The 71,676-nt window shown below is 45.5% G+C and overlaps 2 protein-coding genes and 1 pseudogene across 3 annotated transcripts in view; 1 reads left to right on the top strand and 2 right to left on the bottom strand.

The window, feature by feature from the left end:
• The first annotated feature begins 13,865 nt into the window (after window positions 1-13,865).
• MPEG1 (macrophage expressed 1) lies at window positions 13,866-16,297 on the top strand. The gene has a single exon (XM_020976131.2). The coding sequence runs from the start codon at window positions 13,986-13,988 to the stop codon at window positions 16,161-16,163; it is 2,178 nt and encodes a 725-aa protein (XP_020831790.1). The 5' UTR covers window positions 13,866-13,985; the 3' UTR covers window positions 16,164-16,297.
• A 5,084-nt stretch (window positions 16,298-21,381) lies between these two features.
• On the bottom strand, window positions 21,382-57,222 carry DTX4 (deltex E3 ubiquitin ligase 4). Its single transcript, XM_020976065.2, has 9 exons — window positions 56,889-57,222; window positions 40,401-41,127; window positions 34,997-35,058; window positions 33,612-33,773; window positions 32,173-32,234; window positions 31,215-31,367; window positions 29,199-29,360; window positions 28,231-28,320; window positions 21,382-25,671 (listed from the first exon to the last, which is right to left on the bottom strand). Exons 1-9 carry the CDS (start codon window positions 57,103-57,105, stop codon window positions 25,438-25,440), a joined length of 1,869 nt encoding a protein of 622 aa, XP_020831724.1. The 5' UTR covers window positions 57,106-57,222; the 3' UTR covers window positions 21,382-25,437.
• Window positions 57,223-66,655: 9,433 nt separating this feature from the next.
• The window catches only part of LOC110200752 (serine protease FAM111A-like), a 20,045-nt pseudogene continuing 15,024 nt past the window's right edge, over window positions 66,656-71,676 (bottom strand). Inside the window, exon 3 of the transcript XR_013484171.1 lies at window positions 66,656-71,676. This exon is cut by the window's right edge and continues 364 nt beyond it. The product of XR_013484171.1 is annotated as a serine protease FAM111A-like (transcript).

The raw sequence follows: 71,676 nt of genomic DNA, 5'->3' as shown, positions 1-71,676 counted from the left end.
AGAACGTGACATAGGCGACTTGTTATGTTATGGCTTCTGTTAGTAAACGCTTCGTGATTAATGGTGAATGGTATCATCATGGCTGATTTGTTTAAATGGGCAACACATAGGTTGTAGGTCAGGAATTAGTTGTGGTAGCAGACTTTTATCTCCTCTAACACCAGGATTACACCTAGGGTTACCTCTAAAGTGAGGTGTAACGATATGGCCGTTCTTCTGGGAAACCACTTCTACCTACCAATGTGACCAGGTGAGCCAGCCAGCCTCAAACCCAGAAGAGAGGCTGGAGAGAGTTGGCAGCTGGCGCCATTCCTGCCCTTCACAATCTGACTTCAGTTTGTCTTTCCAAGCTGATTACACATTGCTCCCCACGACGCATGCTGCATTCCAGGGAAACTGGCCTAATTGCTATCCCTCACAGGCAATACTGCAGCTCCCATCTCCCTGACTTTTCATTCATTCATTCAGACAGCCCTCTATGCCTGGAATGCTCTCTCTCCTCATATCCCCCTCTTAGAATCCTTCCTTCAGTACTCAACTCAAATTCCTTCTCTAGCAGGTCTTTCCCAGACTCCTAGCTACTAGTGCCTTCCCCTCTAAGGTTACTTAGTATATTTATTTACGCGCAAGTTGTTTCACCCATTAGAACGTTGGCTCCTTTGAAGGCAGAAATTATTTTCACCTTTTCTTTGTATCTTTAGCCCTTAACATTGTTCCTTGTACTCAGTCATTACTTAATTTTTAAGTTTGTTGAAATGAAATGAGGGAAAAAGGAAGTGGGAAAATCCCAGCACCTACAAGGTTCATTTGCATCTTCTAAGTGCTGTAAGGGGAAGCTAGCCTGAGATCGAAAGGTTAAAAGGTGAATCTATAAGACAAATAATTCATATGCATGTAAGCAAGAATTGGGAGATATTGCTTGGTTACGGTGGGGGCTGCTCTGCAGCAGAATTATCAGGCAGAGTTCTCCTGCTAACCACCTCCCCCCCCCCACCAGGGTCAGGGAGCTCAGACTGATAGGCCTCCTGCCTCTTACTGGCTCTTCTTGCAGGCAGCCTTCTCAGATGCCGCAATCAGCAATTGCTTCTCCATCTTTCAAGCTCCTCCAACATTTTGAACCCCAGCCATACTACTTTATGCAATTCAATTCATCATTTATTAAAGGTCTGTGATATTCTAGGAAGGATTGGGCAAGAAAATAATCAACTCCAAAGGCTGATTTCACTGTATCTCAGCAGAGCTGGGGTGAAATGGTCTATAGGGGCTCCTCTAACTTTGCTGGGGATACAAAAATGAAAAACAACAGCTTAGATTCTGCCCTCCCCCAGACGGCAAAACTTCCCTGTATACAAATGAATATAATATAATGGAAAGTGAGAGTTCAGGAGCTGCAAAGACAAAAAATCAACACAGAATCACAGGATTTGAAGAGGAAGGAACTTTAGCCTCCATCAAGAAAACCCTATACTTGGGAGGCCTTCCCACCAAACACATAACTGTTCATCCTGGAAAGGGTGGGAGAGAATTAAATAGCTCCTACCCTCAGGGAACCTACAGTCACGAAAATAAAAGGCTGTGTTTGTGGCATCTTGTCTATTAGGCTGTAAGCTTTTTGAGGGTATAACACCTTATCCACAAGGTCAGAGAATTTAGGAAAGGAAAGCCCCTTAGACACCAGCTAGTCTAGGGGTCTAGACTTTTCTTGGAGTGTCCTTTAGGCAATCTACCATGGCCTATGAATCTATCTCTTAGAATAATGTTTTTAAATGCATAAAATAAAGTGCATAGAATTATAAAGGAAACCGATTGTATTGAGAGAAAAATATCTGTTTTCCATCCAAGTCTATGGACCCCTAAAATCTATCCACACATCCCTGGGTGAGTGGGTGGGAGATGGGGGTGGGTGGGCCATAGCTCCTAAGGTAAGAGCCCTTTATCTTCTCCAACTGTCTCATATACAGATGAATAAAGAGTCCCAGAGAAGGGAATGGACTTTTTTGGTATCCCTACTGTACCTAGCACAGGGCAGGGCACATGGTTGTTCATCAATCAGCCTTAGGGGTTAGATAGCCGAATGGGGAGAGAGAGATGGTGTGTCAAAATGGGGAGATCACAGAGTAAGGGCCGACATTCTAATTCTACCCTTCTTTAATCTCCTGACTTTGCCACCTACTCCCTGCCTAATCTCAAGCACATCTCTTCACCTCTCTGGACTTCAGTTTCTCCATCTATGAAATGAAAGCATTAGATCAGATGATCTTTGAGGTCCCTTCCAGCCCTCAATCTGCGACCTGATGCTTTTCTGCCCTCATTGAAGTTATTAGGGGGCTGATCTATCTGTGCCTCTGAGGGTGTGTGTATAGAATTCAGCCAGTTTCTCCTCCCCATTTTGGGCTCGCCATTCTTCTGATCTCCGGTAAGCAGTGGCACCCACAAGAAGGAGAGCTCACATTTCTGCTTAAGAGCAAAAAGACAAAGACAGAGGCTGTTGACTGCAAAGTCCTCCCACTATGGACAGCCCTAAGCAAATGTGTAAATTCTTCAAAGTTTTCCCCTTAATGTTCCCCATCCCTTTGAGATTTATTCTGTGTGGTTACAGAGGCCAGAACTGAAATCTGTGAGTATAAGGAACAGACAGGAAGAATTGTCTACTAATTAGGGATGGTTCAAAATGCAGCCAGTTGCAGTGTGAGGTAGAGAGCCCCCACTCACTGGGAGTATTCAATCAGAGGCTAGATCTTATAACCAAGACGTATGGTGTAGTTAATATTAAGACTATTTGGCTTCAAGTCACAAGAATTGCAAGGAATGCAGAATTCATGAAGGAAAATACTAAGCTTGAGAAGACAAGTCAAAAGCAGATTGTAAAGGGGTTTTGAAGACCTGAGGGTCTATATTTATGCTAAAGGAAATAAGGAACTACCAAAGCTTATTGAGGTCACCTTCAGCTCTAAACCTGCTGAGGATCTCAATGCTATGGGAGCTTCCCAGGGAATCTGTTTGCCTTAAGGAAGGAAGGAAATTAACATTTACTAAGCATTTGCTACCTGCCAGGGGCAAAATGCCCCTCAAAAACTGAGGCAGACAGTGGTTAAATGACTTGCCCAGGGTTACACAGTTAGTATCTGAGGCTGAATTTAAACTTGGCTCTTCCTGATTCAGTTCTAGTGCCTTACCCACTAATTTTGTGTGCTCAGGAGCTGAGAACTCAGGCAGACAGGCACCTCTCCTACTGTCTGGACTGACTGTGCTAAGCTTAGAGAGCCAGGAGATGAAGCTCTTCTCCTATCCTCTCTGTTTGCATTTCAGCTCACACTCCAATTACAACTTCGCAATTCTACATAGGAGAGAGGGCTAGGCTTCCAAAGTAGTGTAGAGACCAAGACTGGAAGATACTTCTAAGCAGTCTTTTTGGCTGATGTGATTTCACTTGATCATGGGATCAGGATCTATCTATCTATCTATCTACCTACCTACCTATCTATCTATCTATCTATCTATCTATCTATCTATCTATCTATCTATCTATCTATTCATACCCTTCAGTTACAACCCAACTCATTTACCCAAAGGCTGCTAAGGATCATAGATTTAAAGGACCTTAGAGGTCATCAAGGCCAATCCCAAATTTTACAAATGAGGAAACTGAGGCCCAGAGAAATGAAGTGACTTGACCAAGGTCATACAGTTACTAAATGACTAAGGTGGGATATGGACCCAGGTGCTCCTGACCTTAAGACCACTGCTCTTTCCACTACACCATGCTGTCCTTCCATTTTTTTTTCTTTCTAATCCCTTTTTTTCTTCTTCTATTTACCCTTTTCCCATGGCCTCCCTGTCCTTAGCCCCCTAGGAAATATCATCTTATGCAGATTAAATGAGATCAAAAGATCATAAATTTGGAAGTAGAAGGGACCTTGGAGGTCATCTACTTCAACCCCTTCATTTTACAGGTGGGTAAACTGAGGCCCAGACTTAAGTAACTTGCCTGGGGTCACAAAGATAGTAAATGACTGAAGTAGGGTTTGAACCTAACTCTTCAGGACTCTAGGTCTCTACATCCACTATGTCATATTGCCTCTCCATCTCCTATGCCATCCTGCCTGGTTCCCGAGAGTCACAAGACCTTTCTAATGAATCACAGAATCTCAGAGTTGGAAGGAGCCTCAGAGATGATCATCTGTAGCTGAACAAGAATCCTCCACATGTATCAAGTGCTTACTATGTGTCAGGCATTGTGCTGAGCACTGGTAATACAAGTACAATCAATGAAACAGTCCCTGCCCTCAAAGAGCTTTCATTCTCACAGGGGAGACAGGTTGTGTATAGAAATATATAATCATGCAGACTCAATCTAGAGTTAATACACACAAGGGGGTTTGGGAGGGGAGGGCCTAAATAGTCAGGGGGATGAGGAGAGGCTTCATGTACAAGTGTTCAGTTCACCTTTGCTTAGAGACCTCCAGTGAGGGGGAGCCCACCACCTCCTGAGGCAGCCCATTCCTCCCTTGGAGAGCTTTCATTTGTCAGAAGTTTTTATTTCTATCCAACTTAAATTACCTTCCACCCACAGCTCTTGGCTCTGCCCCCTGGGGCCAAATAGAATATGGCCAATCTTCTTGGCTGCCATGTTCTCAGGCTCATCACTTGGGTCATTAGTCTGCCTGTAGGTCAATAGATAATTCAGAGCCCAAGGGTTCAAGCAAACAGTTAATTTAATAAAAATATATTAAAGTATTCCTAGGTAAAAGCAGTTCTCTAGGCAGTTGGCCCCAGACAAGGAGACTAAAGCTACCAACAAGAAGATTCAGGGGCAGGTAGGTGGCACAGTGGATAAAGCCCTGGAATCAGGAGGACTTATATTCAAATCTGGCCTCAGATACTTACTAGCTGTGTGACCCTGGGCAAGTCACTTAACCCTGATTGCCTCAAAAAAGAACCTAATAAAGTTCTCTGGGGTCTCAAGAGCTCCCTGTCAACATCCTGAAAACTGCTTTTATACTCTTCTCGCCCAAAGGGCTCACAGCTGGGCCTCAGATTAATCAACCTGGAGGCAGATACCTCCAATTTCTCCAGCCGTTCCTCATGTGGCAGGATCTTAAGGACCTTTACAATCATAGTCACCCACCACAGATGCCTAGCTGAGCTTCCTTTTGCGACCTTCTTTCTTATTCCACATAGGCATTTTCTGTCCAGTCTCCCCTGATCCCCAAAGCCTGAAGGCATCTCCCACAACATTCCCCCCATCACCACGTATGCCGTGAAGCCCTAAGGTTACTATGGGACGTTTCAAAGTCTTTCCCATGCATTCCAACTTCCCCTTATCGCTTCAAACTAGCCATAATTCTGGAGGATCAACATTTGTTACCTTCTTTGTCTCATGCCCTTTACTCTCTATCTCAGCTATAAGGTAACTAACTAATCCTCAATGATCCCTGAAATGTTGCCATATTCCTTATCTAACGAAAGTCAGAGGGAATTGTAGAACAATCCATTCTCACAGCTTTCCTCAAACTGCTAAATTTGTTATCAAACCTTAAATATTCAGACCCGAGTCAGCCCTTGCCTGGGCCTTCCTCACTCATGCCCAGCCCTTAACCACCAGCAGAATTGAAATATCCCTTTGTCCACTGTAATATTCTTCTGCCTCTTCCTAGAGATCAGGGAAACAGGATCCACCCTGACTTCGGCTCACCCCCTTCCAAACAAGAGCATGAGCTTTGGTCACCCCCAGGAGGGGGCCGGTTCTCCTCAGACAGTTACAGTCCAAACTCTGCCACCTCCACCAGGGCTGAGACTGAGGCTAGGTCTGAGGAACTCCCAAATTCCCATGGTACCCTTCTTCCCCTTAAAGGAAGCCAGTCCTTCAAGAAGGTCACCTCCTGGACCTCCAAGAGAAGGCCTCATTGTGGTTCTCTGATAGTTATGCATAGACTAGGGCTGGCAAGACTGCTGCCCTGTCCAGAGTCTCCTTCCTCCATACCCAATCTATTTAAAGGCCTTCTAACCAGTCTCCCTCCCCTGTTACCTCCACCTTTGATCCCTTGTATACTGGCTCCCAAAGCCCAGTTTTGCTCTAATCCATTCCCTGTCCCTAAACCTTCAATGACTAAGATGGTGGGTTCCTTATCATTGGAGGCTGAATAGCCCCTTGCTAAAGGTGTTATGGGATGGGATGGGGGAAGAGGTAGCAGGTGGACTAGATGAGCTCTGAGGCCCTTTCTGGCTCTAAATGTATGATCACCTTCCTTAATGCCCTCAACTGAAGGGTTTACAACCCCTTGAAAGTTACATAAACATTTTATCTGGATTTTTGTCTTTTTTTTTTGAGCCATCTTTTCTTTGTCCCTCATCACTCTTTCCCTTAAATTATACTTATCTAAGTGCATATCATTTTTTTTCCTGGGATAGGAAATGGAGCTCTAGACCTCTGATTTTATTGGTGCTGACATTCTTAGTATGGAAACTTCTTCCACCAATGCAAACCAGCAACTATTCTGTAATTTGTAGGTTAATATGAGAGATCAAGTGACTTGTCCAGGGTCATATAGCTAGCATGTGCCAGCAACAGGACTTGAATCCACTACTTTCTGATTAAAGGGCTGACCTTTGTCCACTGTACCACATTTCCTCTCTGTCTATCACTCAATCAATCAAGTTTTATGAAGGTGCCAAGGCACCAGAGACATAAATAAAAAGTGAAAATCTCTACCGTCAAGGAGCTTTCATTCTAATGGGGAGAGAATATGTAGATGTATAGGTACAGAGAAACCCTGATACAATGCAGTCTTAAGAGAGAAGACGGCAGTAAATGAGTGGGCAACAGACTCGTTTAGAAGGTGGTGCTTGAGCAGAGACTGCTTGAAGCAAGAAGGTGCCTGAGGGAAAGCAGGGATTCCAACAGATGGGAGAGAGTCAGCCCCAAGACACAGAAGGGAGATGGTGCCCTGGGGGAGAAGCAGTGAGAAGACCAGCTTAGGCTTCATGGAGTGGGAACACACAAAAGTTATGTTTGATCCTACTGGCCATAGGAAGCCAGTGGACTAGAGTGAGCAGGAAGAGACATGATGGGACCTACACTTCAGGAAAATCACTTTGGTGACTATATGGAGAGGAATATATACAGCAATAGATATAGGAATATATATAACAGTATATATAGGAATATATATAGCAATATATATAGGAATATATATAACAGTATATATAGGAATATATAGCAATATATATAGGAATATATATAACAGTATATATAGGAATACATATAGCAATATATAGGAATATATATAACAGTATATATAGGAATATATAGCAATATATATAGGAATATATATATGTAACAGTATATATAGGAATATATATAGCAATATATAGGAATACATATAGCAATATATAGGAATATGTATATAGCATTATACATAGGAATATACAACAATATATAGGAATATATAGCAATATGTGTATATCACACATATATAGATATACATGCATGCATGTATGTACATATATACATGTATATGTATATATATGGAAATATATATCGTTATGCTAAGGAAATTATATATGATGTTACTATATATAATATTAAGGATATTATATTTCCTTGATATTATAATAAATGTTAATATTATGTTTGTATATATAATATCCTTAGCACAGGGAGAAACACATACATATATGTATGTATATATATGTATATATGTGCATATGTATGTGTTTATAGTGCTTAGTAATATTTGTTGAAAATATGAGGAATCTGGAGTCCAAGGCCTTGATTTTAATCATGGCTCTACTATTTACTAGTTGTGTGACCATGGGACAGATTCCTTTCTTTTTCTGGCTCTCTGCTCCTCCACCTATAAAATCAGAAAATTGGATCAAATGGTCTCCAAGGGGCATTCAAGCTTGAAACCTTATGATCCTACACATATACCTTTCCTTCAAACACACATACACACACACACACACACACACACCGGCTAGTTCCCAAATGGTAAATACAACCAGGTACTTCCTCTATCCAAACCCCTTCCAAAAGAGGAAGTGAGATTAGAGACAAGAAGTGATCAGATTTGAAAAATGAGGCCATAGGAGAGACTTAGTTTCACTTCGAACCCCCGAGTCCGTCAGACTTCTATTTTAACTCCTTCAAACCTGGCAGCAGGGAACAGTGAAAAGATCATTGATTCTAAAGAAAAGAATCTTGGGTTCAGGTCTCAGTTCTGTTATGTATTATCCATGTAACTTGTGCAAATCACTCAACCTTATCAGACCCTCTCTTCTGAGAAGAGAAAAAGGAGAGAGGGGAAGGGAGGTGGAAAGAAAATACAATTATAAGAGTACAAATGATGGAGGTTACCAACAGTAATCTTAGGTATAACCAAGGGTATTATTTCCTGTCTCCTTGGGCTACTTTAAAATACCGAACTCCAACATTGTACATAATCCTTCTGTTTTTGCCTACAGGATTACAAAGATCTCCCTGGGTTCTCCTTCTTGTCAAGCAGAAACAAACATCCCCATTGGGGTAATCAGCTTCTGAAGTAAAAACATTGGCAGAGCTATCCTCAAAACAACAAATAAGTAAAAAGAGGTGGTTGGATTGGATGGTTCCAAGGTCCCTGCCAGACCTGCCAAGTCTGGGATTATGAGACTCTTTCCAGCTCTGATAGTCCCTAGCTGGCATTTAATGAATGCTCATTGATTGCTGCTTTCTTTCTCTTTCAGATCTGAGGTTCTATGATCTATATTCTCAAGGTCCCTTTCAGTTCTAGCATCCTATGTTCTACATTCCAAGGTCCCTCCCACTTCTAACACTGTCCTACATTCTGAGGTCTCTTTCCATCATAACATTCCAAGTTCTTCATTCTAAGGTCCATTCCAACTCCAACATTCTACGTTCCACAGTCTAAGGTATCATCCAGCTCTTTCCAATTCAATTCAATCCAGTTCCATAAACATTCATTCAGACCTAGTATGTTCCAGGCACTGACTTTGTATGGCAGAGGTTTCAAGCCTAAGATCCACAAAACATATATTAATTAGTCATCACTGCTAGATCCTTCTTTTTCAAGCATGACACACATATACATACATACATAAACAGATAATAATATTTTAATAGGGGAAAAAAGGCAATTCAGACAAACTAACAAATCCCTCGAGTGAATCTGATGGTGTAGGCACTGCTTTTCACCCATAGTGGCCACCTCTGCACAGAAGGGAAGGAAGCGTTTTCTCATCTTTTCTTCAGAGCAGAGTTTGGTCATTATAATTACAGAGTATCTAATATTCTATGTTGTGAGGTAGCCTCCAACTTTTACATTTTGTGATTCTATCAACCCAGCAGCCAGAAATAATACCATGCTGTCTAACCAACCAGTGGTTCTGAAGCAGCACCATGCCTGGAGAAATTTCGGAAATGATTGGGTAAAATTGCCATCACAAATCTAGAATTGGAAGGGAGCTCAGATCCAATCTAGATAAACCATTCTGAGGCCCAATGACTTGTCCAAGGTCCAACAGGGAGTAAGTATCACAGGCAGGATCTGAACCCAGATCTCCTGGCCTCAGGCCAGTTGTCTTCTATACCATGCTGCCTCATGAATCACAGGGGGTGAGAACAGGCACTGTTATAACTGCCAGGGTTTCATCAAAAGCTTAGGCAGCAACCAAAATGCAGAACTAAAAAATAACCACTTCTTCCTCCTGAGGCCACATGAATCTGAGGCCCAGACTGAACAAGGAGGGGAAGGGGCATTGGAAGGAGTGGGGATTTGGCAGGGCCCCCAAAAGGGGCAAAGTAACAACTTGACTTCCCTGCCCTTTTCTCAATCAACAAAGTAAAATCTTTGCTCCCCTTGAAGAAATGGAGCTGAAGGCAAAACAGACACACTATCCTTCAGTCAGTATGGAGCACGGGCTGGATTTGGAACTCTTGGATGTTAATGGATCAATGAAAGCTCCAAGGGAAAAGAGAAATGGTTAGCACAGCAGGGGGGTGGCAAAAACTAAGAGCAAGAGGCAGGCCAAGGGCACCCACCCCATGCTAATTAGTCATCACTTCTAGATTCTTCTTTTTCAGGCATGACATGTAAATTTTAATGGAAGCGAAACTTCCCGTTTCTTCTTCCTTTGTCTTCTTTATTATCACATGACTTTGAAAAAAGAAACTGCCCAGCAAGGGGGGCCACATTCAATTCACATCTGGAATCACGGGGACGTTAGAAATGTTAAGTGATGGTCCTGATGGTGAATTCCCCTGGTTCTGTTATTTACTGCCCATGTGACCAGAGGCAAGCCACGCCCCCTTTCTAACCCTCATTTCCACCTTGGCCAAAATGAGGAGCTTGGACCAAACAATCTCAAAGTTCCTGACAGTAGTACTTACAGGGTCTCCTTTGACAGACTGTAAGCTGCCTGAGGGTAAGAACTGGTTTTCCTTTGTATCTCTAGCAGGTAGGACAGAGCCCAGCACACATTAGGCACTTAATAAATGTTTGTTGGTTTGGATCCAAATCTATGACGTGGTGATGAAAATGGTGATAATAAGAAGGGTTATGGCTAGCTTGGATTGTGGAAAAAGCACAGGTTCTGGAATCAAAGGGCCTCCCTGTCTCTGATGCCTACTCCCCGTGTCACCTTGGGTAGGTTGCTTCACTTTCCTGGGACTTAGTAAAATGAGGGCATTGGATTGGAGGACCTCTGAGCTTCCTCCCTCCTCTAGAGCTATGATTCTATGAGTGAGCACTTATTAAATGCACACTAAATGTCAGATATGGTAGTGGGATTATGAGGCTATGAAATGAAACAGTCACTGGCCTCAAAGAGCTTCCATTCAGTGGGAGAGGGGGTAGGGCGAGAGATGATGCTGGTGATGGCACCGAATGCCGCCACCTGCAAGGGTTCATTTTTATACCAAGGGAATTTCTTCTGGGAGAGTGAGGTTTAAATCAGCTTATTACAGCAGATTACAAATGGTTCAGCATCAACGGCTTCCCCAGGCTTTGGGAGCCAATCTTCTAGCTCAATACCCAAATCACTGGCTAATTAGTCTAGTCTGAAAACAGCTGGCAAATCTATTCAGGTACACACAGCTTGAATGGCCCCAAATTAGTTCAATGGCTGCAATCCACCAAGAGAACTCACTTAATGTTTGGGCTTTCCCCAATACTCCCACTGGGCCCCAGGAGTCTCATTGTGCTCCCTGAATGGCAGAGCAAATTCTGCTCCCCTCAATGACTGGAGAGTGTAATGAGAGCAGACAACCCTCAGAGATCCACACTGGCCCTTCTGGAAGGTGCCTCTATGTCAACATGATCCCATATCAATGAAATCGAGTGTCTTCTTCTCCTTGCCCCCAAAGCCACCACCCTAACTCAAGTTCTCATGCACTTTCACTGAGACTGTTCCATTCACCTTCTAAGTGCTCTCTCTGCCTCAAAATCGCCTCCCTTTCCAGTCTATCCTCCACACAGATTAAAAAAAAGTGATTTTTCCAGAAGCATGTCACTCCCCTTCTCAATAAATTCCAATGGCCCCCTACTACCTCTAGAATCAAATATGAAATCTTGTTTGACATTTAAAGGCATTCACAATCTAGCTCGACTTCCCTACATCCTTTCCTCTACATACTCTATAATCCAGCAACACTTGCATTATGACCCTAATAGAGGACACTCCAATTCCTATTTCTACTTCTTTGTGTAGACCATTGCCATTCTCATGCCTGTCACCTCTTGGAGTCCCTGGTTTCCTTCAGTGCTCAGCTCCAGTGCTGCCACCTTCACGTCAAGTCTTTCCTAATCCTGCCAGGTGCTACTGCCTTTTCCCCCAAAACCTCGCTTGAATTTATTTTGAATATCAGAAGGTAAGCTCCTTACATTACATACAGACCAAGCCTCTTTTGTTTTCGATGTGTTGATTGGTTTTGCTAGATCCTTTCTTTTCTTCCTCTTTTATTTTTAAAAATAATTCTTTGCGGTAAGAGAAAACTCTCAGAGGACGGAGGGGAGAAAAACAGGAGCAAATCCAGATAATATGTAGCCAAAGATATCAATAAAAATCTAATTTAAAAAAAGAATGTAAGCTCCTTGAGGGCAAGGACTGTTTCATTTCCATCTTTGTATTTCTACATCTAGCACAGTGCCTTGCACGTAGTAGACACTTAACAAATTATCGATTGATTGAATGGACAAGGATTACGTAGAGTTACTTCTAGGAACTGGGTGGGAGCCAAGCATGCTAGTGCTGGTCTCGTGTCTGAACTTTGCTCATTAAATGATATCAGGAAAGTCATTTTTCTTGGTCCAGGGAATGTGGGGGAATGAACATTTCAGCCACAGCATCAATTTCAAAACATCTGGATGGTTGGCTGAATTTTTCCAATGTTAGCCCAGCCAGATGTTTGGGTGACTTGAGGACACAGCCTTGATTTCTCAGCCCATGGAAATGGAAGAATAAATGAGTCCCACCCAAATTTGCAGGTGGCTTTGGGGGGATTCAATTAGATGTTGCTTCAGACTGCAATAACTCCTCTGGATTACTCAATTCTTCAGCCCAGTCATTTGTTCAGAACACCTGGGTATTTCCAAAAAGGGAAGGCAGCTATGAGTTAAGCCTCATTTAAAATGAAAGCATAGCTTTGATGACAGAAAAGTCACAGTGTCAGAGCGGGAAGCGTCTTTACATATTAACTTCTTCCAATCTCTTTTTATTGCAGACAGGGAAACTGAGGCTCCAAAGGGGCAGATGAGTTGCCCAAAGTCACACAGTGTTAGGAGTCTCTGGTTCTAGTTCCAGCTCTGCCACTAAGTCCTGAATCAGTCACCTCTATGGCACAGAGTTGGGAGATGTTCTGAGATTCTGGGATTCTGACACTTTTAATTCTCTGGCTTGGACATTCCATGCTCCCAAATCCCTCCCAGCTCTATCATTCCATGTTCTAGGGTTCCTTGCAGTTTGGACTGTCTCTATTCTCTGAATTAAAGTTTCTGCCACCTCTAACATCCTGTGTTCTCTGTCCTAAGGTTCCTTCTAGCTCTGATATTCTCTGTTCTCTGTCCTAATGTCTCTCCCATCCCTGACATTCTATGGTTCCATGCACCCGACAGCCAGAAGAATAGTGCTGCCTAGCTAACTATGTATATGCCTCCTAGAATCTTCAGAGTTGCCAGAACACATTTATCTTGGAATGAGGAAACAGAGATCTCAAAGGGTCTGCAAGTCCAGCCCCTTCCTGAGAAGGAATCCCCTTTATAGCACCTCTGATGAGTTATTCACTTATCTGGGTAGTCTGTCATTATCCAGATGTCTATGAATGTCGGGAGTTCATGCCTACATGCAGCAGTGGGCTTGCTCGTTTTTTGATTCATTTGTGAGGGAATCCTGATAAGCCTGATAAAGCTGTGATCTAAGTTACAGTTGAAAACTTCTAATGGACAGTTTGGATGGCCAATCTCTTTCTGCGGGAAGGAAGATAAGAAGATGGAATGCCTGGCCTGGATCCCTAGATCATGCAGTGTCAGCCTTGGAAGAGAATTTAGAACATAGGACCTCAGAATAGCCAGACCAATTTGCTTATCTATGAGAAAACTGAGGTCCGTGAAGCTGAAGTGATATGTTTAAGGTCATACAGTGAGTTCTGCCCACATCTTCCAACTCCCCCTCCCCTTTTCCCCACCATCTAGCGCTCTTTCCAATCATCATATTGGTCCCTAGAAATGCCCTCTCAATGGGCTCTTCCTTGGGATTTGGGCGGGGGAGGGGAGGAGAGATATTTTTATCCCCAGTGCAAGTCTTTCTTCTACGCCCATTACCAAACTTTATTTCTCATCATCTCTCATTTCTCTATTTTGCAACAATATCAGCATGGAAAGAGGAACTGTTCACTTTTACTGCCTCGGCAGGGGCTAGTCTGCTGGTTCATTTCCCAAGCTCTTTTGCCACTGACTAGAGCACGAGGTGTGTCTTAGATTGCTGGAATCATGAACTGCTTAGAAGGTGTCCTCTTCTGGACCATCCTTGTGTTGGGAGAAGGGAAAGATGTCCCTCTGGAGAATCCCCCTGAAGTTGGATTTCAGGAATGCAGGAAAGCCTTGAACCTCCCAGTTCTGGAAGTACTACCTGGTGGAGGCTGGGATAATTTGAGGAATGTGGACATGGGAAAGGTACTGCTCTTTCAATATAAAAGCTGCCGGACTACAGAAGATGGACAGTACATCATTCCAGATGAAATCTTGACCATTCCCCAGAAGCAGAGCAACTTGGAGATGAATTCTGAAATCATTGAGTCCTGGATGAATTATCAAAGTACCACCTCCTCCTCCATCAACACAGAGGTCTCCCTCTTCTCCATGGCCAATGGAAAGTTCTCCAGTGAGTTCCAGAAGATGAAGACCCATCAGGTGAAAGAACAAGCTGTGACCACCAGGGTCCAGGTGAGAAACCTGGTCTATACAGCCAAAATCAATCCTCTTTCACTGCTAAGCAAGGAATTTGAGAAAGAGCTAATGGCTATCTCTGACCGACTGGAGAATAACCAGACTCGAATGGCTAACTTCATGGCGGAACTCCTGGTCCTCAGCTATGGAACTCATGTCATCACCAGTGTGGATGCTGGAGCCATCTTAGTACAGGAGGATCAGATCAGGGCCTCCTTCTTGGAGGACAGCCAGACTACCCGCAGCAGCATCACTGCATCTGCTGGGGTGGCATTCCACAATATAGTCAATTTCAAAATAGAAGATAATCATACCTCCCAGGATGTCTTCCACAAGAACTACCTTTCCAACCGAACCAACTCTAGGGTTGCAAGCATCGGTGGGGTCTCTTTTTACCCAGGCATCACTCTGGAGGACTGGCAAAAGGGCATCACTAACCACTTGGTAGCAATAGACCGTTCTGGTTTGCCCTTGTATTTTTTCATCAACTCTGACACATTGCCTAATTTGCCAGCCCCTCTAGTGAAGAAGCTCTCGAAAACTGTGGAAGCTGCTGTGAGGCGTTATTACACCTTCAACACCTACCCTGGTTGCACCAACAGAGATTCCCCCAACTTCAATTTCCAAGCCAATACGGATGATGGGTCATGTGAGGGGAAAATGACCAACTTCACCTTTGGGGGAGTTTACCAGGAGTGTACCCAGATCTCAGGGATGGAGGCCATGCCTCTGTGCCCAGAACTAGAGCAGAAGAATCCACTCACTGGAGGATTCTCCTGCCCCCCAAATTACTACCCAGTCCTATTACATTCCCATTTTAGAGAAGAGGGCTACAATTTCCTGGAATGCCACCGAAAGTGCAGCTTGTGGGTTTTCTGTAAGAAAGAATGTGAGGACGTCTTCCGCGTGGCAAAGGCTGAATTCAGAGCTTTCTGGTGTGTGGCAAGTAGCCAGGTCCCTGAGAATTCAGGCTTCCTTTTTGGTGGTCTCTTTAGTGGCAGGAGCATCAATCCTGTGACCAATGCCCAGTCATGCCCAGCTGGCTATTTGCCACTGAGGCTCTTGGATGGTCTACATGTTTGTGCCAGCCAAGACTATGAGCTGGGCTATAGGTTCTCTGTGCCCTTTGGTGGTTTCTTCAGCTGTGACATGGGGAATCCTTTGGTGAACTTATCCCATCCCAGGAATCAAGGTGGACCTTACCTGAAAAAGTGCCCAGCAGGTTTCAGCCAACACCTGGCTTTGATCAGTGATGGCTGCCAAGTATCCTACTGTGTCAAAGCAGGGCTCTTTACTGGGGGCTCTCTGCCTCCTGCAAGGCTGCCTCCCTTCTCCCGGCCACCTCTCATGAGTCAGGCTGCCACCAATACTGTGATGGTTATCAGCAGTGAAAGTGAGAAGTCCTGGATCAAGGATTCCAGCACCCATCTGTGGAAGTTGGCAGATCCTTCTGAGGTCCGCAGGACTATAAAGCTCATCCATCAGTCTGACGGTGGTTTATCCGGTGGGGCGACAGCTGGAGTCACAGCTGGTGTGACTGTTGTCTTGGCGGCCCTAATCACCCTGGCCATCTATGGTACTCGTAGGTATAAGAAAAGGGAGTATGAAGAAGTAGGAGAAGAGAATACAAGTTTGATAGAAGCCACTGCTGAATATGGGGTACCAAGAGAAGTGGGGAGCACAAATGAGGTAAGCCAGGAGCAGAGTCCTTCACTGGTTTAAATTTCTGCCTGGGAGTCATTTGACCTGATCCCTGATCAGAGCTCGAAGTTTCTTCTCTCCCCTGATTTCTCCTCTCCCATTCTAGTTTATTTGCTGCTCTTGCTGTCTAAGGAATTAAAAACATAAATAGCAAATATGCCTGAACTTCTCTTCTCTACTTGGCGGTTGGGAAAAGGGGGGGAGTTACTTGGTTATCCTTAATCTCTCTGGGCTTCAGTTTCCTCCTGGTTGAGATGGAGAGGTGAGGGCTGGACTACAGTATTATCTAGATTCTAATTTTCTAAGCTCCCCCAAGTGCCACGAGTAACATTTTATGTTTTGTCTTCTTTTAGCTCAAATAAAGAACAAAGGGGGAAAAGGATCTTCTAGCTCTATTCTCTGACAGTCTGTGCTCTTTGTTTCAAGCCTAAATGATCTCATTAACATTCCACATCCCTGGCAGGCTCACAACATAGAGAATCAGACCCAGAAGAGACTTTAGAATATAGAATATGAGGATATAGAATGTCAGAACATGGAGTTGACTGGGACTGTTGTCATTTTAGGATTCTCCTCAGCATTGACGTTCTATGTTAAAATATATGAGAATATGCAGGGGAGGAAGGAGGGAGGGAGAGAAAATAAATGCTTATTAACCGAAAAACAAAATTAAAATGTCATTCAACAAACACACACTCTGAGGAAGTAGGGGTTGGGGAGGAGGAAGAAAAAGGAATGTTACTGAAAATCAGAGACTGACAGTCTCCACCTGCAGACATCAAAGCAAACAGGGGAAAGGGGAATTGGGAAAGCTTTTGAAATTTTGCTGTATAGCCTTATGGGGAGGAAGGGGTGAGGTTACTTATTCTTGTCTCCAGTAATTCCCAATGTGATCATGGATTCCATGGAGCATCATCCTCTCAAGTTTGTTGGTTTGTTTGTTTTTAAATGAAAGAATTAGCTCATAGTTCAGGCTTCTGGAAACCAATTTCATACTGGGGCAGAAGGGGAGAGACGATGAGAGAGTCTGTCAGAAGGGGTAGGTGGGGAGAAGCACCCACCCTGCATAAGGGCATGTAAGGAGGATTCTGTGTAAGGACACATGGTGAATTGGTGAGCAGAAGAACAAGAAATTGACTGGGTCTCTATTTTGGGGGACTCACTTCACTGGAACAGCACACGTCCTACTAACAAAGCCCTGGGCTATCATGGAGTGTCCCTCCCCGGCCCACTACCAACTGTACTTCCTTAAAAAAAAGAAACAAAACCTCATTCAGCATTAGCTGGTTCAGACCAATAGTGGTCCTTCCAAGGGGGCCATAAAGTTCTCAGAGGTATTTTGTGGTGCAACTGCCAAATGTTTCCACTCCAAGGATATCCTGAGAGCACCGGGAGAGGAAAGAGGATAGATTGATGGGAAAGATGCTGCTGCCCTAGGGGAAATAGGAATTCTGACTCATCACTCACAACAACCATTCAGTTTTTATCCACGTTCCTTCTAAACCGGACACTTTAATAGGATATTTAGCTCTTAGGGCTCACCCACTACTGCCCTCAAATCTATTTTTCCCTTGTGCTCCTTTGAACAGGATATCTGCCTTTCTTTGAACACAATTGGGCTGAGAGGGGAGCCATCTAGCTGGCAGGAATGGGGTAGATGGAAGGACAGCTTCCACACTCTCTACCCCAGCAGACCATGCTGAGAAAGCCTGGTGTAACATCCTTGTCCCCTCTCCATGGAGCCTTGGCACTGGCTTCCCTCATGCTTGGAGTGTTCTTCTCCTGTACTTGGCCTCTTACTTTCCTGGCCTTTCTTCATGTCTCAGCCTAAATCACATTTTTTTTCAGAATACCTTTCTGCCCCTACCTCCACTGCCTTCCCTTCTCAGAGTATTTCCATCTACTGTGTATCTGGTATGTACCTAGTTATGGAATGCTGTCTGCCACAATAGAATGAAAGGCCTTTGAGGCAGGTAGCGTTTTAGTCTCTCTTTTTGTCTGCCTCACTTAGCCCAGTGCCTGGTATGCAGTAAACACTTAATAAATGATTTTTGATGGATTGGTCACCACTGCTCCATTATTCTCAGGCAGAAAGAGAATTACGGTAAATAGTCATTATTCACTTTATTTTTTTTTAATGGAATGATAAGAAATACTCAGCATTAGCTTTAAAAAACCTGACCCTATAATTTAGTGTAGCAAACTCCTAAAGAGGAATTTCCTTAACCAGTGTAGCTCAGCACCTTCAGAGTACAATCGTCTCTTGAGTATCTCTGTCAAATTCTCAGACAGCATTTTACTCCAGCCTTGATTGGCCTGTTTCCCCAGTGGGCCACTTGATTTCAGTCTAGTATACTTCCTAGAGGACAGCTCTTTGTAAGCCTTGAAGTCTTTCTAAGATGAAGGTTTCTTTGTATGTCTTATCAGTGTTGAGTGCATAATGGATAGAAAGCTGCTTTTGGAAGCAGCAAGATGAGTTCAAGTCCCAACTCTGACAGATACTGGCAGTGTGATCCTAGATAAGTCACTTAACCTCTTAGTGCCTCAGGCAACTTTCTAAGACTTGCTTTCAGAGGAGATGCTGACCTGCTTTTGCAGGGGAAATTTCCTCATGTGGGAGTTCCCTAAACCAATGAAATTATGGATCTAGTCCCTACCCCTGTTATCTGGGGAATGGGGTCCAATTTGTACTTTGCCCTCCTTCTCACCAAAAAATTCAGAAGATGAATTTTCAGCTTCCTTTCTTCCCCATCCCCTACTCTCAATCATATGATTTCCCTCAAACACAATGTTTAGTATCTGCTGTTTGAGATTATTTATGCTTCTGTTGCTTCCTAGATTGTGTAACTGAGAGCTGAGCTAACCTCTGAATTTACAGGAAATCTTTTTTCCTCCCGACCGAGGTTGGGATGGGGCAGAGAGTATAGTAGTGTAACCTGGGTTCCAGACCCTCCTTTGCCAAATCATTAGTTGTGTGACCTTTGGCAAATAACCTTATCTTTCTGAGCCTCCAAGTCCTTCTCTTTAAAACAGGAATAAAAATGCTCACACGACCAATTACATAGGATTATTAAAAGGAAGGAAGTTTTCACACCAGAATGAAACTTGTTTATCATTATCATCTGCATCACCATCATCCTCACCTCCTCCAAATCAGATTCTAGGCAGATGATATGACTCGTACAAGGTCACACAGGTGCCAGTAGAACTAGGCCTCCACTCCCTCATTTTCCTGTCTAGAACAAGCAGGGTAGGAGTTTACTAATGAATCCTTTTCCTCCTCATCTCTGCCTGTTGAAATTCTCTTTCTTTAGAGTGTAGCTCAGATATCACACTCTTTCTATGAAGCCTTCCCAAATAACCCCTACCTCATTTTCCTGGTGTACTTTGAACGGTTCTCCCCTTTGTTTCTGTCGCTTCCTATCTTGCATTATGTTTTCTGTGTGTACCTCATAACTTTCTTTTTTTCCTTTTTTCTTTTTTTAAAAAATTTTTTAAGATAAATTTATTTATTTGTACTTTTCAACATTCATTTCCACAAGTTTTTGAGTTCCAAATTTTCAACCCGTCTCACCCTCTCCCCACCCCAAGATGGCATGCATTCTGAGAATCCCTTCCCCTAGTCTGTCCTCTTTTCTTTCTCTCCCCTCTTCTCTTATCCCCTTCCCCTTCTATTTTCCTGTAGGGCAGGATAGACTTCTGTACCCCATACACCTCATAACTTTCCAGCAAATGAGAAGTTCCTTGAGGACAGGCACTGTCATTCTGGCCCCCCTGTCCCACCTGCCCAATATCCTTTGGGCATAGGTCCAATCATATAGCAGATTCTTAATGTCTGCTGAAATTGAATCCTTCTCATGCCATCCTAGAAGGCCAATTATACTGGGGGTGATCTTAGGCTCCTTGAAAAGAAAGAGTGAAAGTAACCTAGAGGTGAATTAAAAAAATTGTAACCAAAGGCTTTCAGCATAATTTTAGTATATCTAGGAGAGGAAAAGGTTTTTTAAAATAAAGATCCATGGGTGGAGGGAGGAGGTGAACAGATTATTCCAGCTAATAGAATTACACAGGTGAAAGAATTAAAACAGGTTGTTTCCGAATGATGTGAATCCAGTCTATGGAGGACTGATCACATGCATGCAGCCATTTGTGTAGTTTAAACCTGAAGGCAGAGGCCATTCTCCCTGGCATCTCAACTAGGCCCCAGTAACAGCTTCTGGGGGGTACCCTGAGTTCTGATCACAGGCCTATAGCTGGCTGGAAAGTGACCACCATTTAAAGGATAAGGGAGAGAAAGAGGCTTCAATGCACAGTGCAGTGCAGTAAGGAAGAATATAAAAAGTGAGTCCCTCCAGAGAAGATTCCTGCATTCCTAACCTGGGCCAGTGAGCTACCTGCCCTCCTGGTCCCTCCCTCCCCTGCCCCCCTCCAGTGACATGCGCTGTTTATAAAGCACTTAGCACAGTGCCTGGCACATTAGCACACTGAATATGCTAGTAGGGAATCTGACAACTGCTTGCAATGAAATCAGAGAGAATTGAAAAGTTCCTTTTATCTAAATGGCACCGTTGATTAGTGCTGGACTGGGAATCGGGAAGACCTGGGTTCAAATTCTGACTCAGAAATTTATTAGCTATATGGCCTTGGGTAAGTCATTTAGTCTTTCAGCCTCAGTTTCCTCATCTGCAAAATGGGAATAATACTAGTGCCTATCTCATGGAAGTGTTGTGAGGATCAAATGAGATCATACATGTATCTGAACTCATGAAGATGAGTCTTCATGACTTCAAGACCAGTGTTTGAGGCACTGCAGCACCCAGCTACCTTGCAAAGCACTTTACAAACCTGAAAGCCCTGTATACATACTAGCTGTTACTAGCACATAAGCGAAAAGGGGAGTTGAATTTGCTTGCCCATACAATCTGGCATTTGTTTCAGACCACTCCTGTACTAGAGTTCTTAATGAGTAATTCTTGAATGAAAAAAGTCTGGAGGGAGGGAGGAGGTAATCAAGGAACCCCTGAGTAGAAAGCAAACTGGGGAGAGAAAAACCCCAAGAACCAAACGATTTCCTTGTTTTCTGCTGCCAGTTCATTAATTGTGGTAGGGACAGTACGTCAGGTAACTTAGTCCCCTCAGAAAGGGATTCCCCTAACCACCCTAGCTGTCCCCAGAAAGAAGCGCTAACACCCGCAGAGACCAACAGAATGTACAGACCACACACCAAGACTACTGGGAGTAACATTGAGAATTCTTTTATTGTTCTGCACACAACCCCCATGGGCACTAGGTGTCGCTGTCCTTTAGCAGAGCAATACAGCATAGACAGCCCCCCAAAAAACCCCCAAAACAAAACAAAACAAAACCCAACCACTTTTTTTTTAACAAACAAATCAATAATACACCAGGACATTCGCCCACTCCCTCCCACCTCCCCCCAAAGCCCCAAATCAATTCCAAAGACAACAGAAAGGTGGGAGGCGGGGACCTTTCTCTGTCCCAGTAGCCTGTCCACCTCACTTCCCCTCCTACCCTCATGCTCCTCACATCAGTGGGACCTCAGGATGCCACAGGTTCCTGACCAAGTATAAAAACACAGACAACTCCAAATTATGCAAAGAAGAAAAGGAAAAGACATGTCCACACACGCACACTCACCCACTCACACACACACTCCTCCTACATATTCATGGGATGGGGTTTGCAGGGACTGTTTCTGTTCCTCCAACCCCATTCACCATGCCTAGAGGAGGTCTCGGATTGAAGGCAGGGCCCAGGTCATTGCTGGTGCTGGGATGGTGAGGGGCAGGATGAGAGCTCTCTCCTGGGCAGGCAATGGATATGCAGCAGGGCCTCCAGGGAAGGATAGCTCTGCCTGGGACCAAGCCCATTGGGCAGGCAAGGCATTTGCCAAAGGCCTCATGGGACCAGAGTTCTTGTATCTTTCTCGTTAGCTTTTGCAGAGGGTACAGTCAGGAAGCTCCTGAGCAACATGACCAGGTTAAAGGATGGGACCTTTAAAGACTTCCCTGTGCCAGTGGGGGGTAAGCCCACTGACAAAACATTTGGACTACAGGCCACAGGGTGCACTTTTAGGAGCCCGTACCTTTCTTGTTTGGCAAAGGCAAAGGAGCTGAGAAATACCCCCCCTCCCAGCTGGCACAGTGAAGAAGGGAAAATTTAGCAGTGTGGGTGCTAGGGACAGGAGTCTGCCACTTACTATCTATGTGACCTTGGGGAAATAATCTCAGCATTCTGGACATTCGTCTCCTCATCTATAAAATGGGACGGTTGGACTCAGTGATCTCCAAAGTCCCTCCCGGTTCAGAATCTATGCTCCTGTGAACCTTTAGGGCCCAATGAATACTCTGAATGCTATAAGCTGAAGGAGGTGGGCTCGGGTAGATGACATACCCCCCATTCATATCCTTAAAAAGGCAGAGAAAATGGAACATAGACACAGCTTGGATATCTTATGGAAAAGGAGGCTGGCTTGAACCCTAACTGCCCAAGACAACCCAAGGGATATTAACCAGAGTAAGCTGACCAACCTTGATGAATTCCCTGGGCTCTCATTCTCTTGTGGCTTATGCTGCCCATCCTAATCTTCCTTGTCCCTGGCCTGGGCCTCAGTCCAACTGCTCACTTTATTCTTCTTTCATACTCATTTCCCACGGGTCAACAACCCTTCCTTCCCTCCTTTAATTTCTGCTCCTTTCATTCCAACTTTGCTGGTTCCCCAACCTCTCCACTATTGACAAGCCCAGAGAATTAACAAGGGTGACAAGCAAGAGTGCCTGGCACCAGGTGTGTGACAGCACCACAGTCCTGTGTCAGGAAAAATGAAAGCCAACTTCTGAGGAGTACCTTCTGCCACATCATGTGTTTCAATCTGGAGTCTGGAAAAAATATGGTCGGCATAAGCAAGTTCCACTAAAACACAGGGTCCGAATCTCCACAGGAAAGGCACTGCTAGCTCTCCCTTTCATAATACTGTGGAGGGACTGGGGACTAGTGTTCGATGACCCAGATGAAGGGCCACTGTTTTCATGGCTCTAATCTTGAGGAGAGAAAAGGTGGGAAGGAAGGTGGGAGAAATTTCAAAGTCTGCAGTGAGTGTGGCTGTCTGATCGCCCATTCACTAGTAAGAGCGAATGACGAGCCTTTCATGGGAAGAACAAAACCAATGAAAAACAAAATGGCGGCTCATTCCATGAAGGGACCAGAGATTTCCATCGTGGTTCCCTCCAGAGGAAGTCACTGGTTGTTTTCCAACTACCTTCCACTGTTGGCAGCAACTTGAAACGGGTTCTAGAACACTGCACCAGCTTTTTCTTTTTCAGTTGGGTGGAAATTAGGTTATGGAGCCCTTGGCCATCATAATTTCAAAACGGGTTTTCCACAAGCAGCCCATAGGGCTGGCCTCCAGTCCTTATTGAAGTACCATCAAAAACCTTCCAAACATTATGAAATATATGTACATATATACGTCAGGCCCCCCAAACACGAGGCATACAAATTCAAATCCATATCCGGGGGAAATCTCCCCCATACACACAGTTCAAAGAACCCATCTTCTTCGAAAGGGAACTATAGTTTCCCCTTCTCTCCTCTCTGAACCCTAATTCCTCCCCCATTGGGAGCAGATAGCAAAAGAGAAGTTTGAGCCAAAGGAAACCCCCTCCCCCAATGACACCGCTCAGACACAGGCTAGACCAGATGTGAGTGGGGTGGGGGTCTATACCACTTGGGAATCAGTTAAGAACCCAGCTAGGTTCTAACCTAGGCTGAAATAGATCCAGAACATGGGGGTCTCCACTTCTCTACTGCCAGGCAAAATTTTTAATAGAGGCAGCCTGGTGTGTAGAAAGAACACAACATTTGAAGTCAGAAGACTTGGGTTCATTCTCAGTTCTAATTACTATCTGTGGGACGTTAAGCAAATCCTTTCACTTCTCTGGGCCTCAGTTTCCTCATCTGTAAAAGAAGGGAACAGAACAGATGGCCTCCGTGGTCTCTTCTACCTCTAAATCTCTTCTGGGTAGGAGGGGACAGACAGGAGGCCTAGAGTGGGACAGTGAAGAGCTGTCCATGGTTCTGATCTTGTCTGGTGATTGTTTAAGAGATGATGATCTATGCACTCTCATTCTTCTTCCTTAGCCTCCCTCTTTCCACTTGGTCCTTTCACAGGCTGGAACAAACCACATCCCAGTTTCACTGTGGGCTGCTTAAGAGCTGAGAGAAAATGATGGGCAAGTGAGTCGATTCTGTTCGGATCCCAGTTCAAATGGGCTAGGTACACATGGAAAAACTGGGACTGGGGATGATACCAGCTCAAAAAAGGGGTGGGGGGAGGGGAGCAGATGGGTGATGCATGGAGATAAGGAATGTGCTCTATGGCACGTACACAGATGGGACAGAGTCTGGCATGGACTCAACTCACAGTGAACATATGAACTTAAGGGAACCAGGTCTCTATTTGGCTGGGCTGACATGAGTCAGGAGGGAAAAAGGTTGGAAAGGCCTTCTTTCCCTGAGCACAGCTCAGATGCTGGCTAGGACGGACCTGGAAGAGGGCAAGAGAATGGAGGGTCTTGGGTGGAAACCTGAACGACTCTGGACAGAGCAGACTCAGGCTCAATTCCAGTTGATGAAGCAGAGGCTGAAGTGACCAGCCCAGAGAAGAAACCCCAGAGGCCATCAGCCATAGAGAACCCATGGCCTCATTTGAGAAGTTGGAGGGAGCAGGTTATGGTGATGCTCCCAGAGGCTTTTGCAAAAGCCTCCCTCCTCATCAAGAGCAATCATTCTGACCCCACATTGGCCAAGGCATTCAATGTCACAGCGATTTAACCGGTTCAGCCCCTCCCTCCCACCCACCCTGCACAGTGAGGGCCCTTGCTCCCTTCCCTTAAAAGAAGAGGGAGCCGAAACTCTGCTCTTGAAGCAGAGTGTAAACACCAAGGACAGACTCCAAGAGGATGGAGCATCGAGCTTCACAAGGCCCAGGGTGTGGAGTGATCGCCACACCTCTTTTAGCCAGTGTGCTGGCCAAGTTCCCCACTAGGGGGATTCCTTGCCCTCCCCAGGACTATAGTCTCACGGAGGACATGATGAGTGGGATTCTCTGTCCCATGTTCCCTCTTGTATCTGATGAGGTTTATGAATGACATAGCCTATAAACAGGGCTGTCACCTGCAAGGGTGGAAGGTGAAGCAAGGGGAGAGGGACACTCCCTCGACTTCCCGCCCCGGGGTGTTCGGCCGGCCCTCCCCCTGCCATGCTTCCTTCACTATCAGTCCTTCTCGAGGACAGCGCTGTCCTCCGCGATGCCCTGGGCGGCCAGCTCGGCTAGCACGTTGTCCAGGTAATTGGCATCTGGGTAGCCATGGCCCGTGAGGTTGGAGCCAAACTCCGTCTTGTGGTGGACTTCGTTCCAGATGACAGTGTCAGACTCGCCTGTGGTGCTGGAGGTGCCCACGGCAAAGATCAGTCGCCGATCCCAGGCTACCAGCAACAACTTCAGCACCTGGGAAGGATGACAGAGGGAAGAAGAGCCGTGGACGCAAAGTCAGACAGACATTCAGACGCAGACTCAAGGCTCTAAACTGTTCTTCCTCAGCATCCAGAGTCATGGCTAGGAGGCATCCTAAGCCTGCCATTCCACTTTGAACTCCGCCTCTCTTGATCATGAAACCTTCCAGGGCTCACCCTTGCCTTGTTTTCTCATCAACACCAGTGTAGTGTCTCTTCTTCTCCACTCAAGCCTTTCAGAACATTCTCTTTGTAGACTCACAATCAGAAATGAAATGAGAAGGAAATGAGCATCTATTAAATGCCTACTGTGTACCAGGCACTGTGTTTAATACAGTGCCTGGTATATATAGTAAGCATTTAATAAGATCATCTCGTTTGATCCTCATAACCTTGAGAGGTAGGTGCCATTATTATCCTCATTTTACAGTTGGTGAAACTAAGGCAGAGAGAAGTTAAGTGATTTGCCCAGGGTTATATAGCTAGGAAGCGTCTGAGGCTGGAGAGGAACTCGGGTCTTCCTGAGTCCAGATCCAGCCCTCTATCTACTGCACCACCAAGCTGCTTTTGAACAGATAACATGGAAAACCAGAGCGAGATTGGACTTTTGGAACATGGAATGTCAGAACTGGGAGGGAAGAATCAACAACAGAGTTCTAGAGCTGGAAGGGATCTTGGAATGGAGCCTCTGTGGCTTCAAAGCCAGAAGGGACTTCAAAACACAGAATGTCTGAGCTGGAAACAGTACCAGAGACCATTAAACTTGGCCTCTTCATTTTACAGATGAGCAATTGGGGTTCAGGGACAGAAATGAATAAATTGTGGAAAGCAAATCTGTCCTGCAGACATGGCCTAAAACCCCATGTACTCTGATGTTCTGAAACCGAAGCAGCATTTTTAGGCTTCAAAGGCCTAGACCTCAGTCTAGGAAATAATGCCTGCTGTTCGAAGTAGACCATCTTACCAGCTGCCCTGATGCTAATGTGGACCCTTCCCTCCTTGAGCCCCTCCCCCTACTTTGTATCAGGAAAGGGTCTGCCATTAACTGTCCTCTGGCTCCACTTGGTATCCTTATAATTTCTTAGACCACAGTTCCCTTCCCTGGCCACGTTCTCCTCCATGTGGTATAGAATTCAAATTCCTTGAGGGTATAAATTAATTCTTTGTATCTTGAGCTTGGCACATACTAAATGTTTAATAAATGCTTTTTCATTCATTGATTCATTTGTTGATTTATTTCCCTACTGTAGAAGCACCTCTGGCTCCCCACAGGGGTCAGCCAACAAGGCTGTATCATGTGTCTGGTTCTAGAACGGTCCTAGATGACAAGGGAGGGAGTGGTGGGATCTGGCAGCCTGAGCCCCCTCCTCAGCCCGGCCCTAGTACTACTGTACAGTCCCAGCCTGAAGAGTCAGGAAGGCCGGATTGGAGTCCTGACTGTCACCTTCACTTCTCAAGCCCCACTTTCCTCCTCTAAAACATGGAAGCACCTGCCATTGTCTGGAAAACAGGAATAATGAGACACACACTACCTACCTTCCAGGGCTGTTGTAAAAACTAAATGAGATAATGGATGTGAAAACTCTTTGTAAAATGTTCTATAAATGTAGGTTGTTGTTATTATCATTATTATCAAAGATCAGACATGGTCATAGCCCCAAGTAGGCTTATAATTTAAGGGTGTCTTGAGTGGTGCAGCCATGCTCACGTGGAGAGATAAACCTCCTCATAATTAACTTAGCCACAACCCAACCAGACCCACTGCTTTTCATTCAGTTAATAAGAGCTCCCGTGTGTAATGTGCCAGGGTTTTCAAATCATTCCCACATTAATTATTGTATTTAATCCTCACAACAGCCCAGTGAGATGAAGAGGACAGGTGTTATTATCCTCATTTGACATGAGAAACTGAGGCCTTTTAGGAAGGCGAATGGACTTGTCCTGAGTTAGGGGGAGGGACTCAGCTAAACTCCTGGGCTCGAGACTCCTGGCCAGCCTGTCCCTCTCCTGAACGTCAGCTCCACCTTCTCTCTTTAGCATGATGGTTCTCCATTATTTTTTAATGTTCCGGACCCTTCTCTCAGGACAATGTTTTAAAAATGCATAAGAGTTCAAAGGAAACCAATAATATTGAAATACAGTTATCCAAATAGTAAAATTTTTTAAAAAATTTTTAAAGAGTTCATGGAGTCACAGACCCCAGGTTAAGAATGTCTGTTTAAGACTAATCACATTACAGTCAGTTAAGACTAAACATATGTCAGCCAGGGTGAAGGGAAGCAAAATGCCCCCACAGAGCAAGACATAGCCTGGGAAGCCCCGGGGAGAAGAGGGTCCAATTCCTATCAGGATCCCGACTGAGGAGGGAGGAACACATTCTCTCTGACCAAAGGACTCCTCCGGCTATCTATCACTTCCAGGTCAATATTATCTCTTGACCAGAGAGAATAGGCCAGGGATGACCCCAGTCCTCTTCGTTCTACATTTGCTAAGAAGCAAAGCTCAGCATTCCAAGTTAGAAATAAAGTCCTTGACCCTCGTTAAAAATTCTCACCTTCCTCCCTTTCTCACTATCTGGGAGGTAACAATGTCGAGGGAAGCCTCGGGCGGTGAAGCTCTTCCCAGGATTCGGGTGTTCTGGTCCCTGAGGGAGTAAAAGAAACGTAAAGAGTGGTTTTCAAAGCATTTGACTCCAAAAAAACACCCAACCTCCGACATTTTCAATTCACCTCAGCCAATATTCAACCCCATCAGTACAAGAAGGAGAGGCAGATGGGTACACCAGGTTACCAGCAGCAATTCTGATCAGATCTAACAGTCTGTGTTCTAAGGTTCCACCTGGCTCTGACATCCCATGTTCTAAGCCCTCTGCCAGATCTGATATTCTGTGTTCTAAGCCACCTGTCAGATTTGACATCCCATGCTCTAAGGTTCCACTCAACCCTGACATTCCATGTTCTAAGCCTCCTGTCAGATTTGACATTCCATGTTTTAAGGTTCCACCCAGCTCTGACATTCCATGTCCTAAGCCTTGACATTCCCTGACATTCTGAGTCTGTAAAAAGAGACTGCAGCTCAAGTTCCTTGGACTTACCAATTACTACGTGCCCATTTTTTTTAAGGACTATCAATACATCTGCTAGGGTCCTTGGAACCAGAAAAAAAAGCTCCTGAGGCTGGTAAACACTTGGTGGACTGGTACAGCTTGTCAAATGCCAGGTCTGACACTTACGAGTTGTGTAAAATTGAGTGGGTAAGTAGTTTTCCCTTCTCCAAGCCTTTGGCTTCCTTATCTGTAAAATGGCACTAATAGCGTTTGGACTCCCTACCTTCTAGGGCCGTTGAAAGGAAAATCCTTTTTATGGTTGAAAAGGAAGCACTATAGAAACGTGTTTCTGTTGCTGTCATTATTATTATAGGAGAAAGGCTACCCATTTAGCACCTGAGCACTTTTCAAACCAAACCAACAGCAATGAAAGACTTGGAGGCTTGCCAGAGGCAAAGGGCCCATTGGGGGGTCACCTGAATCCCTGGGGGGATATTGTAGATTATCCGGATGGTTTTACAGTCTGGGTGCCCAGGCAGGGAGTGGGGGATGAGGTGGTACTCCATCTTCCCAGGGGGCTGGGTCCCTGTCTTGACACCATAAATGGTTTTGCAGGTTGGACACTGCAAACTTCCATCCTGTAAAGGAAGCAAGGGACAGAAACAGTTGACATGAGCAGACAGACTTGGATAAAATCTCCAAAGAGATAAGGATGAGGCCAAGGACAATATGAAGGCAGCTCAAGCTCAGAGCAGACCTCTTAGCCCTCACCCAGGCCCATTTTTCCTGAAGAAGTGGCATAATCCAGCCTAAGAGGATGTGGTCAGGAAAGAGCTGGGTTCTAGCGGTCACTTCGCTGCTCACCGGCCATGTGACCCAGGACAGGTCATTTCTCATTTTGGGGGTTCAGCATCCTCAACTGCAAAATAACAGTGTTGGACTCTATTACTTTTGAGGTCCCTCTGAGCTCTGATATTTTATTTATATTTAGTTCTAATATTTTGTGTGTAGAAGCTGCTTCCAGCTCTAACATTCCATGTTCTGTGTTCTAAGGTCCCTTCTGGCTCTGATGCTGCCTGTAGAGTACATTTCAGTCTTTTTTCATGTGGATTAGACTAAGGCTGCTGAGGTGGTCCCAGCTGATTTTCAAATTATGTGAGCTCTCAAGTTTTGCTCAGCTTTGACATTCTGTGCTCTGTGTTCTAAGATCCCTTGCAGCTCTGACATTCTAGACTGTAAGGCTCCTTCCAGATATGGCATTCTATGTTCTAAGGTTCCACTTAGCTCTAAAATTCTAAGTTCTAGGGGTCTCCCCTCCAGTTCTGACATTCTATACTCTAAGGTTACTCACAGATCTGACATTTAATGTTCTAAGGTTCCATGCAGCTCTGACATTCTCTGAATCTGTAAAAAGAGACTGCAGTTCAAGTTCCCCAGCCATGCCAATTACTATGTGCCCATGAAGAGACTCCCTTCACTCTGCACCTGCTTCGTCTCCTGCAACATGAATTGATCTGCCTCATCAGAAAGTCCTTCAAAGGGCATAAAGCACTAAGGCGCTGCTTATTTTAGTCTTGATTATGAGCCTAGGACTGTACTAGGTGCTGTGAGCCATGCAAGTGACATCCTGTGAGGAGATTATAGTTTTTTTTAAGGAACAAGACAGACACAGGCAGATATAACAGGGTCCAAAAGCCCAAAGATGATGCTGCTAATGCCAAAGTTGGCCAGCTTAACAATTCTGCCAATTCCAAGCAGGCCTTGAGCTGGGGGTCACAGACTCTTGGCCACAGAATCAGCTTAAGGCACACCTCTACTTCAAGGCCCCTAGAAATTCCTTCGGCCTATACCGATTTTTCCGTTTTCAGACATCAGGGAATCCCAGAATCTCCAGGTTGTAAGGAACTTCAGCTAGCATCTTATCTAGCCAGTATCTAACCAACAATTCCCTTCTACAAAATACCCAAAGAAGAGTCACCCACTTTGACCGAAGCCTTCCAGCAAGGAGAAATTCCCTCCCTCCTCAGGACTCCCATTCCACTTTGGGATTGCTCTAATGGTGGGGAGGTTCTTCCTGACATCAAATCCAAGTTGGCCTCTATCCACTTCCATTCATGGCTCCTACTTCTGCCTCTAGGGCCATGTGGAGAGAGTCTAATACCTCTTCTGCATGATGGCCCTTCAAATACATGAACAGAGCTATCATATCCTGACTCTGAGACTTCTTTCTCTTCAGGCTAAATACCCTTTAGCTGATGTGCATATGGCATGGCGCTGAAGCCCTTCATTATCCTGGCTAACCACCTCTGGACATCCCCTAGTTTTTCAATGCCCTTTCCAAAAGGTGTTATACAGAAATGAACAACACGGAAAGTCTTAGATCTGACCATGATGGCATCCAAGCTGCCAACACACCTCATCTTTTTCCTAAGGGTCTCAGAGGGAGCAGGTGAGCTTGGACCCCACTCAGACAAGCTGACCCCAACACATACCTTGTTCCCATTATTGTACATGGCAACCAGGCAATGCAGGTGATAGATGTGACCACACTTGGACAGCTTCCCCACCAGGTCTGGCTTGACTGTTGGCTGGGGGCCCTTATAACCCGATGGTGCTGCAAGGCGTTCCATGCAAATGGTGCAATCCTGTGGGGGCCACATGAAGGAAGAGGGCTTTTCAGATCACAAGCATCACAGAGAGGAAAATGGAAACCCACAGCAGGGAAGAGACTTACCCGAGGTCACGCTGCTCCTCAGTACCAGGGCTTGGACTTCAACTCAAGTTTCATAAGATTCAGAGTTGGAAGGGACCTTAAAGGTCATCCAGACCAACCCCGACTCCTACCACCCACTTTACAGATGGGGAATTTGAAGCCCAAGGAAGTCAGAGGACTGGCCCTCCCTCTGCAGGGAGGACAGAAAGTGGCAGGGCTGAGACTGGATCCTGACTGTGGAAGGACCTTAAATGACAAACTAGGGCAGGGGGTCTTAACCTGGGGTCTGTGACCTTGCATGTTTACGCATGTGTATATGTATGCATGTATGAACATATATATATGTTCATGTGTGCATGCAGGTATATTTATATACACACACATGAGTTATACATATGTGTATATATTTTGAAAACTGTATTTTAATGTAATCTTACGTATTTTATTTTATGCATCTAAAAAAATTTTTCTCAGAAAGGGTTCATAGACTTCACCAGCCCGTCAAAGGGGTTCATGACACAAACAAGGTGAAGAACCCATGGTCTTTCTAATATACTCTAGAGGCAAGAGGAGGCTATTAAAGGTCTTTGAGAGGAGGAGTAACATGGTTGGACACATGCCTTAAGGAGGTTATTTTGGTGAACCCTGGTGACCACCAAACCATTTAACAGTGCAGGGGATAGAGATGAGCACCTGAAGCCTAAACTGGCCATGCCATGAGCCCACTGGCAACTCACCTCATCTGGGGGGTGGCGCACTTTCTGCAGGTACTTTTTCAGAACTTCTTCTGGAGTCTTCCCTGTAGGGATAAGGATATGAGAGGAGGTCATGGCAGGGACAATGATGACAAGGACACCTATGCCCAACATTTATTAAGTATCCTCTGAGCATAGAGTAGTACCAGGGGAGGAGTAAAGTGCAGGTAAAACAGGTCCCAGGCCTCATGGACCTCACAGTCTAGAAAGGGGATAAAATCTACACACGTGCACACACACACAACACACACACACACATGTACACACACATAGTTATTAGACTAAGAGCTAGAAAGAATCTCAGAGGCCACTGAGTCCTGCCTTAGAATCTTAGTGGCCCTGCAGTAAGAGGGAGTCAGAAGCCTTGGATCAAAGCATGGAGCACTGGGGGAAAAGGCAATGGGGGAGGAAGATTCCTTTATGGATGTCAGAAATGGAAGACACTGGAAAAGTCACCTCGTCTAATGCCTTCATTTTACAGAGGGAGGAAGTGAAGGTACGGTTAATGATTTATCCAAGATCATGCAGTGAGTTAGGTGGAAGAATTGGGGACTGAGCCCCGGGCCTCCTGGCTTCCAGGCCAGGCTTCCTTCCATGACACCACAATGCATCAGAAAAATGTCTTCATGCTGTCAGGAGGGCTCCCATCTGAAGAGACGGGACAAGGGACAGGAATCTGAGGAGACATATCAGCTGAGGGGCTGGGCTGGAGACACAGCCCTCTCCTGGCCACACCTGGGTCACAAGAAGAGGGAGACTCTCTCATGGCGGTCTTGTGCTTTCTAGGTTTCAGAGTACTTCTGTTTACATTTTCTCTACTTGATCCACATGGATACCCAGAAGGTATGTAGGATGAGTAACAGTGGATGGAAGAGGAATCTGATGTCCAAAGAATGGAAGTCACACAATCAGTGAATCTCATATGTAGAGCAACCTAGGAACACAGAATGTCCGAGCTGGGAGGGCCCTTAGACCATGGAATGTCCGAGCTGGGAGGGCCCTTAGAACATAGACTGTCAGAGTTGGGGGTTCTTAGAACATGGAATGTCAGAGTTGAGAGGGAGCTTAGAACACAGAATGTAGAGTAGGAAGGTCCTTAGAACACAGACTGTGAGTTGGGAGGGCACTTAGAACATAGAAATGTCAGAGCTGGGAGGCCCTTGGAGTCCAGCAGGTCAGAGACAGGAGAGTCCTTACAACACAAAATGAAAGATATGAACAGACCCTCAGAACATAAGATAGCAGCACTGGGAAAAGGACCAGATCATCTGGTCTAATCCTACATTTTTCAGACAAGGAATCTGACACCCAAAAAGAGGAAGTGACTTGCCCAAGGACACACAGTTAGTTAATGGCAGACTTGGGCCTTGAACCCAGCTCTTCTGACCTCCCCCATCCCCAGTGAAGCTGGGAGGAGGTACCTTTCTTGGCTTGTTTTTTTGTGGTCTTGCGGCTTGTGTTGGAGACCCCCGGGATAGACTTGATTTCACTCTTGCTGACAGGAGGAGGGTGCAGGACCAGCTTAGGTGGCCGGGTGAGGCACACAGGCAATCCTGCAGCGCTCATGAGGATTCCTGTGATTCCTGAAAGGGAAGCAGGAAAAGGGCAACAGATGAAGAATCCATGAGGATGCCCTATTCCCTTCCCTCCCAGCCTCCTAGGATTCAGTAACTCACCCCTGACCCCAACCTCTACTCCTCTTTTTCTGGATTCTCTCAAGCATTACCCTGCTCATTCCCCCTCCTCAAATTCCCCTTTTGTTACCAAAGGACATTCAAATTGTCTCTCTCTGACAAAAACAAAAAACAAAACCGTCCCCTTTATTTCCTTTGCTCCAAGTCCCACCTGCCATGCTCAAACAGAGCCAGAATAAGCCATGTCTGCTTCCTAGGCAAAAGTTGACAATTGTATCTCTCCCACATCATTGTTCAATGAAGGCCTTCCAATACATGGGCCTTGAAAGATCACAAAACAAATGACCACAGACTGTGGAGAGGCCCTGTTTTCTGGCATTAAGAACATGTGCATTTATAAAGTCATAGTAAAGGTATTATATATCCCAGGAAATTCAAAGTCAGAAAAGTCCCGTTGATGCCAAAATAATTAGGGCAGCACCTTTTATGGGAGCAAAGAACTGGAAACGTGGTGTGTGCACCCATCAATTGGGGGATAGCTGGACACACTGTGGTGCATTCATGGAATGACATGCTATTTCACCCCAAGTAATGACAGCTATGAGGAAGGAAGAGACACATGGGAATATAGGTATGATTGTACAGGGAGGAAAGCAAACAGAAGCAGTAGAATACACACAACGACACAATGACGAACAGGAAGAAACATAAAACAAATGACAAAAGGAAAATGGATGCAGTATTACTACCATGGCCAATCTGGGCCCTGGAGAAGAAATGAGGAGGTGCCCCAACCCTCCTTCACTGGAAGCAGGGAACTACGGCTGTGGAATGTTGCATACCCTATTGGACGTGGCTGCTATACTGGTTTGGCTTGTGATTGACTGTTTTTCTTTGTTAAAAGAGAAGGCTCATTGTTTGTGTGTGTGTGTGTGTGTGTGTGTGTGTGTGTGTGTGTGTGTGTGTATGTGTGTGTTTGGGGGGTGGGTGGGATGGAGAGTTAATTATGGAAACATCAGTTGTATAAAACCCCAAAACAATGGTAAAACTTTTAAGTAAAAGGAAGAAAAAAGCTGAAGTAGAAAAGTGTCCCTTTTGGTACCACTTCCCTCCCCTTATCTGTGTGCCAAGCAGCTGCTGATATTGGGGCACAGCCAAGGGGCCCCTCTTACCTGCTAAGGCAGGATTCACAGGACTGGACCCATTGAGGTTCTTCACTGGGACAGTGGGGACACTGTGCAAGGGAGGAACACGTATATTATTATCTGTTCTCTGTGTGTGTGTGTCCTTTACGATCAAGAATCCTCAGTCCAAGAGGAGTTCCCCCTTCTCTTCACTGGCATCCCTGACCTGTGTGGACTTAGGGAAGTGACTTCCTTTATCTGGGGCTCTATTTCCTCATCTGCAGATGGGATTGGACTGGATTGGGGCTGTTTCTGGGCCAAATTCAACCTGCTTCCAGTTTTGGTACAATCCCAGAAGCTAAGAAAGGAAATTACAAATGTAAAAACCATGCTTAGCTCTCCAGACTCAGGAGAGCTCTGTGGAACACAATGGCTAAGGGACTGTTTTCCTTTTGGTCATTGTATTTCTAGTGCTTACCATGATGCCTAGCTTCATACATACTTGGTGGGATAAAATGAATACCATGATTCTCTTAACACTCAGAAAAACTCAGAATCAGGAATATCTCCAAATAAGGTTCAAGCCCCTCTTTGAACATATACTGGGCTGTGTCACACTGGTAACTTCTCAGTGATCCAGGCAACTCCTTAAAAAATGTAGAAAAGGTGCTGCTATCTGTAGTGTTCAAGGGAATTGGCTCATTGGGGATTCCCTATGCCAATGAAATCACAGGTTGATTTCAAAAAACAACCCCCTAGATACTACTAGGTTTTGTGAAACAAGATCTGAGCCCATCTTAACAGGCAGAAGATGAGCTGTGATAAAACGCAAACAGGAAAAGTGAGCTATCCAGCCACCTGCCCCGCCCACCCCTGGGGCCCTGAGGGGACAGGTGCTTATTATGGGCGGTGGCTGGTAGTGGGTCAGGGGGAGGGGTATCCTCCCAACCCTTTTTCTAAGACTAGTTGAACAGAAGCCCAGACCTGGGGCTTTTGACCAATTGCTTCTGGTGTGGTGGACAGGGCCCTGGACTTGGAGTTTGAACCTGGGTTCAAATTCTGCCTCAGACTCTTCACCTCTGTGTGAAGTCAAAGGAAACTCGAGTTTGCAAATTTAGAGACATCTCCATGCCACGTGTGCATATGGACCATTTGTGCCCAAACTGTGGCCGAGCCTTCCGAGCTCACATCGGCCTGATCAGGCTGTGGAACACACTAGACCTTGACCCCGACACAGTGACATCATTTTTGTCCTCTTTGAGGACAATACCCATTCACCTACTTGTGCCTCAGTTTACTAATCTTTAAAATAAGGGGGTTGGCTTCAGCAGCCACTAGGGCCCCTTCCAGTTCTCAATTTACCAGCCTAAGACTGAGAGAAGATGGATGCAGGTGTGGGGATCCAATGAAAAGGGTCAAAGCTTGCTCTAGAATCGGAAGATCACATCAGAAAAGAGAAACCAGGACCAAGAACCATCCCCTAATCACACCTGGTGGGGGCAGCTGGGCTCAAAGAGGAGCTGAAGAAAACCCATGCAAGGTCTGACAGAAGAGAAGTGACATCTGGGCCACGAGATGATGGGAAAGGGGAGAGGTGCAGAATGGGACTCAGAAGGTGCAGCTTGGGGTGAGATCAGAGCAAGGAGAAGGGCCCCTACACACACAGAAGTGGGGAAGGAGTGGAGTTTGTGACTCTCTACAGCCTGGGTGACCCTGATTGGGCGGTTCTTTTCTGGGCCTCGAAAAATGAGAGGGTTGGTTAGGTCATTTCTAAGATCACTTCTAACTCTAATCCTATTTAAAAAATCCACTGGCTCAGTTCAGTCACTATATTACTCTGAGAGTTTTCTCCCCACTTAGGATCAGAGATTTTAGACTCTTAAAGAACGATTTTCCCAACAAAGGGGCAGGGATTTTGAAAACAGCACCTGTTCGACCCCCCCCCCCCCAACCAAATGCTTCTTAAGTGTCTTCCATGATACATTTTCAGCGATCACCATCAGGGGATGACAGCATTGCATCTGTGCTCTCCCAAGCAGCTCCAAAAGAAAGCCCCCAGCTCAGCTGATATGTTACAGTGATTTGGGTGACAAAAACCACCTTTGTTCCCATAAACTGGACTGGCAGGTTTCCCTATCCGACCCAGGCAAACAGGAAACACCAGCAAAGTACAGGCATGTAGCAGTCCCAACTGGGGAGCTAGGCTCACATGAGCAGGTATAGGAAAGCCAGAGAACATACATGTACACACAGTCACGTGAGGAGGTAAGTATTCCTTCTGTCTGCCAGGAGACGTGTGCTCTGGGTAAAGGGACAACCAAGGCTGGAGGTGGCTTCAGGGAGAAATCGGGCTGGACCAGCAGTTGGGGGGTGGGAGGGAGGCAGGGGGCTAGCTTCTCCAGCATCTAATAGTGATCTTGGAAAAGTAACTTCCCCTTACCGGGTCATCTTCATTTCCCCATGTAAAAAATGAGGAGATGAGACTATGTGATTTCCAAGGTCCCCCCAAGCTCAGACATTCCATCTTCTAAGGTCTCTCCTAGCGCTGACATTCTTTGTTCTAAGTCACTTAACCTGAGGTCCTGTCCATTTCAAGCATCTGAGCACTTAGTAAATGCCTTCTGACTGATAACTGTTAAGATCACTTCCAGTGCTACTACTTTATGTTCTAAGCTCTGACGTACCAGCTCTGACATTTTTTGTCCTGTGGCTTAAGTTCAGTTCACTGTTAATGCCCCGTGTGATATGTTCTAAGATTCTCTCCAGCTCAGGAACTCTATGGCTGTACTCTGATAAACACCCATGATTCCTTCTATCCTCAAGGACCCAACAACTCCTTCCTTAAGAATGGAATAGAAGGGAAAAAAAAAACAAAAAAATAAATAAAATTTTTTGAAAATCAAAAAAAAAAAAAGAAAAGAAAAAAAGAATGGAACAGAAGTCCCCCCAAAACTGTCCTTCCTTTCCATATCCCTTGCTCATCTAAGATTAAAGAACTAGGAAAAACCAGAGACAAAGGCCAATGGGAGAAAGTCAAGCCCCAGGGGAACCCAGGGTGATAATTATAACTGTCAGATCTCCTGAGGACAAAAGTCATATGCGAGGGTGTGGCTATCGGTCCCTGTATCAGTGTCAGGCCTGTATTTCTCTTATCAAGCCCCAGCCTTACAGAAAACCAAAATGTAAAATGCGGAGCTCCCTGAAGGACCCAGTCAGTGCCAAGGTCCACATTGGCCACACCTTCTGCAGGGCCCAGGCTGTTCACATTAAGTCCATCCCTTTGAGAAGAGGCAGAGGCAGAACAGAGGCAGGCAGAGTGTTGCTATGAAGGCGCCATAATCCATCACAGCCGCCAGGCAACCCCACTTAGTCCAGCCTGCCCCATTCATGTCAGCCAATCATAATACTCCTTAGCTGTTTGGCTTTCTCTAAATTGGGGGAGGGCATCTCATAAACCCAAAGGAGTTGATCTATATGACTGAGAAAATGAAAAGACTGGGATAGGGTTAGGGGGAGAGGGGCGGGGCGGGGAGACATCTCTGTAGAAACCATGGTGAGAAGCAGGGGTTTTCACGGAGATAAACACACCAGCCCAGGAATCCCCAGAGCTGGACAATGGTCTGTCTCTACGGTAACTGAGGCCTAGCTGGAGATAGAGAAATCACTAATCTAGAGGAGACACACAGAGAGACGGGCCCGCCCTCCCAGCATACATGCCACTCCCCGCTTCTACTCTTAAGAACCAACCCCCCTGCCCCCGCTTGTCTCACTGAATAATTCACAGGGTCTTTTGTACCCCCCAACCCCCAAACCTTCTCTATCCCATTCCTCCTGCCCATCCCCTCTTTTTTCCGTGGGAAAGTTGCTTGAAGAGGTCATGGGCAGAGGGGAGGGGGAAAAGGGGTGAGCTCCGACAGAAGGCCGATGGCAAAGTCAGACAAAGGGGGATAACACGCTAATTAAGTGGCCAAGAAAGGGCTGAGGGAAGATGGGTTTTGGGGTGGGGGGCAGGGGAGGGAAGCCTGGAGGAAGAATGAAAAAGGAAAGGACTGAGAGATATGGAAGGGTAGGCAGAGGCCTCTCTTGTCAAGGCAACAGTATAAAGGGGAAAGAAACTACTTTCTATAGTCCTTTTGATACACCACTGCCCACCCCGCCCACCCCTACTCCTTGCCTCCAATTCTATTGGCATCTAAAGAAGAGGAGAGGGGGAAGAGAGAATGAACAATCAACTCACCCATTAGGATTCAAAGGGATTCTGGGCTCCCCACCCCCCCCTTTATATCATTGGGGTTTGCTGGCGTTTTCAAGGGGCACCAGGAATGCCCAGGGACATCTGAGACTTGATGCCACAAGTGGCCTACGGGCCTTGGTTGGAAACCTTTAATGACTGGTGATGAGCATGTCCAGAGATGGGATGGAAGGAGTGACGCCGGCCTTCTGTCTCCCCGAGGAGGTTGGCCAACTCAGAGGCTCCCTATCTTTATGATGAGGGTAAAGGTCCCCTCCAATCCTTGTGGTTTAAGATTCTATGATTCCATTGTAGGTAGTACCATGTTCCCAGGCACAGAAATCTAGCTGAAGGCAGTGTCATCCTCAGGTCTCTCCTTCAGGGTAGGGAGGCTTTCATTTTCAGCTTTGGTTCCCAGGGCTCAGAGCACAGTAGGTACTGAACCGGTTGAGTCTGTATTGATAACAGGTCCTCATGGGCCCAAAGTCACCCTAATCACTTGGGTCAGCCAAGGACCAGAGACAGAGCTGGGGTTCCCCAAAAGGAAAGAAGAGGTTGGGGAGGTCATAGGATCACAGACTTGGAGCTGAAGGGATACAACGAAGGGATGAATTAAAGAATGGGGAGCAGATCCCCCACCCTTACCAGATAACATCCTCAGGCACGACTCCCTTATCTATTCATTTATACTGATGCTCACCAAGCCAAGAAGAAATAACTTTCTAGGACTTAGAGCTTTGAAGAAACATGACCATCAACTAGTCCAATACCTTAGAGATGAGGAAACCGAGGCCCAAGAAAGTGAATTTCCAAGGCAGGATTTGAACCCAGGTCTTCCTGATTCTAAGTGCAATACACTAGCCATTATCTCTGTGTGCCTCCTCAAGACAGTTTGACTTGCTTAAAGGGATATTGGGAATTACAACAGGAGCCTTTGCCACCAAATCCAAAGTTCTTCCCACCAACCACCCGAGAGACGTGGAACAGGGCCTCAGCTCAATTCTCACTTCAAGTTAATTTCTACACCAGTGAAAATCCTTGGGTGGAGAGATGTCTGGACTCAGGAGGTATCCATCCGCCTCTCCCTCCCAGTGTGTGTGGCATCAGCTGTTGACCTGACCCCCCTTATCCCACCCCAGCATTCTACAAGATGACTCCTTCAAGGACCCCTTTGATCTTTCAGCCGGATTCCCTCAGCATGGAAGAAATGGAGACACCTACCCAGAAGCAATTAGCACTCTGGACTGGGCGATGGCCAGACGCTGCAGATTGGTGCGGTTCAGGGTTGCCAGAGCTACCCGCCCATTCTTGCCGGTGGCCCCTGGGGGGCTGGCTGGGGAGGCTGAGGAGGGCAGGGCCGGTGTGCTAGCTGCCTGCCTCCGGTTCACTTGTGAGGTCATTGTCTTCCCTGGGCCTCGAATGGTGCCCATCCCATCAACAGGCTTGATCCCAGCACCCAGAGGTGGGGCCAACTTGGTCCCACTAGTGGCAGGCATGTTTTTCCGGGCAGGCAGGGGCGGTAGCAACCCCATGCCACCATTGGCCCCGGCTGCTGCCTTGACGCTCATCACCAAGAGGCACTGTGGGCAGGAACACGGCGGGCCTGGGGGGGAGCTGGCCACGCCCTGGCTGACCGGCCAGGACTGAGACTTGGGTAACGTGCCTGTGACCATGGGGTAGATGAGGTCAAGGCGGTGTCGGACGTGACGCTTACGCTGGGTCTGCCTGTTGATCTGACTCATCGTGCCAAAGTCGATGACGTAGCAGAAGCCAATGGAGGTGAGGTCAATCCAGGGATGCTGCTTCTCATAGGCATGCTGGATGGTGATGCCTACCTCCATGTCGTAAGGGGTCCAAGAACCATTGTCATTCTCCCACTCCCAGACCACACCTTTCCCAGGGGCTGAGGCTGGGTCATAGTAGCTTCGACGGACAGGACGGAGGGTCCCTGGCAAAGAGTAGGGAGAAGAGTGTTAGCTACGCAGCCTGGAAACATCCCCGTATACCTTTCTTCCTACACATTTTGCAATTAGGCGACATTGGGTAATTCCTTTCATTGCTCAGGCCCCTGGTTTCATCATCATCACCATCAATAACATTTATATACCACCTACTATGTGCTGGGCACTGTGCTGAGGGCTTTACAAAAATTATGCCCCTTGATCCACCTTGCATTTGAGGGAACCAAGGCAGACAGAGTTAAGTTATTTGCCCAGGGTCACACAGCAAGTGTCTGAGGCTAGATTTGAACCCAGGTCTTCTTGGCTCCAGGCCAAGTGCTCTATCTACCGTGCCACATTGCTACCGCTTAAAATTAATAATAGCTACCGTTTAATGTGGTGCTTTAGCCTTTGCAAAGCACTTTATAACCACTACCCCATTTGATCCTCACAACCACATCACAACCTGTAAAGCGGGTGCTATTATTAACCCCATTTTACAGAAGAGGAAACTGAGACACAGAAAAATTAAGTGACTTGCTCAGGGTCACACAGCTTAGTAAGGGATGGCGCAGGTTATGACTTCAGGTCTTCCTGACTCCAAGCTCTAGATGCTGTCAGCTATACCACACAACCTCCTCCCCCTGGCCCCCCCCTTGCTAAATGAGGAGGTTGGATGAAGTTTTTTTCATTCATCCCCAAGCATTTATTCTGTATGTATTATGTGCTGAAAAGTGTGCTAGGGGCTGAGGAAGTTACATAGCTTAATAAGACACAGTGTCCTGGAGCAAGTTACTTATGAAGCTGAGTCTCCTTTTCTGTAAAATGAGGCCGTTAGATTCGAGGGTCTCATGATCCTGTCTCATAGAGAGAAAACACACACATACACACATGCATGCCCACACACCCATGCACATGCATGCATGCACATATACACGCCACAAACATGAAGACGGATGTGGGGACAGCCCCCATCTGGAGGGGGCAAAGGCACACTAAGGCTGATGCAATGACTCTTTCTCCGAAACAGAATTAAATTATGCCAGAGGAAGAAGAAGAAGAAGAAGAAATAATAGTACATATTTATCTAGTGCCTTCCCTCCAAGGAGCTCCAAGCACACCCTAGATGCTATAATGTTCAATCTTGCTAGGACAGAGGGAGGAAGGAAGGAGACAGAGATTATTATAGTACTATATAATATTGTTATTATATTAATTTCTCCATGAGTAGAAATTAAGGGATGGGGGACAAGAGAGTGACTCCCTTAAGTTTTACTGTCCATCAGTGGTAAGACCAGGGAGGAAGAATAATAATACCCCATTGCCACAGTTAAGGAACTTTGCTTTCCATCTCTGTGTTGGGTGGGTGGTGACAGAATTATGGTCCCCATTTTACAGATGAGAAAACAGAGGTTCAGGGGGTGACGTACTTAAAACCCCTCCTGCTCTGTGATCTGACGTCACCCTAGCCAAAGTCACATAGCTAGCAATGGGAGGACTCAAAGACGGGATCTAATTCCGATGCTTTCTCCTCATCCTACTGCTTTTCCGTCTAGCTCCCAGAGGCAGGGAGCCCTGTCTTTCTAGGCTCTTACTCTGGTCTTCCAGTTCTGCTTCCACGGCTTCAAACCTAAAGTCAGGTCCCTTCTCCAATAAGGCATCATTCCATGAGGGAACACCCAAAACAAAGCACAGAGGAGGGGTCAGGGAAGAGGGAAGGCCTCAAGGAGGCAGGAATCTTAGCATCTGTCAGCTTCATCACCATTCATCAATCTGATGGGAAAGGGGCCCTCCCCAGGCCTCATTCCTCCAGGCTTCAAGCCCTCCCCAACCTTCTCTCAGAGGGGAAACCCATGACCACTATGACTGAGGACAGCCTCTCATTCAAGAGAAGAAAAGGAACAGTTACCATTCAGGCCCCTTCCAGGGTCATACCCCACCCCCCTGGCCCCACATCTCAGAGCCCCTCAATGACCCCAAACGACAACATTCAGAGCCACTGGGAGACACAGAACAATTCCTCATTCAGTAGTAAGACCCTTGGAGGAGGGAAGAAGAAAGAATGGAGGAGGAAGGGCAGGGGGTGGGGGGGAACAATTATCCCTCACAATTTCCTTTCTAAAGAGTCCAGATGAAGACACTGGCTGCTACTCAGCCCCATGCATAGCATGGGGCGTTTCCTCCTATTTAGTATTTATTAGGGTCTAAGGAGAATTGGGTGACCATAAGGAAAGGGCTAGGATCGGGGAAGGAGAGCGCAGCTCCCCATCCCGTGGAGGATGGGGATGCTCTATTCTCTCTATAAGCAAGCTCCAGTGACATTGTCCAACCCATCCCCCACTGACACCCTGCACTCTGGGAGAGGAAGTATGAAAAGAGGGCCAGGTTTGGAATCAGAATCCCAGCTTAATATTTCATAGCTCTGTGACGGATGGGAAGGAACTTCACCTATACAGGATCCTAAGAGAAAAGGATCTGTAGCTGGAAAGCACCTCAAAGGCCATCTGATTCAACCTCCTCCTTTTACAGATGAGGAAACTGAGGGCCAGGGGGGCAAAAAATAGGTATCTTGGGTAGAATTTGAACCCTGACCCTCTAATGCCAGGGTCTGTGCTCTTTCCACTATACCAAGCAACCTCTCTGAGCCTCAATTCCCTCATCTGGGAAATGGGTATCATAGCTGCCTGCATGCCTACCTACCTCACAATAAAGGAAGTGTGTTGGAAACTTTGAAGTTTACAACATATGTAAGATCTTCCAAAAGTTTCTATATAGGTTTAAGATATTAAAAGTTTAAGTTACAGTTAACAACCATAACTGTGAAAAAAAATTTTGAAGCAGGTTTCCTGATAAAGGCCTCATTACTCAAATATGTAAAGAAATGAGTCAAATTTAGGAAAAAAAGTCATTCCTCAATTGATAAATCGTCGAAAGATTTCAGATGAAGTAATTAAAACCATATTAAAAAAAGCTCTTACTCATTATTTATTGCAGAAATGCAAATCAAAACGATTCTGAGGTACTAGATTGGCTAATAGGACAGAAAAAGAAAATGACAAATGTTGGAGGGGATGCGGGAAAATTGAGACACTAATGCTGTATTGGATGGAGTTGTGAACTGATTCAACCATTATGTAGACCAATTTGGCACTATGCCCAAAGGGTTATAAAACCATGCATCCCCTTTGACCTAGAAATGCCACTACTAGGTCTGTATCCCAAAAGAGATAAAAAACAAAAGAGAAAAGAAAAAACAAAAAAAGAAATATACAAAAATATTTATAGCAGTTCTTTTCTGGTAGCAAAGAACTGGAAATTGAGGGGATATTCATCAACTGGGGAATGGTTGAATAAGTTGAGGTATATGATTGGGATGGAATACCATTGTGCTATAAGGGAAACCTGGAAAGACTTACATGAACTGATGCAAAGTGAAATAAACAGAACCAGAACACTATACACAGTAATAACCATATTGTGAGCCGATCAGCTGTGAACAACTTACTATTCTCAGCAACACCACAATCCAAAACAACTCTGTTACATGTCCTCAGAGAAAGAACTGATGAAGTCTGAACACAGATCAAAGCTTACTTTTTTTGCCTTCTTTATTTTTCTTTCTTTCTTTTTTTTTTTTAGTCTATGTTTTCCTTTACAACATGACTAATATGGAAATATGTTTTGCATGACTGCACATGTATATATTATCCCTCACAATTTCCAGATGAAGACATTGGCTGCTACTCAGCCCCATGCTATGCATGGGGCCTTTCCTCCTATTTTGTGTTTATTAGAGTCTAAGGAGAATTGGATGACCATAAGGAAAGGGTTAGGATGGAGGAGGGTGTGCAGCTCCCCACCCCAGGGAGGATGGGGATGCTCTATTCTCTCTACCAGCAAGCTCCAGTGATACTGTCCATCCCATCCTTCATTGACACCCTGGATTCTGGGAGAGGCAGTATGAAAAGAGGGCCAAATTTGGAATCAGAGGGCCCCAATTGCTTGCCTTCTCAATGAGGGGGTGGAAGGGAGAGAATTTGGAACTAAAATTTTGAAAACGAATGTTAAAAATTGTTTTTACATGTAATTGGGAGAAAATAAAATACTAAATAAATAATTTTTAAAATGTTTTTAAAAGTTTAAGTTACTAAAGCTTAAATCTGTACTGACTTTCAGAAATTTACTGACTTGCAGAAATTTAAATTAAAGGATGTGACAACCTTTAATCCTGAGACTCCATTCAAAGGCACTGTGAAAACCTAAAAAGAAACTCCCTATTCTGGCCACCATTTCCCAATATTTCTTGAGTTCTTCTATCCCAAGTTGTCTCTGTTAGAATGTCAGCTCTTTGAGAACAGAGCCTTTGTTTGTTTGTTTATTGGGTAACATTGGGTTTTCTTTCTGTTGTTACATTTCAAGTTCTGAATTGTCTCTCTCCCTCCTCACCCTTCCCCACAGAAGGCCACCATTTGATGCAGATTTATAAATACATGCAGAACCATAATATTCATGCTTCTATTTATCAGTTCTTCTTCTGCAAGCAGATAGCATCTTCCTTCCTGGGTCCTTTATAGTTGATCTGAGTATTTATAGTACTCAGAACCACTTGATTGTTCACAATTATTCTTTGAACAATATTACTGTTACTGTCTGCAACGTTCTCTTGGTTCTGCTCACTTCACTTTTCATTATTTCATGCAAATCTCTCCACGTCTTTCTAAAATTGACCAGCTCATCATTTCTTACAGTGCAGTGGTACTCCATCGCTTGTATACACACTAGTTGTTTAGCCATTCGCCAACTGATGGGCATCCCCTCAATTCCCAGTTCTTTGCCACCACAAAGAAAGCTGCTATAAACATTTTAGAACATATAGGTTCTTTTCCTTTTTCCCTGATTACCTTGGGAAACAGACCTAATAGTGATATTGCTGGATCAAAGGGCATAGGCAGTTTAATAAACTTGGGGCGTAATTCCAGATTGCTCTCCAAAATGGCTGAAACATTTCCACCGACAGTCTACTAATGTCCCAATTTTTCCATAATCCCTCCAACATTTGTCATTTTCTCCTTCTATCATTTTGGCCAATCTGATAGGTGTGAGATGACATCTCGAAGCTGTTTTAATTTGCATTTCTCTAATCAATAATGGTTTATAGCATTTTTATATGACTATACACAATTTTGATTTCTTCATAAAAAAACTGCCTGTTCATATCCTTTGACCATTTTTTCAACTGGGGAATGACTCGTATTCTTATAAAATTGACAAAGTTCTCCATATATTTGAGATATGAGACCTTTATCCAAGAAATTGTCTATATCTCCCCCCCTCATTTTCTGCTTTCCTTCTAATTTTGCCTATGTGGGCTTTATTTGCACAAATTTGAATTTAATGTAATCAAAATTATCCATTTTACACTCACATTTAATGTAATCAAAATGGTCCATTGTACACTCACATGCTCTCTATCTCTTGCTTATTCATAAATGCTTCTCCTATCCATAAGTCTCATAGCTAACATGTTCCATGTTCTAGTTTTCTTATCCCTCCCTTTATATGTAGGGCATGTATCCATTTTGATCTTATCTTGGTAAATGGTGTAAGATATTGGTCTATACCCAATTTCTTCCAGATGCTTTCCAGTTTTCCCAACAATTTTTACCAAATAGTGAATTCTTATTCTGAAAGTTTGAATCTTTACTTTTGTCAAACACAGGGTTACTACAATCATTTACTACTGTGTTTTGTATGTCTACTTTGTTCCACTGATCTACCTTTCTATTTCTTAATTACTGCCTTACAGTATAGTGTAAGATCTGCTATTGTTAAACTTCCTTCCTTTACTTTTTGTCATTAATCCCTTTTATATTCTTGACCTTTTGTTCTTCCAAATGAATTTTATTAGAATGTTTTCTAGCTTAATGAAATAGTTTTTTGGTAATTTAATTGGGATGGCATTGAATAAGCAGGCTGAGACTTTTCAAATCTTGTCTCTAACTCCCTAGCACTTAGCACAGAGCCTGGCAAACAGCAGGCACTTAATAAACAACTGTCAATGGACTCTTATGTATAACGAGTGGGGCTAGACTTTGTTGTCAGTCAGTCATGTTCGACTCTTTCTGACCCCATTTTCTTGGCAAGGATACCAGAGCGGTTTAGCCATGTCCTTATCGTTTTACAGATGAGAATACTGAGGCAAACAGGGTTTAATGACTTGCCCAGGGCCACACAGCTAGTAAGCGCCTGAGGCTCTTGAATCCAGGCCCAGCACTCTGTCCACTGCACCACCTCGCCACCCCGAGGTTAGACTAGATGACCTCAAAGGAGTATACCCAGGACTATAATCACTCTGAAGGCAGGACCCACTTTATACCCCTTTGAGCCTTTCTTGGTCTCAAGCCCAAGGTTATTGGGCCTTCCTTCAAGGAACTCAAAAATCTGGAGGGATAAGAGAAGTCTTGTCGCTTGGCCCAAATCCTTCCGTCAGTTAGGAAGCAGGAGCTACTTCCAAACTAGAGGGGCTGGCAGAGGCTGCCAGCGGAGAGGGTTCTATCTCATCCTCTGGGTGTTTATGAGACAATTAGTGCTTTGGAAGGTTTTCTCCCTCAGCAGCTCCAGAGGCTGGTACTTGCCATAAGCTTCCAGGAACCCTTCTGATCATCTGTCCGTTCTCATTGTGAAGGAAGAGGCCAGGCCTTCTCTGTAACCCCTCCAGGTGTCTGACCCCAACATCCACTCCACGTCAACAGGAAAGCCAAAGAAGGTGAGTTTCTCCAGGAAAGTGTAAGCTCTTTGAGGGCAAGGGCCGATGCCTGGCAGGTGCCTAATAAATGTTGGTTGGATTGAATTGAGTCAGAAGACCTGGGTTCAAGTCCTACCTATGCTGCTTATTATTTGATAATCATAAGAGAGCTGGTAGTACATAGAATAGAGCACTGGGTCTGGATTCAGGACTTGAGTTCAAATTTATTCTCAGACATTTAGTAGCTGTGATCCTGGGAAAGTCACTTAACCTCTCTTTGCCTCAGTTTCCTCAAATGTAAAATGGGGATATCAGCGCCTACCTCCCAGCACTGTTGTAGGGATCAAATGAGATAATATTTCTAAAAATTGTTTAGCATACTGTCTGATATATAGTAGGTATTACATAAATGCTCATCTTCCCCCCACCCCACACCCTACCATTAACAACTCACTTCTCCCTCTCTGTGCCTCAGTTTCTGCATCTGCAAAATGAAGGAATTAAACTAGATGACCTCCAAGGTCCACTATCACTTTAATTCCTATTTTTCTATCCATATGAAGCTCTTTGGGCTTCAGTTACCTCATCTGTAAAATGGGCATATCTGTATTGCCTAACTTACATGATTGTTTTGAAATTCAGGTGAGATAAAGGGTATACATAAATACTTTCCTTTTTTGGTTTTAGGGAATAGTGCAGGAAACGTCTGTCCAGCCTGAAGCTGGGTTCCAAAAGGCTTTCAACTTTAGTTTTTTTCTACGATCCACAGGCCCTTCTGGGCATCCTTGGTCCCACCCATCCCTACCACAAGCACATGCAGCAAGATACTTCATGGCATGGAGCTTTCTGAGGAAGAGACGAGAACATTTGCTTCTAATATGCCATGTCCCCAGATGGGTTCCTGCCTTCCCATGACTCCCCTTTTAGCCGCATGAAGACACAGACATCACAGGAGCCAGAGCTAAGCTGGCTTCCTGGGAGAAAAACTGAACCCAGCAAAGCCACAGAATCACAAGTTAGAAGAGATTTTTGGAGATCATTCGCCTTTCCAACCACTCCATCCCAAAAAGGAGGCATCTGAAGCCCTTTAAGATTATATGGATTTTCAAGCTGGTAGGGAGGGGACTTAGAGACTATCTAATTCAACTCTCTCGCTTTAGGGGCAAAAATGGAGGCCTAGGGAGAAGAAATGAATGACTTTCCCACGGTCACACAGTGAGAGATTCCAGATTTGAACCCAGGCCTTCTGACTTCAGAGACAAGGCTCTTGAAGGTTATACAATTATCAAGTAGCAGAGCTGAGATTTGAACCCAGGACTTCTAGGGGCTCTTTTATGCTTACATTGGTGCCATAGTTTTACTGGTAAGAGCAAACAATTACTAATAGTAATAAGGCTGCTCAGAGGCACAGTGGGTAGAGCACCAGATTGGGAATCAGGAAGACCTGAGTTCAAATCCAGCCCTGGACATTTACTAGCTATGTGATCCTGGGCAAGTCACTTAACTTTTACCTGCCTCTGTTTCCTCATCTGTGTAATAGGAATAATATTATTACCTAATTCCTAAGGTTGTTGTTGTAAGGACCAAGTGAGACACAATTTGTAAAGTGCTTAGCAAGCTTTAAATTCCTATGTAAATTTTAGCTCTTTCTTCTTCTTCTTCTTCTTCTTCTTGCCTTTCCCTGAAATTATCTCCAATTTATTCTACATATATATCTTATGTGTATATAATTGTTTTCTCTTCCATTAGACCATGAGCCCCTTGAGCCCAGAAAACTATTTTTGCCTTTCTTTGTATCCTCAGTGTGTCTGGCATACAGTAGGTGCTTAGCAAATGGTTAACTGACTTGACATTTATGTAGTACTTTTAGGTTCTGCAGAGCATTGAGGTACATCGACTCATTTCACCCAGACAATAGATCCTGAGAGTAAGCGCTATCATCCCCATATTACACGTCGGTCAAGAAGCATTTATCAAATCTGAGTTAAAATCTCTACTACATCCTTTACTTCTTAGGCAAATCACTTAAACTCTGCAGGCCTCAGTTTCCTCATCTATAAAATGAGGGGGAAGGACTGAATGGTTGCTGAGGTCCTTTCTAGCATCATATGACCTGTGATTCCATTGAGGATACTCCCTCAATCAATGTAGATGGACACGTTTATAATTTGAGGGATGGAGGTGTCAACCACGTAGGCCAAGGGGACCCAACCAGATTACAATGTAATTAGGAAATACTTAACAAAATAAGTAAAAACACAACAAAACACAGATAATGTTCATTTGTGGTTTTCTAAGTCAATAACGGGCAAGGATCCCATGGAGTTTGACATCACTGGGCCTAGACTACAGAAAGTACTTGCCTAGGGCCACACAGCCAACAGCAAGAGTAAAGGCGGGATTTGAACTCAGGTCTTCCTGACTCTGAGACCAGCTCTCCTTCTCCACTAGGCAATACTGCCTTTCATACACAAACATGTATATAAAATAGGTGACTTCTTTTGGACTGGGCCTATTTTTTTCACCAGGGCAGGGAACTCTCAGTGAGGGTGCTGCCTCCACCCATGCTGGTATCTTCCTCTTCAGCATCTGACAGCCTTCGAGAAGTCATTCAGGTTAAGGGACTCGACCAGGATTGCCCAGCCAGTATGTGTCAGAAGTGGGATTTGAGGGTGGCTCTCCATGACTCCTAAGTCATTTTCCCTATGCACTACATCATGCTGGTTTCTCACACAGAACAAATATAAGGCCATTTGGATAAGAAATAAGAGCAAGTGGAGGGAATCAGGAAAGGCCTTGTGTGGGAGGTGTGTGACACAAGGTAAGCTTTGAAGGAAAGTAGGGATGGGGAAACTGAGGCTCAAAGATGAAAGTCTTCTTCATAAAGACAGCTAGTAGGTGTCAGAGGCAGGACATGCACCCGGATCTTCCTGATTCCAACTCAGCCCTCTGTCTACTCTATATCCTACCCCATGCTGTCTCCTAATAATCAGTTAGAATAAGAAGATACAGAAAGATAGCCTAACTAAAAGGATACAAGAAAATCCTCGTTCCTAACCTCTCCCACTGACCGTCAGTTTCCTCTAACTAATATTACACTTCCTATTCTGGAAAAAAAAAATGTAATTTAGGTCTGGAGCAAAGTCAGGGTTTCCACTGACTCAAGCATTTCTCCTGTCCTTGTTCTACTGAATTCTATTGCTCCTGTTCTTTCCTTTTTATTGGGGGTAGGGGGCAAGGGGAAGGAATTCAATTTAAACCAAAAAAAAAAAATTAAGCGTTTGCTACTTGAAAAGTTCTACACTCTGATCTAGCTACCCATAAAGTCAGTGGCATAAGAATTGTCATTCAGGCAGCTAAGTGGATAGGGCATCAGGCCTGAAGTCAGGAAGACTCATCTTCCTGAGTCTGAATCTGGCCTCAGACACTTACTACCTGTGTGACTCTGAGCAAGTCACTTAATCTTGTTTGCCTCAGTTTCTTCATCTGGAAAATGAGCTAGAGAAGGAAATGGCAAACCACTCCAGTATCTCTGCCAAGAAAATCCCAAATGGGGTCGTGAAGAGTCAGACATGACTGAACAACAAAAGAATTTGAAACAAAAAAAGAAAGCAAAAGATTTATCACCGCCATTTTACAGACAAATAAACTGAAGCTGGTAGTGTTAGAGCCAAGATTCAAAGACTAGTTAGTGTGTTCCAACTCCAGGTCTGCCACTCCTTCCACCTGACCCTGGCTGCCTTTCTACCTGAATAGCAGAAAACATTGGTCCAGAGCAAGTAAATCTAGGTGACAGTGGGTATGACGATGAAATATCGGACCAAGGCTTACGGAAATAATAAACATCCTGTTTCACTTCTTTGCCCACTGATACCTCCCTTCGTTCTAAGTCTTTCTGATTCTCTGGCCCAAAATGCCAGGAGGGAACAGGTTTAGAATCTGAAATGAGCTTAGAGCCTGAGGCTGAGTCGAAGAGGATGGAGGGACCAGGGCCCCCTCAGCCAGGTCTCCCTGGTGACTGGCAGCGATGAAGTCACAAGCAGAGGAGCTGGATAGACAGAGGAGGTAGGGAGAAGAGAAGGCAGGAAGAGAAGGCAACTTCTGAGCAAACAAAGCTCTCTAACACAGAAAAAGGTCTGGAAAGCCGATGAAGCAACAAAAAGAGGAAGAAAGATGGGGGAGGGATGGTTAGGGAAGGAAGGGAAGGGAAGCAGAGTCACCTTTGGGCAAGTTACTCCCAGTTCCCTATTGTTTGGGCAGTTTTGTTTCAAGCTTGAAAGCCTGGCTGGTGGATAGGGAGGCAATGTCTTTATAAAGTTGCCAGTGTATATGGCCCAGGGCCTGGCATATCATTCAGGTTTATGGCTTTGTCAAGCCCTGGTGCAAAAGAAAAAGCAGGTAGATTTAGTGTCAGAAAGACCTGGATTGGAATCCTGCCTCTGGAAAGCATTATCTGTGTGACCTTGGCCACCTCACTGAATGAACTTCTTTGGGCCTCAGTTGACTTATTTGTAAAATGAGGGGGTTTGACTAGGTAAACACTAAAGGATCCAGCCAAGTCTAAACCCTATGATCCTATAAGCCTCTAATACAAGGGGTTCTAGCCTGGTGCGCTACTGTAAACCCTGCGACAGGGGAGGCTGAGGCTGGTGGACGGATCCCCTGAGCTTGGGAGCTCAGAGCCACAGTGCCTTGCAAATCATTTAGTCAAACTCCCTTATTTTTCAGATCAGAAAACTGAGGCCTAGGGAAGCTGAATGCCTATGGGCACAATGTCACAGAGACAGTAAAGATTCAGACGAAGGTCTTCAAAGTCCAAATTGACTGCTAAACCTCTTCCAGACTCAATTTCTTCATCTGTCAAATGATGATTAAACACAAAATAAAACACTTTCTGTACTATACCTCACCTCACAGGGTAACTGTGAGAATCACATGAGATAATGGATGTGAAAGCACTTTGAAAATGACTAAAATAAGGTGTTATTTTTAGTTACGTTGGAAATTTGGCTTCCTTTCTCCTCTACTACACCCATGGATGGGAGTGTTCCCCAGAACTTACTGCAGTGTGGGGCATGAGGTTCAGCCGGGTGATTTTAAAGCCTTCAAATGAACATTGGATACGGATTCTTCTTAGAGCGTCCCAAGGAGCATGTGCTGCTCCCTCCTTGGGCTTTGTTGTTGCTTCCTATATACAGTGTGTGTACATATAAAAACACACACGCACATACACGTGCATACATATGCAGACATATGCACACACACAGGTATAATACAACATACATGTGTGTATTTATAGACATATACGTATGTGTATGTATACATGGGTATATCCCCTTTCTGTACCTGCCTATATAAGCTGTCCCCCATGGCTAGCATGTGCTCCATCTTCACCCCTCCCTTTCAATATCCCCAGTTTCCTTCTAGGTTCAACTCAAGCATGACCTACTTGAGGGACAATGCAGGCTGGCCTGCCCCAAATGTACCTAGTTGTTAACTGTGGCTGGTCCCACAGGCCTCATCCCTAGGCCCTTTTCTTTTCTTCCTCTATACTACCTCACTTGGGGATCTCAGCAGCTTCCATGGATTCAATTATCACCTCTATGCTGAAGATCCGCAAATCAACTTATCCAGCCCTAACCTCTAGGTTGACCTCCAGTCTAGAATCGTCAATCACCTGTCCTGTAAACACTTAAACTCAGCACGTCCACAAATGAACTCATCTTCCCCTCCCACACCCTCCCCTCTTCCTAACTCCCCTATTAGTCATCCTTAGTCCCCAGGCTCACAACCTAGGTGTCATCCTCCACTCTCTCTCTTTCTCTCTCTGTCTGTCTCTCTCTCTGTCTTTCCATCATCCAATCTGTTGTCAAGACCTGGCAGTTTTACCTTGTGAAACGTCCCCTTTCTTCCTCTTGACACTGCTACCCTCTGGTGCAGACCCTTATCACTTTATACCTGGACTATCAAAATAGACCGCTGATGGCTTTGTCTGCCCCAAATCTACAAAGCCATCTCCCTAAAGGTGAATCTTCCTATCACCTCCTGGATCAAACACAAAATCAGAGCCCTTCATCACCTGCCCCGCCCCCATACTTTGGGATCACTGATGCTGCAGTAGAATGTAAATCTCTGAGAGCAGGGCCCAGTTCATTTCGGGTTGTTGATCCCAAACCCGCGCAGTGCCTGACACATAGGAAACATCCAATAAATGCTTGCTGGCTAAGATATAGGGTGTCGTTGCAGGAGGGGCCTTAGAACACAGGCTGCCTTGTACATGGTATAGAACTCCCAGTGGGATGCAGGTTCTCTGAGGGCGCCATTCTTTTGTCCAGATACACTCAGACCCAAGCAAAGCACCTTGTACACAGGAATAGGGACTTGGACCCTCTGATTTCATTGGCAGAGGGAACTCAGGATGGGGACGCTGTCTCTGTTAAAGCAAGTCAACCCTTGCTTTGTAACTCAGAGTCTGAGAAGTTGCCTAGGACGTTGAGAGGAAGGCCATGCTCTTGAACCCAGGTTTTCCAGGCCCCACAGGCATCTGCAGGGCCCGTTCTTGCACACAGCAGGCACTTAAGGCACTTAAGAAATGCTGCTTGAATTGAATTGGATCCCACATCAAAAGATGTAAGGTAATGGAATAGGATGTCAGATCTCCAAGGGGTCTCAGAAGCCAGCTGGTTCAACCTTATTTTCCCATGGAGAAAATGGAGGTTCAGGAAGGAGTAATCACTTGTCCAAAATAACACATCAGTCTCCTGACAGCGCCAGGGTTAAGGTTAGAAAGTGGGCTCTTTCTGAACCTATTACTTCCCATAATGCTTTGCTCCCTGTAGGGAGTGGGGGGAATGTTGCTTAGCTCTGAAGTGAAGACAGGATCCATCCACGTGAGAGTTTCTCTCTCTCCTTCCTCCCTTGTCTTCTTCCCCTGTCCCACGAGGGATCTAGGGTTCCCCCGAAGGGGCCAAGATGAAGAATCTACTTGAAAGTGCTACACCCTAATTCTTACCCAGATTTCTGCAGGGTAAAATCCCAGAAGTATGGTTGGGAATAGTGAGCCCCACAGCCCGGTGGAGCCACACGGGGAGCAGAGGCGGGTGTTATTTTGATATAAAAATCCTACATCTCCAAGTTTATTTTGAGCTGAACTGGAATTCCCCGTTAAATGTCTCCCCATCTGCCTTCTCCCAGGCCTGAACCACCCCCCCCCCCCCGATTCCTCTCTGTTCCTGCCTCACTAAACACATCGAGAGAGAAGAGAGAGAGAGAGAGAGAGAGAGAGAGAGAGAGAGAGAGAGAGAGAGAGAGAGAGAGAGAGAGAGAGAGAGAGAGAGAGAGAGAGAGAGAGAGAGAGAGAGAGAGAGAAGCACAGCACACACACCCTAACCCACACACACACACACAATCTTTTGCCTCCCTGCCCCCACAGCAACCTCAGTCCAAATTGCTAGGGCTGTGGGCCCTTCTTAATCCCTCTGGCTCAGTCCTTCCACATTCCTGCTCCTTATCCCCTCCCCACCACTAGTCTTCCTCCCTGCCCCAAGAGCCTCCTCCCCCATGCCCCAGACAGACAGACAGACAGACAGACAGACAGACACACACACACACACACACACACACACACACACACACACAGAGTCTATCCCCTCAGGGAAAGGGGGTCAGGACCCTAGTAATTCTGGAATCTACCCCAGAAACCTAAAACCCACCCCATGTGTGCCTGTCTGCAAGATGCTTGCCAAAGAGAGAAACAAAATGAAGAAGAAAATTCCCTTCCCATGACAATCCTAATTAGCACATAGGATTTGGGGTCTTTCCAATGAGTACAAGCATGCCGTGAGCAGACAGCTGTTCCTTGGCCTTCTGGGACCCTCCTAATCATCCTCTCCACAGCACCAGCCCTCCCTCCCTCCCTCCAGCAGCTGGGCTTCCCAGTTTCCTAAATTGCACTGGGCTGCAACCTCAGGCAGAATTCTCCCACAGAAGGGGCTAAGGGTGGATTACTCCCTTAGTCCTCTAATTAATCAGTTAACTCTTGTGAATGATGCATTGCTCCAGAGAGCCAGGCTTGGGGAGAGCTCCTCACTTCTGGTCAGTCCCCATGCCCAGCAACGCAGCTCCCTCCTGACCGCTAGCTCCGGGTCCTACTTAAGCCAGTGTGGCCAGAGACTTGGCCACAGATTCTCCAAGTTGCCAGACCCCCAAGTCCCCGGCCCCAGCCTGAAGGTTTCCTCTCTACTTTCCCTCTCCCAGAGACTTTTCCTCAAGCAAACTTGTCACCTGAAGGATGTTCATTCCGGGAAAACAAACCCATTTTCTCACCAAAAGAGGGAGAGTCAACTCCTGAGAATTCAGGGGTGGTATTCCTGGGGGAATGGAGAAAGGGCGATACCCAGGATCTTTCTCTGAAAGAATGTGCCTCCTGCTGCTGCTGCCAATCCCCAGCTGGCAAAGTGAATGAGCTCCCCTAGCCTGGCATCTCTCACCAGCCTTCTTCCTCCTCCTTTCTCCACCGCGCCCTCCCACCTCACCCAGCTCTTTCCCCCATCTGCTCCAGGCTGCGCTTTGGCACTCTCCGGTGCTGAACCCCAGCCCCTGGGCACGGAATCCCGAGGCATCTCCGCTATTCCACCATGCCTCCTCTGGCCGGGCCCCCTTCTCCCCGAGATGCCCCGGAGGAAGAACGTGAGGCTCCCGGGAATTCCATCTTCTCCCAAGTTTGTTCCAGACCTGGGAGCCGACAGAACAGAGGGCTGGTGGAGCCCGCAGCGGGGCAGAGCGCTGGGGGGGCCAGGGCTGTCACGGCGCAAGGAGGGGCGAGCGCCAGCTGGGGGGAGGGCTGGAGGGGGCAGGAAGGGAGGGGGCAGTGTGGCAGCTGGGGGGGGCGGCCGGAGAGGGCAGGAGGGGAGGGGGCAGTATCAGCTGGAGGGGCGGCTGGAGGGGGCACTGGCAGCTGGGGAGGGGGTGGCCGGAGGAGGCAGGAGGGGAGGGGAGGGCTGACAAGGGAAGGGGGGGGCTCACCCGTGTCCTGCCGGAATTGGTGCATGGACTGCAGGTCGATGATGTAGGGCGACAGGCGGCTGTCCACCTGGCCCAGCACCACGCTGCCGCCGCCGGCGCGGGGCCCCCCGGCCCGGATCACCGCCTCGATGTGGTGGCTCACGGCCGGGCTGTAGGGTCTCCAGCGGCCGTGCTCGTTCAGCCATTCCCAGACCACCACGGCCGAGGCCAGCAGCATGACTGGCGATCGTGGGCCCGCCGCCGCCTCCGCGCAGCCCCCCGGGAACGCCTGGGCTGGGTCGCTGGCCTCAGCTCCTCGCCATGGGCCCGGGGCGCGCCCCGCATCCACCCGGGCCGCCGCCGCCGCCCGCCGAGCTCCGCCGCCCCAAGGGGGCCGGAGGCTTCATGCAAATCTCCGCAGCTCGGCGCCGCGGGCCCCGCCTGGCCCCGTCACCGGGCGCCGCTGCCGCAGGGCCGGCCGGCCGAGCCCGGACGGGGCAGGGGCGCTCTGGCCGGCGGCTCCGAGAGGGCTCGTGCGGGCGCTGCGGGCCCGGGCACCAGTTGCGCCTCCTCTGCGGATGCCCGGCCGCCGGGGATCTCGCCGAGCCGGCCTGCTGCCAAGTGCATGCTCCGGCGGCCGGGGCGGGGTGGGGGCTGGCCACCCCTCCCCCGTGGGTCCCCTCCTTCTGCCCGCCCTCCCGGCTCGGGTCCTCGTCCTCCCCCGTACCCCCTCCCCTAGCCACCTCCCTCTCCCTCCCCCTCTCTGGCCCCTCCTCCTCTGCTGGCCCCCCTCCCCTTCGCCTCTCTCCCCCGGCCCCCTCCCCCTCCCCCTCCCTTTCCCCAGCCGCAGTCGCGGTTCCGCCCCCTCCCCAGGGCCTGCGCTGAGCTTGCTCTCCTTCCCAGAGAATCCCCCTTCTTGGGCTCGGATCCAAAGCCAGGGACAAATGCTAGGCGCCCCCACCCTAACCCGAGATGGCCGCCCTCTCCCCAGCTAGGCATTCCCCCCCGCCCAGAAAGGTGCTTCCCCCCCCCCCGCAATACACCCTCTGCTTTCTTTCATTTTCTTGCTTTTGTTAATTTATTTTTCCATTTAAAAAAATGCATTGACATTGGTGTCAGCTGCACGAGCTGTCGGGAATGCAGGGGCTCCGGCTCGCGAGCGCGCGCACACACACAGACACAGGCACAAGCGCGCGCACGCCCCCCTTCATCCTTCTCCTATTACCTCATGCCCGGCCCTAGTCCGGGAGCCTGTCCATCAAGATCGCCTAGGCAACGCCCCCTTCCCCACCCCCCCCTGCCCCTAGCTCCCGCTACTCGCGTGGTTCCCCAGAGCCCAACCGCCACCTGCTGGCCCCTAAGGGAGCAAGCCAGGGAGGGCCTGACCTGGTCCTCCCTGAGCCGGGGTGTCCACACCTGGCATGCCAGGGATGGAAGGTACCCTTAACCACCGGAATGACTTCTTTCTTCCACTATTACCTCCTTCTTGAAATGAACTGGTCTGGGGATTAGACGTCTGGCCTCTGACAATACTGGCTGTGTGACCCTGGGCAAGTTACTTAACCCCTCCGAGCTCTGGGCAGCTCTTAGACTTTAAACTGTACAAAATACTGCTCTGCACTGGTGTCAATGAAGTATTTATTAAATGCCTACTACGAGCATATATCCCTGTGGATATAGGTAAAAGAATGAAACAATCCCTAGGAGCAATGAGCCCACATTCTCTCTAATGGAATCCATAAAATCAGATATTGCATAAAAGGAAGTGAATAGAGCTGAGGTTCAGCACCAGCTGGTTGGGATAGGGAGAGAGGTCAGGCCAAAGATGGTGATAGGAGAGCTACAGGCATCTTCAAAGCAGAGTTTCCAGGATGGGAGCCGTTGAGCGCCATTCCCTCGGCCACTAGAAGCACCTAGCCATACATGCTGTATATCTCCAGGAGGATTCAAGCTCCTTGAGGCAGGCACTGGTAGGACTTTTTTGGTCTTTCAGCCCTGAGGAGTTGGCATGAAAGAAGGGTAACTTCTGGACATCCATGTGCTCTACTCCACTGGCCCTCTTAGTCTTCAAGAGTTGCTTGGGTCACCTCAGCACTGGTCACAGACCTAGTATGTGTCAAAGGCAAGATTTGAACCCAGGTCTTCCCGATTCCTAGGCAGCCATTCTATTTACTAGGATATACTGCCTTTAAGTGTTCAAATCGTTGCAGAAATACTGGTCGAATTTAATGTAGTTGCATCCAGATCCCTCATTTAATGCATGGGGAAACAGGCCAGAGAAGAGAATCATTTTAACGCAGCTGATAAATGGCACAGCTGGGGGTCAAATCCAGGTCTTCTGATTCCAAAATCACAGTAAAGAAAGGCAATAAGCATTCATTAAGCACTTACTGTGTTCCAGGCAATGTGTTAAGCCCCAGGGTACAAGTATAAGCAGGCACTGCTCTTTTTTTGTTGTTTCTGTCATGTCCAACTCTCCATGACCCCATTTTCTTGTCAAAGATGCTGGAGTGGTTTGCCATGTCCTTCTCCAGCTCATTTTACAGATGAGGAAACTGAGGCAAGCAGGGTGCAGTGACTTGCCCAGGATCAGGCAACTAATAAGTGTCTGAGGCTAGATTTGAACCCTGGAAATTCAGTCTGCTGACTCCAGGCCAGCACTCTATTCACAGTACCACCTAGCTCTTTCTTTAAGATGTAAAATAAAGTGTAGGTTTGGCAGGCCAAAGGATTGTAAGGATTTAGGTTAGAAGGGAGCCTAGGGATGATCCACTCCAAAATTAGCATTTTTCAGAGGGCGAAACTGAAGTCCAAGGAGGGGAAATGTTCGGGCACCACCGCTGCGGGGCATCTGGGCATCCTGGAAGACAAATCTAACTTGTGCCTCAGTGGTACGGATTACCAGTCAGTGGCCAATGATCACATAAATCCGACTTGCCCAACAGATTTATTTTATAGTATGGCTAAAATGAAAATAACATGAGACTGACCCTTTGACCATCTAATCGCTCTACTCAAGAACCTCCCATGTCTCACTATTGCATCCAAGATGAAGCACAAGCTTTTTGGCCTGGCACTTGACATCCCTCGTTGCCTATATAGGCTAATTTCACATCACTGCCCTTCTGAAGTCCAGCCAGACGGATCTATTTGGTGGTCCCTGAACGCTGCATGCCTTTCTCCAGATCCCAAACTTCGGTAAGCTCTCTAGCTCTTGAAGGAACTTAGAGGTCATCTACTCTAGTCCGCCACTTTCCAGCTGAGGAGACAAGCCCAGAGCGATAAAACCACAAGCCTGTCAAGTGTCTAACTCTGGGCGTACAAATGCAACGCAAAGCACTAGAAATGTGAATTCGGCAGAATGAGAATTTGAACCCAGGTCCCTGGATTCCAAAGCCGGTTTCCTTGCTATCCTCTGATGATTAGTAACTAAATCATTGATTTCAAGACAGAAGGGATCTTAAGAGTCATCTGGTCCAATTTCCCCATTTGGCCAAGAAGTAAAGCCCATTGTCATATAAATAGGAATAGGATTTGAGTTCAGCTTTTTAACTCCCAGTTCAACGCTCTATGCACTACAGCCCGTTGGGCTCACTGGCTTAATTAAGGACTATATAGGACAGCATGAAGGCAGTAGAAAGAACACTGAGGTCGAAGAAAAAACTGAATTTTGGGAATGAATTATGGGTTTGGAAACTAACCACATGTGGGGCTTTAGCTGCAGCCACGAGAACAGAATTCTGGATCTGGAGTCCGGAAGACCTCAGTTCAAATCCAACATCAGATACCGAACTCCAGGGCCAAGTCACTCTGTCTGCCTTAGTTTCCTCATCTCTAAAATGGGCATCATATCACCTACCTCCCAGGATTATGATGAGCATGAAATGAATTAATATTTGTGAAGCATTGTCCTAAGGCACTATGCTATTATTATTAGGCACGTCTCTGCTTATTTATAACATGGGGAGGCTGGATTGTAATATTTAAGGTCCCTTCCAGCTTTAAAAATCCTGTGACTAGATAGGGCTATATGCTCCCAGGAAGAGAGATGGACTTCTTGGAGCACAAAAACAAGGTGCACTACTGCTTATCGGTTTGGACCTACTGGTGTTCAAGAACCTAGGACCACACGTTCTACTTTTTCACCATCGATACATCCCCCAAGAAGTCTAAGGGAGAAATTCTTCAGCGCTCCTCAGATTCCCCCATAGTCGTATAGAGACGGCCAGTGTGTCTCTTCCCTTCCCTTCATCCTCCCAATCCTCAGAATGTTTGGGGTGCCACTTTTCACTTGGCACGACAACGTGTGGCATGGTGGGAGGATCAGTGGACTTGAATCCTGGATAAGGTGCTTCCTAGCTGGAAGTCACATAACTGGAAGCTGAGCCTCAGTTTCCTCCTGTGTAAAACAGGGATAAGAATATTTACACTGACTAACTTATAAGGTGGCTGTCAGAAAAGGGATTTGTGAACTTTGAGGTGCCATAGGAAACAAGCTGTTATTATCATCACCACTCAGACCATTCAGTCTCAAAAACACTTAATTCCTGTGGCCAAGGTGGTGTAATGGATTATGTGCTGGTCCTGCTGTCAGTTACCCTGGGTTCATACGATTGCACACAAGTCATAACCTCTCAGAGTCCAGTTTCCTTGTTTATAAATGGGATTAATACACTACCCACCTCACTTGGCTGTCCTAAGGAAAACTGTTTGCCAACCTCATGCAGGGTAGCATGTTGCATAGCAGAGACAGGAATGAGGAGGAAAGGGATTGGAGTGGAAGGCAATATCTCCATGCAGAGTTGTTTTGAAGGACCATTTTGCTTTTTATCTTTCTCACTCCTTTTTCATTTGCAGGCGAAACCAAAAGACCCCACAGTTGTGAAAATAAGGTGGGAACCGGATGGTCATAGTACCCAGCCAGTCCTTGGTAGCTGGTTAAAAACATAGACCCCAAAATGATTCAGAAGGAGTGCAGTTTGGCAATCAGAAATTAAGCAAGAATTAAGAGGATTTTTTCTAACACAAATTTGGATAGAAGGCCAGGTCAGCGACGTTGTGATAGACTGTAAGCTCCTGGAAGGCAGGGACAATAACCCCAGGGCTGCTGTGCCTGGTACATAGTATAAGCTTATTAATAAATGAACAAATACTTACTAATTTATTCATTAGATTACCCCTAGTGAGCAAGAAGAAGAGGTTCAGACACAGATCAAATTACTTATGGGGCTTGCTACTCTGTTCCGAAAGAATATGGCCTCTGGAGGAAAAGACTCTTCTTCTAGAGGGGAAAAAGCCAATTACAACTAAAGCTATGTAGCTAAAAGACTCTCTTTGTAGGAAGAATAGCAACTAAGAGATATCCTAAATCTAATACTGTGCTTGCGTGTATGTGTGTGTGTGTGTGTGTGTGTGTGTGTGTGTGTGTGTGTGTGTGTGTGTGTGTGAAGGGTCTGCCTTCCTAAAAAAACCCGAATTTAAGCCATGAGAGTCTAAGTGAAAAGAGTGCACTCTACCTCTAATAGGAAAGAGGACGCCTCTCAATTCAAGTTGAAGCCAGAAGCTTTTTCAGAGGGAAACCCCACAACCAAAGACCCAGACACTCGTTATCTGTTGCCATTTTTCTCCATTTTTCTAACCATACTGTTAACTGAATGCCTGTACTTTGAATTGACTAGAGGAAAAAAAAAACATTATAAGTAAGAGCTTGTGAGCTGTAACTTTTGAGTGGATGCAAACCCACAGAGTACCCTGAACCTAGGGTATATTTGCTGGGGCCTGAAGTGTGAGACAAAGTGTTCTATAAAGGGGGCTTGCATATTATCCCAGCAGCTAAGTGGTAGAAGGGCTAGATTTGGCATCAGGAAGGCCTGAGTTCAGATCCTGCCTCAGACACCAAATACCTGTGTGATCCTGGGCAAGTCATTTAACATCTGCCTCATGTTCCTCATCTAGAAAATGAGAATAATAACACTACCTCCACTGTAAGGCAGTTGGGATACTCAAATGAGATATTTGTAAAGCACTTAGAAAAGTGACTGGCACATGGCAGGCGCGTAATAAATGCTTGCCCTCTTCCCCAAACTACCTTGTATTTATTTAGTTTATATGTATTAACTTTGTTTATGTTATACATACTTATATATATATTTCCAACAGAAATCACAAATTCATGAAACTTACGTGAAAACTGGGTTGATTACAAGAGAAATGAACACGCATGTGGAACCCAAAGAGTTCATGATGTATACAGAAGTTTGCATATTTATGACATCAGGACAAAGGGAGGAGGAGAAAGACAAATCTCCATCTCAAAGGGGCATAGCAGGAGAGGGAAAAAGGTACAGTAAAGATGGGAAGAGGACAAAAGCCCTCCTGAATGGGAGGAGCAAGGCCAAGACAAGAGCCACATTTTTTCACTTGGAAACTGCCAGACCATGAAGACAGATGGTCTGCTTATCTACAAGGTCCCACAAGCAATTTCTTAACCTAGTGCGGACTGTCTGACACCTGTCATGGCTCCCAAGCACACACAGGGAGTCCAGTTTATGATGCAAACAACAAATTACATCAGCTTTGGTGGGAGGTAGGGGAGGCTTCCTCCTTGATGCATTCAGGGCCTCCTGTATACTCTGGGTCTAGGGTTTCTGGAAAATATAGCAACCAAAAATACAAGTTCAGGGGACCCTTTAATATTCCTTAATAATATGTACACACACACACAGACACACCTACCTACACATATATACATGTGTATGTCCACTTGCTGTGTCCACCATTAGAACGGAAGCTCCTTGGGATTAAAGATTATTTGTGTGCATCTCCATCACCTAGAACGTTGCCTGATAAATGGTGGCACTTGATAAATGCTTTTTGATTGGTTGATGCTGTGCTGACAAACTTCTTCCTGTGCTCTGACTCCGCTGTCTGCCAAAGGGAAAACCCATTCCCCCGAATTTGACCCGGTACCTGTCACATAGTAGGAGCTTAATCAATGTTTCCTTCCTTCTTTCCTTCCCTTCCCTCAGTGTCTAGTCCTTATTCAATGCCAGAATTGAGCATAAGAAAGAGTACTGAACTTGGAGTCATGGGGTGTGAGTTCAAATTTCACCTCTGCTATTTACTCCCTGTGAGACCTTGGCCAAATTACTTCGCCCCTTAGGTCAGTTTCCTCACCTATAAAATGAGGTCATCTCTAATGTTCCTTCCTGCTCTAAATTTATGATCATCTATCCTTCCACTGCCTGGTGTTTTCTGAAATCCCAGCTCCAGAATTACAGAACCCCTCTTCATCTGGTCAGCTCACACTCTTTCTGCCTCCTGGCACTTACGGACATCTCTGGCCATCCTCTCCAGTGTGGGCTGCCCCTTCTTTCACGCTCCTGTTTTACTGGGACATTACTAAGCTATGGAATTGACTGAGCCTGTGTTCCTCCAGGCAAATCAAGAAGCATTTATTAAGTGTCTTCTAGGTGTTAGGCACGGTGCTAAGTGCTGTGGATACAATGAAAGGCAAAAAACATCCCCTGCCCTTTAGAAACTTACACATGGAAGAGAAAACACGAGGAGACAAATAGCTATGTACAAACCAGATACAGACCAGATAAATTGGAGATAATGTCAGAGTGGGATAGGGGAGGAGGTCAGGAAGGCTTCCCTATAGGGCAGACTTGAAGGAAGCCAGGAGGCAGAGATGGGGGCCAGTCAGTGAAACTTCTTGGAGTTGGGAGATGGAGGCACAGTAAAGAGGTCAGTGTCACTGAATCACTGAATATGTGGGGGGAACAAGGCATAAGAAGATTGGAAAGGTGGGGGAGGAGGGCAGGTTAGGAAGGGCTTTAAATGCCAAATAGAAGGTTTTCTATTTAATCTCGGAGGTAGAAGGGAGCTTCTGAAGTAGCTTCTGAAGTTGAGTGAATGGCGGAGGGAGTGACAGTCAGATCTGAGATTCATGAGGACCCATTTGACAACTGAGCAGAAGATGGACTGGAGCGGTGGCGAGACTAGGCTGAGAGGCCTATCAGCAGGCTACTGCAATAGTTCAGGCTTGAGGTGATGAGATCCTGCACCAGGGTGGGTGGCAGCATGAGAGAAGAGAAGGGAGCAGACAAGAGAAATGTCACCAAGGCAGAAGTGACGGGACATGCACATGGGCGGGTAGTAAGAACAAAGAGTTGAGGAGGACACCAAGAAGGCAGAACCTGGGGGCCTGGAGAGGTGAAGATACACTTAGTAGCAACAGGAAAGTTGGGAAGAGGAGATGCCTGGAGTGAGGAAGAGACCAGATCACTTTTAGATGTGTTGACTCTAAGATGTGTAGGGACATCTGAGGTCAGCAAAGAGGTTAGGGATAGACGGTTAGGATCGACTTGAAAATCATTAGAACGGAGATCACGGATGCTGATGAGACCACCAAGCAAAACAGTACAGATGAAGACGAGGATCCAGGAGAGAGCCTTCGGGGACATTCACAGTTATCTGGTTGAGGCCTGGAAGAAGATTCAGCAAAGGAGAAAGAACCATTGGATGGGAATGAGGAGAATCAGGAGCTAGAAGTGTTGCGAAAACCTAGAGACAAGAGAGCATCAAAATGGTTATTGACAAAGGGAACAGAGAATTCAAAGTTGAAAACTGAGAAAAGGCCATTAGATATGACATATAAAGGATCCCTGGTAACCAGAGAGAACAGTTTCAGTTGAGTGACTATAGAGTTATGGAAGAGGAGGCACTGATTGTACAAGACCTTCCCAAGGAGTTTAGCCATGAAAGAGGAGAACTAAAAGATAAATGCTAGCAGGGAGAGATAGTCCAAAGGAAAATTTTGGAGGAGAGGGGAATCATGCGTGTTTTTGTAAAACAGTCAGGAGACAGGCAGAGAAGAGGGATGATAGAGAAAGCATTTGGCTGGAGAAGATAGGGTAGAATGGGATCTCTTGTGAATGAAAAGGGATTTGCCTTGGCAGAAAGGTCACTTCTATATGAGGTGGGTGAAGATAGTGGGGGAGAGACCTGAATGAGAAGAGGAAAAGGCAGTTTTGCTGAATAGCCTTACTTTCTTCAGTGAAATACCAAGAAGGGTTTTCAGCTAAGGTAGGGGTAGGGGAAGGATGTAAAGCCTTGGCAAACTTCTGTGACTGGGACAGTGAACAGATTAGGGAGGTGTAAAAAGATTGCCTTGTCACAGCAAGGAACCAATTGAAATTATAGAACATAATTTCAGCATGGTTTTCGGATTTTCTCTGTCTTCATTCAGCAGCATGCAGTGAATGGAGGGAGTATTCCAAGGCTAGAGCTCAGTAAGGCAGGTTCATCAAAGGTACAAGGTGGCATTTACCCAACAGAGTGTTAGAATTATAAGTGAGTACTACTGTAATGAAGAGCCGAGGAATCTTAAGTGATTGAAAATGAGTAGTAACAGATGCTAAGCTGGAATGCCTGAAATAGCCGAAGTGCTAGAATGTACTTTACTGAAAATCTAAAACCAACTGCATCATCTTACAGGCTAGGAAACTGAGACCCAGAGACAGGTTCAATTTGCCTCTCAAGTCTCGTGGATTGTTAGTGGCGAAACTCCATTTGGAATCTGGGTATTAGGGCCTCTACTCCATCACCCTTGGGATGCCACCATGCTGTCTCCTTCTTTGCCAGGAAAAGGCAAAAAAGGGAGCTTTGGATTAGTTCCATCCTATTTCAGGCTCTCCACTTACATCTGATACCCTCCTTTTGGGGGTAACATCAGAAATTAAAAACATGTTTCTACTAGACAGAAACATCTGAAAACATCAGTGTTAGGATACAGTATGATTTATTGAAAGAATGGATAATGTATATGTGATTTTTAAAGTATTAACAATCAGATAAGCTAAAAGGTATCCATCATGCTATAAGAGTAGTGAAAATCCCCATATGTCAAACATAGAAATATGTTTCACAGTTACCTTTTTGACTATGTATGAATTAATATGTAAAAAGGATGGTTAACAATATGGTACCATTAAGCATTGATCAATAAGTATTACGTGCATGAACACAGTGACAATGTATATAATGCTATAAGGTCTGAAAAATACATTCCATTGCTATGCCCAAAGGGCTATAAAAATGTGCATACCCTTTGACCCAGCAATAGCACTTCTAGGGCTATATCCCAAAGAGATCATACAAATGAGAAAAGGACCCATAGGTACAAAAATATTCATAGCAGCTCTTTTTGTGGTGGCAAAGAATTGGAAATTGAGAGGATGCCCATCAATTGGGGAATGGCTGAGCAAGTTGTGGTATATGAATGTAATGGAATACTATTGTGGTATAAGAAATGATGAGCAGGCTGACTTCCAAAAAACCTGGAAAGACTTGTATGGTCTGATGCTGAGTGAAGTGAGCAGAACCAAGAGGACTTTGTACACAATAACAACCACGTTGTGCGATGAATAATATTGATAAACTTAACCCTTCCTAGCAATACAAGGATGTAAGACATCTCCAAAGGCCTCATGATGGAAAATGCTATCCACATCCAAAGAAAGAACGATGGAATTTGAATGCAGATCGAAGCATACTGTTTGCTATTTTTTCTCTTCTGTTGAGTTTTGTTTCCTCTTTTTGGTGGTTCCTCCTATTGGTTCTAATTTTTACTTACAACATCACTAATCTGAAAATGTTTAATAAGAATGTATATGTATATATATATATAAAATCTTCTATCAAATTTTGCACTGTCTTGGGGAGGGTGGTGGGGAGGAAGGGGGAGAAAAATTTTAAACTCAAAAGCATATGGAAGTGATTGTTGATAAAACAAAATAAATAAATTTTAAAAAATATAAAAAAATACATTCCATTAGATAACCCCATGTGCTCCTGCAATGTAGGTGCTACCATCATCTCAGTTATACAGATAAAAAAAACTGAGCCCAAGATCTGTGACTTGCCCAGAAGCACATGGCTAGTATTTGGAGGCAGGGTTCAACCTTCACACGGTTGTGCCAGGTCCTCGAAATTCAAAGACGAAGAAGCAGTCTCTGTCCTAGAGGCGCTTACTTGGCAATTATATATCCTCCCAGAATGCCCCAGCCCGTCAGCATCTGGGGATTTAGAAAAATTTGCACTTGTCAGAATGGCTAGTGATGCTTAAAGTGCTAGACTTTTATTAGGTACATTTTAACTCATACAAAGGAAGACATAAGGCCCAAGGGAAACAGGGACAGTCAAAGATATTAATGAAGAGCGTTGAAATCACCTCAAGAATGATAATTTCCAGGTTATAGGGTCAATGACGTTACTTTTTTTTCTAATTTTTTTCAATTCCCAACTTTACCCCAATTAAAATGAGCCTTTCCATATATGAAAATACCAAAAAAAAAAAAAAAACATTGTACATGAAACGGTGACTCTATTGCACACAGCTTGTTTTCTTTTTAAATTGCATGCTACGTTAACTTTCATGCTACGTTTGCCTGTGGTCATCTACGATTCTTGAGGCTACCCTCTGGAGCTGGCACACCCAGATCACATCAGGTTCTCATTACTCCTTTGAGTTGAAATGGGTGATATCTGTATCCTTCATGGCCTTCATAACGGAGTAGTTCAACACTGCACGGGAGATCCATAGATTTTATAGGGAAGTGTGGGTTCTCTCTCAGGCCCAGCTGATTGATTTCTTATCTCTGATGTTACAAGCAGGCGATGCTAGGGACTGACCAGTGGGGTGCTGCCACATTTTCCAAGCACGATGCAGAGCAAAGAAATCTGCGGCATAAACATGTTTAGAAAAAAGCAGCTAGGGATGGTCTAGAGCAGGGGCAGCCTGCAATACAAGGAGGGTAAAAGCCCCAAAATGCATAAACAAAAAAACCCCAGGTTTTTCTTAGACTATGGGACAGAACATTTTCAAAATCCCATTTGCTCATTTTAAGAACATATAGCAATTCTAGGCTTATGAAGTGTGGTTGAGTCAGTCTTTATAGGACCTTCTTCGATGAACAGATATGGGTGATTTAAAATAGTCTTCCCATCTACACTTGAGGGTGTTTAAACTGGAGTGTTCTCTTAAATAGGCTATAAACCAAATTACTAACATAAGAATCATAGAATTTAGGGCAAGGAGAAAACCTGAAAGATCATTTAATTCAACCTTATCATTTCACAGATGGGGAAACTGAGCCTCAGAGAGTTTAGACATCTTGCCCAAGGTCTTTGGATTCAATATTCAGTGTTCTTTCATTTCAAACAAATTCCTTCCTTACCATTAATCATTCATTATTTATTATCTAATTTACCACATACTCCCCCCACCCCAGATAACTCAAACAGGGCTACAGTTAACCTTTACATCGTCAAAATTCTAAACTGGCAGCATGTGAATTAGTGAATGAGGCTTTACCATAGGTACAGTCTGCTTTGGGAGATAATAGAATGCTTTGCCTCTATTTTGAGACGTCAGTACAGATAATTCTTCCACAGTTAGAAAGGACTTCATGTCATCTAGTCCAATTACCTCATTTTACAGCTGAGGAAACTGAGGCCCAAGGAGCTTAAGGGACCTGCCAACATCACACAAGAAACAGCAGCAGCTATAATTTATAGAACACTTTAAAATTTGCAAAATGATTTTCACTTGTTTCCTTATTTAATCCACATAAAAACCTGGTGAGGAGGCACTATTATCATCACCATCATACAGATGAGGACGCTGAAGCAGGGTAAGTGACTAAGTTTCTGAGAGTGGATTTGGACTCAGACTTTCTTGCCTCCAAGTTCAGAGCTCTAGTCACCAGGCCATCTAGCTGCCTCCTAAGTGGTAAGGAAAAGAGGTGGCTTTTGTAGCACAGTGCCAGTGCCAGGGTTCAGACTGAGGTCTTGAGGCTTCCAAGTTCTAGGCTCTTCCCATGGTTATATGCCTTCTCTTTAAATGGGAGGCCCTTTTGCATATGCCCTGGCAGAGCGTCATTCTTTCTCTCTTCACAAACAGAATGGCAGCCTCAGCTGAGAAATTTCTTTTTTTAAAACTTTTTTATTAATTTATTTTGAATTATCAACAATCACTTCCATAAGCTTTTGAGTTTTAAATTTTCTCCCTCTCCCTCCCGCCTTCCTCCCCAAGACGACACACAATATGATATAGACTATACACATACATTTCTATTAAACGTATTTTCATATTACTCATGTTTATAAATGTCTTAAAGGGGATGACCATGTCCCTCTCACATACATACACATGCAAGTACTTATATAAAACAACTACATTTCACTTAATTTGTTTCTAAAATGATTGAATAATTTTGTATCTCCAGCAGTACTAACACAGTGCCTAGTACATAAGTGTTGAAGCAATTCTCCTTCCTCCCTCCCTTCCTCCCTTCCTTCCTTCCTTCATTTCTTTCTCTCTTTCTTTCTTTCTCTCTCTTTCTTTCTTTTGCTTCCTTCTTTCCTTCCTTCCTTCCTTCCTTCCTTCCTTCCTTCCTTCCTTCCTTCCTTCCTTCCTTTTTTACCTTCTTTCTTTCAATTCATTATCAACTCTACTGGAGAGGCCACAGGGTTCAGATGCAAAACTTTAAAATCCTCAGGCAAGTTTCACTTCCCCAGATCCGATTGCAACTCATGCTCAAGAAAAATGAAGAAAGCAGTCCGAGGATTTCTCCAGGGTGACGTGAAGAGGTGACTCCACTCTAGAAAGTCATTAGCCAGAGGGATTCCAAATGAAGAAGCAACATATTCTACAAATTATAAAAGGCATCTCCAATTTTTTGTTCTTTTGGAATTTTATTGTGTCAAATGTCCATCCATCCGACCATTTATTTTGCTGCTGTCTCTTGGTTAATACTAAGATAGATGAACTCAATGGCTATGAATTGAGCCTTTTTCCCCCTAGAACTTTGCATGCAGTGGATGCTTAATAAATGCTTGATGAATGAATTAATAAAAGATTCTTTTGACTTTTACAGTTTTTAAGTGTTTTTAATCACATGAAGGCAGCTAGAGGGTGCAGCCGATAGAACACTGGGCTGGAAGCTGGGAAGACTTGTCTTCCTGAATTCAAAACTGGTCTCAGACACTTCCTAGCTGTGTGACCCCAGGCAAGTCACTTCACCCGCTTTGCCTCAGTTCCTCATCTGTCAAATGATCTGGTGGAAGAAATGGCAAACCACTCCAAGATTTTTGCCAAGAAAATGCCAAATGGGGTGACAGGAAGTCTGACATGACTGAAACAACTGAACAACAACAACAAAAATTACATGAAACTGCTTTGGGGACTTTTTCATTTCCTGAAATCCATGGGCCATTTTTGCAGACTGGCAGACCATTTGGTCACTGCCAACCTGAGAATAAATTCTCTGAAGATGGTGGATTTTAGTCACACTCTTCATGCACCATTTCAACATCCTCTTGACCTAAACTTAGTGAGCTATACCAAGTCTTATGTTGCTGACTCATATTATGGAGAATGGCCTTCATAGATGACCCAGACTCAGCGATGCTAGAAAATTCTTTCTCAGAGGTATATGAAAAGCTGGCAGTAGCTATGGCAACTAGCTTTAAGTCTGCATTGACGATAGGGGAGCCAGAATATCCAAAGAGGAAAATGGTGTCATCACTGACTACCTCTTGAAAACTTCTTGGTGTAAACATGTGAATGTGGTTCATTTCATGAGCGTCAATGGCAAAATCTTCCTCTCCTTTGGCCTGGACGTGGTCTTGACTCTTCTGTTCCTGATGTGATTGGGGGATCACATAACAAGGATCAGTTACCCTTCTCTGTTTATCTATGTGACCAGTGATATACAGGAGGCCATTCAATGGTGAAGAAGAA

This window comes from Phascolarctos cinereus, unplaced genomic scaffold, assembly GCF_003287225.1.
Source record: "Phascolarctos cinereus isolate Bilbo 61053 unplaced genomic scaffold, phaCin_HiC Scaffold_9;HRSCAF=440, whole genome shotgun sequence".
Taxonomy (NCBI): Eukaryota; Metazoa; Chordata; class Mammalia; order Diprotodontia; family Phascolarctidae; genus Phascolarctos; species Phascolarctos cinereus.
Note: the sequence above shows the minus strand (reverse complement) of the source record. Positions and strands in the feature narration are given on the sequence as shown.

What these genes read in the sequence shown, in the direction of transcription:
- MPEG1 (XM_020976131.2), top strand. Translation starts at nt 13,986, where the DNA reads ATGAACTGCTTAGAAGGTGTCCTCTTCTGGACCATCCTTGTGTTGGGA.
- DTX4 (XM_020976065.2), bottom strand. Translation starts at nt 57,105, where the DNA reads ATGCTGCTGGCCTCGGCCGTGGTGGTCTGGGAATGGCTGAACGAGCAC. An exon ending in AAAAAAACAAGCCAAGAAAG is followed by an intron (nt 32,235 to 33,611) that starts GTACCTCCTCCC and finishes TTATCCCTACAG; the next exon opens with GGAAGACTCCAGAAGAAGTT. An exon ending in TGTACAATAATGGGAACAAG is followed by an intron (nt 29,361 to 31,214) that starts GTATGTGTTGGG and finishes CTTCCTTTACAG; the next exon opens with GATGGAAGTTTGCAGTGTCC.